Source organism: Abrus precatorius, unplaced genomic scaffold, assembly GCF_003935025.1.
Source record: "Abrus precatorius isolate BTA unplaced genomic scaffold, Abrus_2018 Scaffold7, whole genome shotgun sequence".
Taxonomy (NCBI): Eukaryota; Viridiplantae; Streptophyta; class Magnoliopsida; order Fabales; family Fabaceae; genus Abrus; species Abrus precatorius.
In genome coordinates this window covers 9,908,717-9,980,805 of record NW_020874417.1, presented here as the reverse complement: position 1 = coordinate 9,980,805, position 72,089 = coordinate 9,908,717, and the positions used below count along the sequence as shown (strand labels likewise).

The 72,089-nt window shown below is 31.7% G+C and overlaps 4 protein-coding genes and 1 non-coding gene across 6 annotated transcripts in view; 3 read left to right on the top strand and 2 right to left on the bottom strand.

Moving 5' to 3' along the window:
* LOC113871129 (uricase-2 isozyme 1) overlaps window positions 1-2,916 on the top strand; it is a 5,189-nt gene extending 2,273 nt beyond the window's left edge. Inside the window, exons 4-8 of the mRNA XM_027507935.1 lie at window positions 142-251; window positions 1,282-1,373; window positions 1,517-1,690; window positions 1,802-1,892; window positions 2,550-2,916. Coding sequence (XP_027363736.1) covers window positions 142-251; window positions 1,282-1,373; window positions 1,517-1,690; window positions 1,802-1,892; window positions 2,550-2,633 — 551 coding nt within the window. The 3' untranslated portion in view covers window positions 2,634-2,916. The remainder of the gene's footprint in view (window positions 1-141; window positions 252-1,281; window positions 1,374-1,516; window positions 1,691-1,801; window positions 1,893-2,549) is intronic.
* An 8,910-nt stretch (window positions 2,917-11,826) lies between these two features.
* Window positions 11,827-15,036, top strand: LOC113871450 (probable L-type lectin-domain containing receptor kinase S.5). Its single transcript, XM_027508547.1, has 3 exons — window positions 11,827-12,262; window positions 12,944-13,648; window positions 14,204-15,036. The coding sequence occupies exons 1-3, from the start codon at window positions 11,827-11,829 to the stop codon at window positions 15,034-15,036; spliced, it is 1,974 nt and encodes a 657-aa protein (XP_027364348.1).
* A 2,225-nt stretch (window positions 15,037-17,261) lies between these two features.
* On the top strand, window positions 17,262-30,858 carry LOC113871182 (exocyst complex component EXO70A1-like). 2 transcript variants are annotated; one of them, XM_027508086.1, is made up of 13 exons: window positions 17,262-17,604; window positions 17,797-17,892; window positions 19,084-19,289; window positions 19,954-20,214; window positions 22,689-22,827; window positions 22,908-23,120; window positions 24,023-24,228; window positions 26,231-26,428; window positions 26,535-26,634; window positions 28,121-28,230; window positions 28,315-28,461; window positions 29,232-29,366; window positions 29,473-29,833. In XM_027508086.1, exons 1-12 carry the CDS (start codon window positions 17,440-17,442, stop codon window positions 29,347-29,349), a joined length of 1,959 nt encoding a protein of 652 aa, XP_027363887.1. In that variant the 5' UTR covers window positions 17,262-17,439; the 3' UTR covers window positions 29,350-29,366; window positions 29,473-29,833. The 2 variants fall into 2 exon arrangements, with proteins under 2 accessions (XP_027363887.1, XP_027363888.1); XM_027508087.1 differs by lacking the exon at window positions 29,473-29,833 and adding an exon at window positions 30,594-30,858 and having other exon boundaries at window positions 19,084-20,214.
* Window positions 30,859-36,852: 5,994 nt separating this feature from the next.
* Window positions 36,853-36,959, bottom strand: LOC113873983. The gene has a single exon (XR_003506047.1). It is a non-coding gene; the product is annotated as a small nucleolar RNA R71 (small nucleolar RNA).
* A 13,960-nt stretch (window positions 36,960-50,919) lies between these two features.
* Window positions 50,920-69,156, bottom strand: LOC113871449 (protein SMAX1-LIKE 3-like). The gene is made up of 6 exons (XM_027508546.1): window positions 67,982-69,156; window positions 67,640-67,874; window positions 66,421-67,532; window positions 51,759-51,834; window positions 51,368-51,553; window positions 50,920-50,973 (listed from the first exon to the last, which is right to left on the bottom strand). Exons 1-6 carry the CDS (start codon window positions 69,154-69,156, stop codon window positions 50,920-50,922), a joined length of 2,838 nt encoding a protein of 945 aa, XP_027364347.1.
* Window positions 69,157-72,089: the final 2,933 nt, after the last annotated feature.

The following is a 72,089-nucleotide window of genomic DNA, read 5'->3' as shown; positions in this document are numbered from 1 at the left end:
ACTTCTGTCCTTTTTTCTGCACTAATATTGGATCTAACTTAGGTGTAGGCCAATGAAAGTAGATAGCACTTCAGAGTTTTCAGATAAAAGCTGCAGTTTGTTTCTTTCCTGTCTTAAAGTCCTTGATTTTATTTGTGTAAGGTTTCAAACTTGGATCTGAGAGGCATACCGCAGAGGCAATAGTAGAAAAGTCTGGTGCACTACAATTGACTTCTGGTATTGAAGGATTGTCATTGTTGAAGACAACCAAGGTAACGTTGCTAACCCCCCACCCTAAAAAGAAATTTAACAAAAACCTTCTATAATTTTATTTTCTTTTGGTACAGCAACTTGTGTGATAATTTGCTCAAAAAATTTCTGCAGGCATCATATTATAGTCATACATTACACATAAAACATAAGTTCGTAACGCAGGAGAATGGATTCTAACTCTACTCTAATTTATTCAGAAATACATACAAAAGTAAGACAAATAAGAAGAGTGCTTTTAAAACCACACCTTGTGACTAAATAAACTCTAGTTCAGATTAAACAGTAGGAGTAAGTTGTAAGAATGTCCAATATTATTATCATTGATGTTGTTACATATGACAAAGATGTGACCAGGACATGGATTTCCTAATTTTAAACTAAATTGCAGCTGTATGAAGGCTCAGAAATATTGTGGATTTTAATTAACTCAGTGGTATTGTACCAGAAGTATGATAATAAGTCTACAAAAATTCTCAATTCTTGTTTAGAAGATAGGATACTCAAAGTGACTGTGGTAAAAAAAGCGGAAGATAAAATTATTACTACAGAACAAAAGAGCTAAAGACAAAATGAAACAAATAAAATGGAAATGCATATCAAAACAAGAGGGTCCAGTTCAAAAGCTGCTATGTATACATGCCATGGCATCCCTACATCCTTTTTTTTTTTTTTAATTTTATTTTTCATCTTGAAATACCCTTGGTCCTAAAAGGCTCATGAGGATCATTTTTTTTCCATATTTCTGAAATAGGTTGAAAAAGTAACATATATCATTGTGAATGATACGAACATGTCCAGATGGTAAACAGTAAAAATGTTTGTGCTATGGTACTTGTGCAATTTGCATGTGCATATAGATATGTACATGTCATTTATTAGGTAATTGGTTTGTGGAATGTATTAGATAGAATGGTGTTAGTCTTTGTCACTAGGAAGTATTAAAATTGGTTTGCTGCATACTTAAAATACAAGTTGAAGTATGAGCTTATTTTTGGTGTGTGCATCCACGTGTTTGTGGCTTGTGAGCAGTCTGGTTTTGAGGGTTTCATAAGGGACAAGTACACAGCACTCCCTGAAACACGTGACAGGATGTTGGCAACAGAAGTAACTGCTCTGTGGAGGTAATTTTTGTCCCCGTATGGTTTTTTTTTTTGTCTTGGAAAAATATTTATTGTCATTCATTAATTATAAAATGAAAGAGTTCATAAAGCATTATCAAGTTAAGCCTGAGAAGTTTTCTCATTGATCATTACGCTGGTGTTAGGTATTCATATGAATCGCTATATAGCATTCCTCAGAAGCCACTCTACTTTACCGACAAGTATCTGGAAGTGAAAAAGGTTCTGGCTGACACTTTTTTTGGCCCTCCAAATGTGGGAGTCTATAGCCCATCTGTTCAAAATACTCTCTACCTGATGGCGAAGGCCACATTAAACAGGTTTCTCTATGTCCAACTCTATGTATGCAAAATTTATCCGCCTATTGTCTCTGCATATCATTGCAACTTTTTCTGGTTTTCTAAATGCCACAAACTAATTTTATGCTTCAGGTTTCCTGACATAGCTTCTATCCAACTAAAAATGCCGAATATTCATTTCTTACCAGTCAATCTCTCAAACAAGGATGGTCAAATTGTGAAGGTATTGATTCTTTCCCTGAAGAACTTGTAGTAGAAGTTAGTGGAACTCGTTACAAAGTCTTGATTGATTTTATTACTATTGATATCTTCCTATAAGGAACAAAAAAGATTGAGGAACCACAGATAATTTGATTTTTCAATTTAGTCGTGGACTCATGGGTCTAATTGCAGCTACAGATTATTGCCATCACAGATAATTTGACAGCTGACTTGTGATGACATAGAAAGACCAACATCAACATTTCCTGTATTTACTGTCCATTATTTTAAATACTTGAGATCCGGTCCTCCCTTGGGATGGGGGTATTTTAGGTAAAGAAAATGTTAAGTGATGCTGCTCGTAGGCCAAGTAGACCAAGAAAAGTATGAAAGATAAGAGACAAAATCAAGAAAACGTGAATGAAAGAGGATTATTATTTTGTCAGACGATAACCCTAATTGAACCAATTTTCTACTTGTTTTCCTTTCCCGCTCAAATATGTATACTAGCTTCAACTTCCAACTTATCTTTATATCAGTCACCATTTAGCTGTCATTATTGTGAAAGTATAGGTTATTTATACCACCATTACATCAATCACCTGATGTGTTCTAAAGTTTAGAATTTACCTTGTCTTAAATATCTTAAAGTTGTTGAACGATAAAGATGCTTATGCAGTTTGAGGATGATGTTTATTTACCAACCGACGAGCCTCATGGATCAATTCAAGCTAGTTTAAGCCGTCTTTGGTCAAAGATGTAACCACTGAAACTATGGTGCTCATCCCTTCTGGTGAATTGCCATTACAGCATGAACTGTGGTGCTTATTACGGTTTAAAATCACGTGCGAAGCAAACCTGGCCTGAAAGATACTGCTTTTCCATTAACGTGTCATGTAATTCTGGTTTTTGTTTTATTTACATTTTGTTTCATGGAGAACTAATATGCATGAATAACTTCCAGGAGGGATATTCTGCAGGTTGCACCAATATATAATTTTGGTTATCTAAAATTCCAATAAATTCCTAATGTCCTTATGGAGATTGAAATAAGTTATGACGTTTAGGTAATGCTTTTATTCTGGTCATGTAAAGATGATCATGCGTTTATAGACTTGGTTAATATTTTTTAACCGAGTTGCATTGAATTGGTAAGGACATGGTTTATGGTTTAATAGTGCGCCGTAGTTTAACTCATAATAATTAGATGTACCTTTTTAATATTATATAATATATTAAGTAATAAATTAAACTATATCGCATGTCCTATAAGATAAAAGAAATACTGATAATAAAAGGTCAAATAATGGCATCCAATAAATTTCACATTGAGGAAACGAAGGAGGAATAAAGAACATTGGATTGCTTAGTTCTTCAACTTTTAGGTTGAATAATGTATAAAATATCTAGTAAGATACAGAAAAAGTGAAAGGGTGAATGCCATCTTTTTTCTTGCTTATGGGTAAAATGTATGTGTTTTATAACTTCATATTAGACCTTGATTTGGCTGAAAGATGCTTTTGGTTGAAATAAATATTTTTATAAACTTTGATTCAAACATGTTTATTGGTTTAATTGGTTCTCCACTTTCTACTCACATATACCTCCACACTTATCGAGCTCATATCTGAATATGACAAAACAAAATGTGAATCTGATCATTCCTTGAAGGAGTAGATGGATTTTACCTTATAGACATTATACAGACTCGTAACATAATCTGATATCTCTAAAAGTTCTCAATCAAAGAATTTAAAATAAGCTTCATGATGAAATAAAATATTGATAATCAACGTACGTGTATGAATATGATTTGCTTAATTTAAGACTATAGCAGACGAAAATGCCAAATTTGAAACAAATGCACACATTTATTATTAAGAGAAATAAAATGCTAAAACATTGTTGGCATGAACAGAATCAGTGGTAAAACTTAAAAGAGTTGACTGAAGTCTTAAAAAAGGTCAATCAGCTATTTTAGCGTAAGAGTTTTAATTTGCATTTGTTTAAAAATAATGTGTTGCTAGCATTTTTCAAAACAATTGTAAATATTATTCTTTTTAATTAAAGTTAGAGTTTTATATCAATAATATGCATAATAAAAATTTGCATTAACGGTTCACACATTAGCATTAAGGCTGATACATATTATTAAAATAAAATTTTATTTTTAATTAAAAATAATATCAACAATATAATACTACACCTAAATTTTGTCTTTATTTAAACTTTATTTAAGTTATCAATCAAGTTTCTTGAATATGTGGCCCTATGTCTATTAATTAAATAAAAATAACTAAGATAGATTTCAACAACACTTTCTAATACTTTAAGTAACTTCATATACATTTTTCTTATACTTGTACTTCTCATTCTATCTTAATTATATAGTAAAAAAGACCGTAGCAACAAGATCTTTCACTTAGAAATTTTCTGATGCACAAGATCCGTTTAAGATGGCTAGTGCAGAGCATACTTCTTTCTAATGAGGGACTAGAGGATAGTAATTATAAACAAAACTTTTAGAGAGAAAAACTTATAATAAACTCATGATATATAAAACACACAAGTTTTATTTCATTCAACTCTTACATTCAACTAACAAGAGCTCTCCCTTATATAGAGAGGTTGAGTACAACAAGACAAACATTCGGATAAGATTCTGACATAATAAAGCTACTTTAACAAAGCTATAACAAAGCCAAACTACTTTAAGTATATGATCACACTTAAAGCTACTTTATAATACATAAAGATGCTTTTACAAAAGTTGACAACCATAAAGTGACTCTTTATTTATCTTTCAATCCTTGAAGATAGGCTCATGACTCAGAGAGAGGTTAGAGTCATCTTCACTAATCCATTCAGCTTCTTCCAAGATAGATTCATCAGGATCTTAGGAATCTATAATCATATCAGCTTAGGATGACTCAGCTTCTTTACTTATAATTATTTGGCCCTCTCTTTCCCAATTGTCAATATGGCAGTCAGAAGAGACAATAGATGGAGTGACTTGTTGGATTCTATCCCATATGCCTGGATCATCAGGGTCAAGTGGACAAATGATATCCATCGATTTTATATTGGAAGAGGTGGAATTCACCTTCATCATTTGATCACGGACTCCATCAGTGACATGTAGATGAATTATCAAATCAGCTTGCTCAAAAGGTGGTTTGTTAGGATCAGAGATATCCTGTAATTTTTTGTAGGTATTCCAAAATCTGACCTAATTTTGAGTGTATAACAGTTTGGTTGTTGGATGTTGAAAATAAGGCCTGTGGATTATTACAACAGTCATATGTTATGGGAAATGATCAGGAGGAATTGGATCTTCTTTCCATATGCAAAGTCTCTCCATTTCTTTTTGGATATCTTTTTTCCAGTTAGGAATATGTTGATACCATGTGAGGAATTTCCATAACAAGGATGAGTTATTTTGACCATTATCAAGAAATTCAAACATCCTAAAGGTAGGAAATATTATGGGATAATGGAACAAAAGAGAGACACACCATAAGTACCATAAGTCTTCTTCAATCATGGGATAATCCATTAATAAAGCAAAGATATTCAGATAAGGAGCATTTGGATGAAACCAAGAAGGTTTAGGTTTAATTCCATGATTATGTAAAGAAAGAGCTAGGTAATGGAACATATGGTGTGGGTTACTAGAGCAGGCTTCAACAATGTTGAGAGGAAAAATTAATGGATAAGTTTGAGTGGAGGTAACAAGGGAAATTGAGTTTTTTGGACGAGAAAACAGATCAGAGACAATATTTTTTTCTCCCTTTATGTGCTTAACAATAAAATCATACCTGGAGAACCAAATTTTCAATCTGAGAACCTGAGGATCAGGTGAAATCTTATTTTTGAACTCAAGAAGAGTGGAAAATGAAGAATTATCGATCTGAACTTCAAAATTATGATTTCTCAAGTAGAAATCAAAATTTTGAATACCATTTTTGACTGGAAAAGCTTCTTTGTAGGTGGTATGATAATGCTTTTCAGATTCTTTGAATTGTCCACTAGCATGTCTACAATAGGCTTTCTTTCCATTAATTTCCTCAAGTACGATAACTCCCCAATAATGATTACTGACATCTGTCTGTGAAATCCTTTTGCCATCTCTAGGAATCTTCAATGGTGGATGATTTTGAGCTATCTTTTTCAGATGACGAACAGTTTCAGTCTGTTTAGCACTCCATGGTGGAGGACTTTTTCTTAGAAGTTTTGAACAAAGGACTTGTGTATTTGGCTACATTAGGAATAAAATCCCTAATATAATTCAAAACTCCAAGAAATTGTTGAATTTGTTTTATGGTGAAATTTTTGTTAGGAAAAGTTAAGAGTTCTTGTGCAATATGAGGTTGAGGTTGATAATTTTCTTGAGAAAAATGCATTCCCAGAAAATCTATGAGAGTTTGTGCCAATTGAATTTTCTTTTCTGACAACATAATCCCATAAGTATTTGCAAGATCAAAGAACTTGTTGAGAAGGTCTTTATGAGATTCTGTGTCTTTTAAGAATAGCAATACATCATCTATGTAGATGAGTATACTATCAAGGATAGGCTCAAAGATTCTGGTCATAACTTTCTAGAACAAAGAAGGTGTAACCTTAAGACTAAATGGAAGAACTTTCCATTGATACTGAGCATTAGGTATGCAGAAAGCAGTTTTGTATCTATCAGCGGGATCAACACTAAGTTGCCAAAATCCAGATTTTAAATCGAACTTAGAAAAGATTATGGCATCCTTGATAAGAGTGTGAAGAGAAGCAGTTTTTAGGATAGTGAATTTATCATCTTTGAGAAAATGATTTAGAGGTTTATAATCAATCACTAACCTCTTTTTTTCCCCTAAGTTTTTCAGATCTCTTCTCAACATAGAATGTCTGGTATGCCCATTCTGATTTTGTTGGTTCTATCAATCCTTGATGTAGAAGTTCATTGCATTCTTGTCTAGCCATCTGAAGATCACTGAAACTCATTCCAGGATAAGTGACTTTAGTAGGATTGATATCTTCATTGACTTTGAAAAGAAGTTTTATAAAAAACTATGGATTATTCTAGATTGGATTGGGATGAGAGAAATTCTCATGACCATCTGCACATAATCGTTTTATCTTTTCCTTGATCTCAGAGTATTCTTTTGAATTTTCTTCAAGAGAATAAAGTTTCAGAATATCAGTGTGTGGCTTGAAACTTCTTTTGAACTTGATTCCCTTGGGAAGAATTTGAAGCTTTTTAGCTAAACAATATGCATCAATTCCGAGAAGAATATCTTTATTAGGAAGATAACTTCCTATGACTTTCGTCTAGACTATACAATCTGGAAAAAAACTTAATTCTAATAGGCATTTTAGAAATTAAGTCTGTTCTGAAGAGCTTTCCATCTGCTGCTACAAAGAAAGTTGGATGTTTGGTCCAACAATCTTTTGGGAGGATATCTGTATTCATCATTGTTCTTTGTGCTCCAGTATCCATATAAGCTATGACTTTAATAGGAGTAGCATATTTGTTGGAAAAGACTTGTACTTCAACAAGAGGTTGAGCTGGAGTTTGAGATATGCTTTGTATCTCCTGAGTGAAATAGAGAGGTATATATTCTTCCTCTTTACTAAAGGTTTGTGAGGAATAATCAGAGGATTCTTGTATAGCAAAAATTGTGTCTTGGTCTGCTTCTTCCTGCTCTGAGTATTCTGATTCCATATCTCCTTCAACAGGATCTAATGAATTCACCAAATTTTGGGCTTTAAGGTCTTTATTGGGACATTCTTTTGCAAAGTGACCTTTTTTCCAATAGATGAAGCATCTCGTGCATTTATTTTTTCCTTTCTTGTTCTTCTTCTTCTTCTTTTTTGAGAATTTTTTTATGTTCCCCTTTTTCTTAGATGAATAGACACATTTTTTTATCTTTGCATCTAATTTCAAGATATTTCTTTTTGCAGGCTTTTGTAAACTTTGACCTTTCATTCATGACATCTAAGATGAATAGGTGTGTCCTGCAAAGTTTATCAAGAGATTCCAATGTCTTCTAATGAATTTGTCCAAGACTTAAACTAGTCAACTCTTGTCCTTGAGCAGCAATCAGTTTTTGGATCTTTGGTTGTAATTCTTGAGGAAGAAAGGCAACATAAGTGTTCTTTAGACTAACATCATTTAGCCATTGAGAAGATACAAATTTTCTACCATTCGTCTATGATGTCTTTCTGAATCACTCTTCTTTAAAGAACAACACCACATTTCAAAATAATCCTGCCTGATTTTTTTATCATAAAGATTCATGTCACCCACAAATTCTTGATGTATAGCTCCAAGAAGTTGGTGAGTATTTCCCAGTTGATGAAACTGGTCCTGCTTTACACCCCCAAGATTATGATACCATTCTTTGAGGGTGCCAGTCATTCTGCAACAAAATTCTTCAATGACTTTATATGGATCTGCATCTATCTTCATAAATTGAGTATCCAACCATGCCCCAAAATCGAGTAATCTTTTTCTCCAATGTTGTGGAGAAACGTCATCAAGAGTGAAATAAGGACCTCCATTAAGGTTGGATCCTTTTCTTTCTTTTTTGTTAGTTTCTTCCTCTTCCTTAGGTGAATCATAAAAAGATCCTCTTAAATTACTGAATTCTGCTGTGTTGACCATTAGTATCTCAGTAGTATCAATAAAATTTTTTTTCTGAGAATTTTATTTTTGATACTTCTGATTCACTCTGAAATTCTTCAGTTGTTGAAGATTCATAAGATTCTTCTTCAGTTGTTGAAGATTCATAAGGTGCTACCTCTTCAGATGAACTGGAATATGGTTTGTCATCTTTTTCAACAACTACACCTACAAAAGGTGTTTTTTCTTTACTCCCTTTAGATGATTTCTTTCGAGGAGACTTTTCATCTTCTAAAGAATCTAAATTTTTTGTTTTGTTTGTCTTTAAAGAAGAGATACTCATATTTCCTTTTCCTTTTCAGTCACTTGTAGAGGACTTGGGTTTAGGTCTATATGTAGAGGGTAAGGAATAAGATGGTGCTGTAAAAGTTCATTAATAGAAAGGAGAAAGACTAAAAGGAGAATAATAACTTGATTGTATAAGAGGTGGAACAAAAAAGGAATTTATTTCTGTTTTCCTATTTTGTTGCTTTCCTGCAATAATATCATCCATTTCTTGCAGCTGATTCTTTAATCTCTTGATTTCTCTGTCCTTTTTATGCTATTTGTCTGTAAAGACTGCCTTTTTTGCTGTTAGCTTTGCAATATCTATCTCCAATTTGACTATTTGCTTTTGAGATTCTTTGTAATATTTACGAAGCTTTGCAAACAGATGTTGTAGTCTTTCATCATTTTTTGGATAGATTCAACTATTCTGTCCATCTTCTAATCCATCTTTTTCAAGATTTTATTTTGAACTAAGGAGTTTTCAATTTGCCAATTTAAAACTTCCTCAGCTTGAGACAAAGGTTTCAGACCACCATCAGCCTAAACTTCTGAAGATATCATCAGAGGTCTGGAGTTGACCTTAGTAACTGGATCAATTTTTCTTTCAAGAGAAGGAAAATCTTCTTGAGAAAACATCATACATGGAATGGGTTGAGGTGTTTTTTCTGGAGTAGAGGAAAATGAATTGCAAAGTGATGGAGGAGGAGGTCATGTGATTAAGTCAGGATCATTTGGTGGATCTGACAAAAGACCTTCTTCCCTTAGGATTCTCAATTCTTCTTGATAGATAAAAAGAGGTTCTTTTTTCTGTCTGATACCTACGTAGGGAGAAAATCCTGGGTCTCTCCTTCAAGGTTTAGGAGGAGGTTTTCATGGCTTTTTTTTTTCTATGGTCATCTTCATCATCATCAGAATCTTCCTTTGAGGTGTCTCCAGTATGCATCCAGCAATCACAGTCTGAATCACACATAGAAGGATCGACATCCCACAAGAAATGTCCATCAAATTTGTCTGAATAGATTGGAGTACCATTAGCTCTAAAGCTGTAAATGAGAATTCCATCTTCTACTTCTCCAAGTGTGATCATCATAGATTGGAAACAATTTGATGGTAGATTGCTTTCAACATCAGGTTTTTTGAAAATTGTGGTGACAGAACCATTTACAAATTTTCTGAAGGTAGCTTCAAAAGACTGTATTGATTTTTTATTATGTATGATCTTCTCATAGTTTGTTGTCCATTCTACAGGGATTAGCTTAATCAACTCATCCCTAGAGATTTGTCTTGGAATCTGGACAATGAAAGGGATATCATCTTCATCCCTATTTGCAACTATGAGCATATTATCATGAGTTCCACCTGGAACTGACAAATTATGAGCATGATTTTGTAGTCTGTAAATGATCTGGTGGTAGAGAGTGGCAGAGAGAGCTTCTTCAACTTGTTCAGCTCCAGTCAATTGGTTCTAAACCTTTAGTCTAGTAAGCAGAGTCTTATCTTTCAAAGAAATATTATAATTTGGAAAGATTGTGAGAACAACACTTCTCGCATGCAAGGTGGTCAAGAGAGTAGCAATCACTGCATGTTCATAGCGGATATATAAAGTGTCCAACAAAGCTATCTTAGCAGAGACGGACAGATTTCTCCTACCATGCAATGATAGGATTAGCCTGACAGCTCTGAAGTGAAGGGATGTATATCCCTCTTCTCTCCAGTGGTTGATGAACATTCTGTGAATCTCAAGATTGATATACTGCTCTTGAGTTGTGACACTGATCTCACACTTGTCCATCTTGGATGATTGGATATACTATTTGATGGGTGACTTCTTTATGAGAATAAGCCTATTTACTTTGTTGGCAATAGACTTATGCCTTCTAAAGACATTATAAGGACTCAATAGAGGGACTACTGATTCCTCTATTTTTGCTTCTTCAGGAACATATGCGTATTCGATCATATTATCAATTTTATTGGCTGCTGTACAGATACATTCTTTTGGTAGAGAAAAAGGTGAGTTTAGGTAGATCGGAGAAAGTTCTGAGGTTTGTGTAGTTGTTGTATTCATGAGGTTGTGGTAACTCTTACTCACTTTATTTATAATGATTATCACACTTATCTCCTTCTTCAACAGAGACTTTAGGCTCTGAATAAATACATGTGTTCGTGGCTTTGTTTCAGATAGGGATGACTGTAGATACAGTCTCTCCAGTAGGTGCCTGTCAGTTGTCCAGTCGATAAACCCTGAGGATTATGTTGTTTCTGTTTTATCTTATTTAGGTGATTTAAAAAATTAATGGTCCTTAATAAAAAAATTATTTTAAAATTTTAGACATATTTTAATAAGATATTAATTAAGAAATTTAAAATATTTTTAATATATTTTTAGTATAATTTTTTAATGCATCTGAAAATATGTTTAATAAAAAAAATTATTTATCATTTTTATAATGAGTATCTAGAACATGTCTTTTTTCATAGTTGCCATTCATTTATTTTACCTTTTTATTTAACATAATAGAATTAACATTAAATAAGAATACATTTAAAAATTGTAATTAATATTTTTGAAAATCGGTGCATGATTAATTTTAATATTTAGTAATAAAGAATTTGCTAGAAAGAAAGAGTATGTTGCTACCAATTTTTTTTCCGTACATGCTTTGGAATAGAGCTAATTGGATATCTTGCTTGGGCGTTTTTGGGTTAGAAAACTATTAAGGGAAGGGACAAAATTTGAATAACAAAAAAACAAAACCGGTATAAATTCCTATGCAGCATCTAAAGCTTCTTGTCCCTTCTAAATGTTTGCATTCACTCATTATTGTCTCATGAGACCCTACCAACCAACCCACCAAATAAATCAACAAATCGCATATGTTTGGTTTCTCAAGTCAACCTTAGTCACATAAAATGCAGGATGCTACAAGAACACTATATATATCAACATGCATACCAAAAATAAATATAGGATTAATTAAAACGCTCCCTAAGTTCTAAGTCTTCCACAACAACCATGTCCATGCTTTTGTTGCTCACTTTGCTCCTAATCCAAACTCAAAGTGGTGAAAACACTGTTATTAACCACCCCTTCACTTTCTCCTTTGTTTCTTTTAACCCTGAAAGTTGCACCAATGGTGAATTGCTTTGTATGGGATCAGCCACTGCAGGAAATGGGTATTTAAGTCTCACACCAGATCCACAACAAAGTAGCAATTCAAATTTACCACTATCTTCCACAACCAACAACGTGGGAAGGGTTCTGTACCCTCATCCTGTTCATGTTTGGCCAGCAATTATCTCTACCACCTTCACTATTAGGATAACTCCCTTTTCAAAAAATTCAACTTTCTCTGGTGATGGAATGGCACTAGTGTTTGCACAGGATAATAGGCCCTCACCAAATGCTAGCTATGGCTCATACCTTGGCATGATTGATCGCTCTACACATGGTAAACTGACTATATTATTTATTTGTACAAAATATAACTGTTTCAATGTTCGTTGTTTCAGGTCATATGTCACCCTGGCTATGTTTTGGAAAAGTAAAAAAAGGTTGAAACTACTTTTATTTTTGTATTTGACTCGTAGAAAAACAAGGGATATATTTAAAAGGAAAAAAATGTAGATTTATCTTCTTAGACTTAATTAAAAGAGTTGGGAAAAAAATTAGATCGTATATTTGCATTTATGTTTTCTTTTTTTGTTGTATAAAAAGAAAATGGGATATTTTTATGTAAGTTTTCTCAGTGTGTAAACACTATTTCTGGATTGTGAATTTGTGAGTTGCATAAATGTTGCAAATGCACACATAGGTCCACAAGATCAAGCAAGTGAGAACATTCCAAAAACCAAATACAAGAATGGGATAGGTTTTTTTCTTCTTTTTCCAAATTCAAGATTTCAACCAGAAACCAGCTAGTGAGTACACATGGCCAAAAATAAGAATCTTTTTATATTTTTCGATCATTCCAATGGTTTTCTTTGGTAAAATACATCAACAAGGTGAATGCTATCACTATGATTCTCAGAACCAAACTTGGGTTGTCAGGACCCTGTGACTTTCATTTATTAATGTTAAAGGAAAAAGAACATTTTAGTCTAAAGTCTGAACTCAAAATGATGTTGTGCAGGGGGTGATTTTCGTCAAATAGCTGTGGAGATAGACACTTTCATGAATGAATTTGATCCAGATGAAAATCACATTGGGATAGTCACTACAAGCATCACAAATCCACTAGCATTTGAGAGTCTCAATAGCACTGGCATTGACCTCAGAAGCGGAAGAGACATTGAGGTCAAAATTGACTATGATGGATGGAACAAAATGATTTTTGTCTCTCTGGGATACTCTGAAGGCCAATTAAAGAGTGTCCTTAACCATTCAATTAACCTTCCTGACATAATTCCAAGCTCCATTTATGTAGGTTTCACAGCCTCCACTGGCAACAATTTTCCTGAAAGCCATCAAGTTCTCAATTGGGTGTTCACATCAGTGCCACTGCCTAGTCTTTCAGTTCAGCCAACTAAAATTGGTTCCATCAAGACCATATTGATAATTGTCATGCCAGTTTGTGTGTCGGGGTGCTTATTTCTCTTTATTTGGTTAGTTTGGAAAAGATATGCGAGGGGCAACAAGGAGGATATAGAAAGCTTATCAAGGAAGGCTGCAGATATGCCCAAGATGTTCACTTACAAGCAACTATCAAAGGCCACATGCAACTTCAGCAGAGAAAATTTTTTGGGCAGAGGTGGTTTTGGTAGTGTTTATAAAGGCTTCATATTAGACTCTGGGAAAACTGTAGCAGTAAAGCGGATTTCAGCATCTTCTAAGCAAGGTATGTTTTAGACTTTTGGTAGAAACCATATCACCTACCCTCTTTATATGCCTCATTTCTTTTCCTCCTAATTAACATACCACACCTCAATAAAAGAAAAAATGAAACACAGACAATATTGTAATGTAAAAGAGAGCGATAAACTTTTATTAAGTCATTTTTACATTTGAAGGGACATGAAAATGGAAAGGTAATTTCAATCGGTTTTGAAACTAGTAAAAAACTACATGGAACTTGATTTTCCTTATAACAAGGTCTCAAGTTCAAGACTTGTGAATGGAAACAAAATAAGCTTTAAAAGAGTTTAATTTCCTTAAATGAGTCCTTAACTCAGATTAGTCATGATCCAAAGTAATTTTCAGATACCTGGTGTGTCAAACCGAAAAAGAAAATTATATGGATATCGATTTGGATTCCAATTAACCTACTTAAAGTATATAACCTTATTTTTCATGTCTTCCACGATCTCTATTATTAGACTTCCCCATTGTTTCAGTTTTCTTCTATTATTGACCATTTTGTTTTCCCCTTGTTTCTTTGATATTGTCTACACAGGTGAAAGAGAGTTCTTAGCAGAAATATGCACCATCGGGCGTCTTAGGCACAAAAACATTGTGCAGCTCCAAGGCTGGTGCAATGAAGGCAAAAGACTTCTATTGGTTTATGATTACATGCAAAATGGAAGCCTTGACTGCTTCATAGGAAAGGACACTCTAAACTGGCATGCAAGGCACAAGATATTGACAGGATTGGCATCATCATTACTTTACCTTCATGAAGAGTGTGGAAACCCTGTTGTTCACAGAGATGTTAAGCCCAACAATGTCATGTTGGACACTGATTATAATGCTCATTTAGGAGATTTTGGGCTAGCAAGGCTACTCAAAAATGAAAATTCAGTTACTACAAATCTAGCTGGAACTCCAGGATATTTGGCCCCAGAAGTAAGCTTTACTGGGAAGGCTACACCTGAATCAGATGTGTATAGTTTTGGCATGGTAGTACTTGAAGTCATATGTGGGAAAAGGTCAAAATGGATCAAGGAAGAGAACAGTTTTTTAGACTGTGTGTGGAATTTGCATGCTCAAAATGCATTGCTTGAGTGTGTAGATAAACTACTAGAAAACCAATTTGATGAGGTAGAAGCCAAAAGGGCATTGATGGTTGGGTTGGCTTGTTTGCATCCAGATTCCATGTTCAGGCCAAGGATGAGAAAAGTGGTGAACATTCTTCAAAACCCAAATGAACCTTTAATGGAATTACCAGGAGTGAGACCCACTGGAGTTTATCTATCAGTTTCTTCTTCTACTACTACATCAACATCTGACTTTGGGTCTAGAGGCGATCTACAACTTCAATCATCTACAAAATCATTGAAAGAAATTTAGGTTGATCAGCAGTGACATTATTTGCAACCACATATCAGTTGTATTGTTTATGATTAATTACCAACAAATAGTAAATACAACAATAACCAAGTCTTATTCTACTAGGTAAAGTCAGCTAACTCGAAAGTAGTAAATGCAGGAGATAATCGTCATTTTAATCTCCTAAATTCAATCTGAATACAATATTCTTTTGAAATAGTAATAGATAGGAAAATATTTTCATGGGAACAATTTTGAATTATGTATAATCTGCATCTGCAGTGCCATTGACATTCATGTATACGAGAAGTTTTAAGTTTGTGCAAGTACTTGATGTAAAAAGTTAGATATAGTTTTGACTTAATTACCTGTAGTCCTTCAAGTTTCCCTAAAATCTAGTCTTGTCCCCCCTTCATTCTGATTCAATGTTTTTTTTTTTTACTTTAGAAATTATACCCCCTTTTGTTCTGATTTACTAATTATCAAGTGATTTTAAACTCAAGAGTGGAGTCAATTACATTTGTAAAAGTTTTTTTGCAAACTTTGCAGAACACTTGTTTAGTATTTTTGCTGAATCTATTAATGATTTAACGATAGAATTAAGGATTTCAAGAAAGATTAAATTGAAGAAAATATAAAGAGAAAAATACAATGATTTATATTGCTTCTATGACTCCCTCTAACAAGTTTCAATGAAAAGTACTCGGTACCTTTGCACCATTGGAACACTCACTACACTAGTGAAATACCTTAATTTCAATGTTTGAACTTCTTACATACAAGGGATGTCTTACCCTTAACTTTCTTGAGGAACACCTTATACCTTCTTACAACAATTACAATGTGGAACAAAGATATATATACTCATAAAGTGAATATTACAAATTGAATCAGTAAGAACTCTCGTAGAGAATTTGATTTTTGACTGAGCTTTATGGTTTATGGTGTTGTATGATTCATATAGCTCCGCAATTATATATGAATAAGCAATACTATCATAAGTCATACATTTATAAACGGCTACAGAAACAAAGACGATAGAAGTGGTTGGTGGTGCAGTTAATGCAAAAAAGCCTGGTCGTTATGCTTTTCTAGAGGCTAAATCACCATGAGTTGATGATCGAACATTGCTTTCAAAATATGAATAGGGTACATTGTAAGTAAAAATGTTAGATAAACAATTCATTGTTTTTCTTCAACCATTTAACATATATTACATCATATTTATCTATTTTATGATTATTTTTGAGTATTTTGAAGTGAGAGCTGTTAAAAATGAATAGTAACAAGAACAGTTCATCATGGAAGAACCATTACATTCAAAGCAAGATTCTCTGGTGTATCATAATTCCAGACTCGCTCTCCAAGATTAACACACACAAAGATCTGTGTACACAGGATTATAACGTATTAGAGTATCAGACAAACTTTGCTTAGAACTACAACGTAATAACATTTTTTTTTCTCTTACTTATTCATATTTTATAAGAAATTAATTATTTATAAAATACAATTTTAATAGTTCTTATTAAAAATATTACATGAACATATTCTGAATAAAAAATACCCAGAAAAATATTTTCACGAAAAATAATTTAAAAAAAATATTTTTATGAAACGTAATTTATTAATTTTATAAAATATAATTATTTCTTGTAGATTATTATAAAAAATAAAATTTTTAATTTGAAAAATAATTTAAAAAAATACTTAAATGTTTGGTTTCTATAATCATAGTATAATTCAATTTAATTTTTATTGTTAAAATATACTTCCTACTTTCTCTACTTTACTTTATTTTTAGCCTCCATGTAATTCAATCAAAATCTAACATTTAATAGTATCTTGATAGACCATGTTAGTTATAGAGTCTAAATAAAATATTGAGAAAAAAAATATCATTATAAAAATCAACACTTAATTAAGCTTTTAAGAAATTATTATAATTCAATATTATTTATACACGAAAGTAATTTTTTTTAATATTTTCTATATTTTTTAATATAATATATTTTTCTATTGAAAAGGTAAAATAATTAAAACAAATATTAATTTCAAAAAAATTAATTTTATATTTTTACACAATTTATGACTTATTTAATTACTTTTTATCTCAAATATTAAATAAAATAACATAATATTATCTACTTAGTTATTACATCCAACGTAAAATAAGAAAATATTACAGATCCAATTTGAATGATTACGTATCTTTATCGAAATGTCATTTTTTACCATTACCTATTGTGTTTACCAATCGGCCACCTTGCCAAAAGTCCAAAACAGACAGTGTCTTGGAAACTGGCGACAGTGCGGACATGACTCGTTTGCAGCTGTGTCTTGTGTGAATGTGATTTTGTGATTTGTGTTTTTCATAGCAAAAGCTTTGAAAGAGAGGAAGAAAGAAGAAGAAAACAAATATTAATGGGAATGGGCGTGGCAAGTGGTGATTCGATGCTGAGGGAGAAAGCGTTAGCGATGAGAGAGTCTCTGGAGCGAAGCCAAACCATCACCGACGACGTCGTTTCAATTCTTGGCTCCTTTGACCACCGTCTCTCCGCCCTCGAAACCGCCATGCGTCCTACGCAGGTCGCTCACTCACTTTAGTGTTGATTTGGTTTACAGTTCAAAAATTAATTCAGTGAAAAACACGCACCAATAATATTCTACGATTTTAAATTCATTTTATCGAAGTCAATTTTGCTCAACTTTAGAACAATTTGTTTTGCTCCATTGTTCAACCCATTTGCTGATTGTGTTTATTTGGGATTGGTTTTGCAGATCAGAACGCATTCTATTCGGAAAGCTCATGAGAATATTGATAAGACTTTGAAGGCTGCAGAGGTCATATTGGCTCACTTTGATCAGTACCATCAGGTTCGTTTGTTGTGGTTACCATTGTTTTACTATTGCCAATCTTTCACTCCTTAAGTAGTCACCTCGTTTTCTGCTTCACACTAAATTTGTCTATTTGTTGAATTGAACTGTTTTTTTTTTTTTTTTTTAATTGGGAGTAATATAAATCTTATTCCTTTCTTTGATTCTGGCGTCAGGCTTTATAATTTGCTTTTATGTGCTTATGCTTTGTGATGATCCTCTTCATAATGTCTAATATTTTGTTATGATAAACTGCAAGTGTTTGTTGTTAGATGATATGTTATCTGAGAATGAAGTCTGACACTGACATCTCTATGTGATGGAAGTTTCTGCTTAAATAAATGAAAATTCGTGGAGGAGTTAGATTGAGAAGAAGAATAGAATTGATAGCAAGGGTTGTTGATGGCTTAAATGCAACCCTTCTCTTTCATTTGCATTAGGACTGGCCATGAAAAGACTTGCAGAAAACCATGACATAGGCAAATTCTGTCAATAAAGAATGAATATATTAAACCCAATGATATTATTCTTGATCCTAACATCCTGATTTCTGTAATTAGATGATGCAGTGTACCTAGACACAATTCCAATTGCAGGTTAATACACATTTTCAAAAAGAGTCGAAAGGAAAATTTTCAAACCCAGATTGTGTTTTTTAAGTTCATCTATCTAAGTTTTATAGGGAGATGTCCTGCCCCAGCTAGAGCCTATTTAATGCTTGCTATCTTTAGCTTGGTGGAAAACGTCTCCAAAGAAAACCAACCATACTGATGAGATGTTAAAAAACATTATACTCTTTGTTTTATTAAATTTTTTTAATCATTTTGTGTCTTGCTGATCATAATCTTTTTCACTTCTATATATCATTATTTTATTATTCTTAGTCCAATTTGATGCATTAAAGTACTGCCTTAGCCCTTAGGTACAATGAAATCAATTTTTGCTTCATCTTTCTTCTGCCTTTATTGCATTCATTTGAAGTTATCTGTTTAGCTAAATTTTATGACAATTTGGAAAGAGGGAGGGTGGAAGTATATTCATGCTTAAATATGGTTTGCTGAAAGGAAACTTAAAAAAATATATTTTTGTTATCATATGAGTGGTGTGGACTATCTTAATCTTATGATCTGTTTTCTTTTGTGTGTGTGTGTATTATGGTGTTCAGTGTTCTCATTGTGATCTAATATACAGGCAGAAGCAAAAATAGTTAAAGGACCACATGAAGATGTGAAGAACTATCTTGAAGCAATTGATCAGCTGAGAAGCAACATTAGATTTTTTGGCAGCAAGAAGGGTTTTAAGAGTGACGATGGTATTGTCAGCCGTGCTAGTAATTTGATAACTAAAGCTATTTCTAAGCTAGAAGATGAGTTTAAGCAGCTCTTATCATCTTACAGGTTTGTACTTTGCTTAATGTCATTGATCTTGTGGCATGTTCAACCAAAAGTTCATGTTCTTGCATGAACTTAATTACTATTGATGGTTCCTTGTCTCAGGTAAATGACATTTCATTAGATAAGTCAGTCTTTAATGCAAAAATGAAGCAGCAGCCTGGTAACAGTCAGGTTTTTTAACTTCTTGCTGCTATCATATAAGATTTTTTTCTCAATTTTTTTTTATTATTTATGTATGAATGGGATAGATCTTATGAATAGTGTTTCCTAATGTTTGACATGTAAATATTAAAAGAATTTAGAGGTCAGTTTAATTCATTTTGAAGTTTATGTTGAATTGTTGATACTGCCCTCCTGTACCTTCCATCTGATTCTAATATATACTTAATAGGGTTTGATATTTTTGTTGTAATTGGTCTTATGCTTTATAACTTTCAAAGATTTATTGTTTGTGAATCTAGGATTGATAACAGCTTGATGGTGTCCTTGACTTGATAATATTAATCATAGAAATATCTTCAAATTATGTAGGAAGATGGTTTACCTGATGTAGAAGCATAATGCTATTCTTGATGCTCTGCGTGACAAAATGGTTGTTTAGAGATTTTTTTTTCTTTGTGAAGATTATATTTGTTATTTTGCATCATCTCTTGCTGTGTGATTACAGCAAACCTGTGGAACCTGAGCGCCTCTTTGATTGCCTTCCAAACTCAATGAGACCTTCATCAGCATCACCTGGCCGTGATGGTGATCCTAGTGGCAAGAATCATTCTTCTAATATCCATTCTGAGCCACATAAAAATAATGTTGATGCTGTTGTATACACGCCCCCTGATCTTATGCCACCAAGAATTTTGCCATTGCTCTCTGATTTAACCCAGCAAATGGTTCAAGCTGGTCATCAACAACAGTTGCTCAAAATATACAGGTATAGCTTCTTCTCTTGACTGTTTTATTGTAAAAGGAAATGGAAATTGCCTGCTTTGCTATGGTCCTCCATATTTGTATACTGCAAAAGTATCCTGATAAGAAAAATATTCTTTTTAAAGCTTTTTATCATGTTCAATCCTGTTACAAGTGTAGAAAAAGATTGAGTTTTGTGAATGAAGCTTTGACATTGTGTGATTAATTTGGGATTGACTCTAGGTGATTGATTGACAACTATCCAATTGTATGATGTAGATATTAATATAGCTGTAGGCTAGGGGGAGTATATATTTCAACCAGAATTGTTTTAGGCAATTTATGGTAGGTTTATGTTCCTCTCAAGTATGATTCTGCTCCTTCTTGAGCATTATATCTTTCTCTTGAGGTTACTGTAGTTCTTTTAGTTGATCTATTGCCGGATGGCTTGTGGTATTGTGACATTAACAGAGGAATCTGTAATCTGTTACGGTGCAGCTTAAATAGAGTTCTTGGTGATTCTATTTGGGTGTTGCACCATTGTGCTCAGCTGCAACTTAAAGGAGTGGTGTAGATTTTATCAAATCCAATGTTAGATTTCTGTGTTCTTTGATTGATGGGTTGTGTTACTGTTGTGTGTTTCTTTTTTCCTATTTTGTTTTGGGTTTTTCATGAGTGACAGAAATTTGGAGTTTGTTTGGAGTAAGTTTGTTAGCCCCTGTTAGGATAAGGATAAGAGTTGTTACTTTCCATAATTTCTTAAATAAGAGCTTTGGTGACTTACTAGAGCCATGGTAAAATCAGCCATGTAGAAGCTAATTATGGCTTGGTTTCCTTTGAAGATGCTGTCTGTAGCCAGCATTTACCGTTACTCCAGTACCTGGCATTGATTTCCTATCATCTACAAGATCTAATCCAAGTCAGTTTAGAACTGTGCTCAAACTGTAAAGTTTATAATAGGGTGAAAAAGGAAGCTTGAACTCCTTAATAGGGATGAAAAAAAAGATCCAGAGGAGAACAGTTCCAGCTTGGCAACATGATCTCGAAAATTCCATGGTTTGGTTGGTTAATTCTATGGAACCAGCAATAGGTAAGCCATTCCTATTCTCATCGACAGCCAAGTGTAGGATTGTCAAATATACCTTTTTTGACTTGGAAAAGAATTCATTCAAGATTTGTTGAGTATAAAATAACAATAACAACAGCCAAGCCTTATTTCACTTATTGAGGTCAGTTACATGGATCAGACGACGCTATTGAGTTCAGTTAAAAATCAAATTCTCAGAAATATTATTAATCAATAAATCTCTTTTAATAGCTTCATCTAAGTTTCTTTTAGGTCTCTTTCTACCCCTTTTTACTAGTTAAAAATCAAAGTCATGCCATTCACTCTCCTTACTAGTGTCTCCAATGGTCTTCTCCACATGTGATCAAACTACCTTAACTGTTGTAGTAATCTGTTTCACTATGAGTGCTACTTAAATATTCTCATGGATATGATCATTTCTTATTTTTTTCTTTCTTGTGTGACTATTCATCCATCTTAACATTCATAATTTTGCCACTCTTCACTGTTTTCTTATGTTCTTCCTTTAGGCTATGTTTAAGAGTTGTGTTTAGGAAAAGATGGGTTAACCCTTGTTTGGGAGTTTTTCTAAACCTTCAAAAACCCTCTGAACGTTAGTTCTTTGAATTCCCCATTTCAGGAAGTTTTCTTTCTCTCTCTCTTGTACTCTTTCACAATTAGGGTTCTAATTTTTTTTTAAATGTTAATTTTTCAAATGAGATTTTTTTTTAAAATTTATAAAAAATAAAAATATTAATTTTTAAATTATTAATTTTTAGAGAAAGAAAAATAATTATTTTTTGAAAAAACAAAAAAATGTAAATGAAAAATATAAGTAGACTATCAATTTCCACCATTATTTTGTTAGTATTTGTACTTGTATTTGATTGGCAAGTAAACATATATAATGCTTATACAATAACATACACGGTCCCTTGCTTAATGATAGGTGTGTAATTATTTGTTTACATCCATATGCTAATGCAGACAATTAGAGGATGTTTGGTGTACAAAATCTTTTTTGGTTTCTGGGAATTATTATGTTTCATGGAAAGATAACATAAACTAGGTTTAAATTTGAGAATATTGACAGGTATGATTATATTTTGTTATCATAAAAAACTTTGCATCCTCATGAAAATATTAGATTCCTACCCTTTGCATGAGAATGTTTTCTTAGGAAACTTGATTGAGAAAAGCATTTGTGAGAATGTTAGTATGTTGGGCATATTTTTTTAAATATTCATACTAAAACATGGGAATTTAAAATTTTCAACGTAAGATTCCTGAAAAAATATAAAAGAATCCCTCTACCAAATGCTTCCTTACAGTCATATGTGTCTCCTATCACTGTTTGAAGAATATTAACTGTTATCGTTATGATTATTATTACAATTGGTATAATTATGATTGTCATCATCACTATTGTTTAGAGATACCCGTTCAAATGTATTGGAAGAAAGCCTGCAAAAACTTGGAGTTGAGAAACTTAGCAAAGATGATGTCCAAAAGCTACAATGGGAAGTATTGGAAGCCAAAATTGGAAACTGGATTCATTTCATGCGTATTGCTGTAAGAACCATATATTCAATTTTGTTCAATTTTTTATCTTTATTTAATTTGGGATCAAATATGGAATTATACATGAACAGGTCAAATTGTTGTTTGCTGGTGAACGGAAAGTTTGTGATCAGATATTTGAAGGATTTGATTCACTCAGTGATCAGTGTTTTGCTGAAGTAACTACCAACAGTGTCTCCATGCTACTTAGTTTTGGAGAAGCAATTGCAAAAAGCAAGAGATCACCTGAAAAGTTATTTGTACTTCTGGACATGTATGAAATATTGCAAGAGATCCATTCAGAGGTATGAATTTTAACATCCAAATTCATGAATCTTGCTGATACTTTCAGTCCACGGTTAAGGTTTCATAACTCTAACTGGGTTAGTTATAAAATTTTATTTGACATTCAATGGCCAATTATGATTCTCCGTAATCCTTATTCCATAGCGAGCATGTTTTTATTATAGGAATCATTTCCTAACTACCGTAATTACAAATATACTAATTTCCCTATTTACAACATTGCTATAGTTACATAATTCCAACATTAGTATTGTATATTGGAATAATATGTTTGATGATCTCTTAAAGCTAATTTCATGAATTGTTCCCTTATATAATTAGGATTAGCAATTTACCATTTTGTATTTGTCACATCATTACATTCCTCAAGTCCTTATTGATGTATATTATTTAAAGTCATTATTATCTTCTCTTCCTGTTGCCTATCCAAATTCTATAATTTCAAGTGCATAAAAAAACATATATATGTATACAATTATGGTCTTTATTGTTCATTATCTTGAAATTATATAATTTCCACTTTCTCTATTTTTATTCAAGAAGAAGTTATTTTGAATATTCATATAAATGAATAACAAAACCTATCTCAAGTATACATGAGAAGCCTTTGGCATGTGTTTCGGCAGATGAAAGGTTAGTTTATGATCAATTAGAGCATTATACTCTTCTCGTTAAAGTGGGTCTCTTAGACTCTTAATTGTTTTTATATTCAACCTGTGATAGAATTTTGCATTAGCTATGGCATTAATGATGTCACTAGTCCAAAATGTATGATATATTAGCGGTTCATGGTCATGCAATGTAGGGTTTTGTGGCTGGTTTACATGTGGTTACCATAAGCAAACAGGAGACATTTCAAGGTTGTAACTTATTATCAACTTTTTCTCCTTACAATTTGTAGATTGAAACAATCTTTAAAGGAAAAGCTTGCACCAAAATAAGAGAAGCTGTACTGGGTTTGACAAAACAGCTTGCACAAACAGCCCAGGAGACCTTTGGAGATTTTGAAGAAGCAGTTGAGAAAGATGCTACAAAGACTGCAGTAACCGATGGAACTGTCCATCCTTTGACAAGTTATGTGATTAACTATGTGAAGTTTTTATTTGAGTAAGTTCATCTGTGCTATATTATGCTTCAAATTCTCAAGATGACTAATGAAATTATATCTAGCATTCTATATTGTTTTCACTGGTGCAAAAGCTGCCTCTTTATTCATTTAGGATGTGATTAGTTGCACAGAAAATTTTATTGATTTTCTTTAAATTTCTTTTCATTTGTCCAGCTTTTTTTTTAATTTCTTTTTCCAATTATCTATCCTCACTTGTTTGTATTTATTTGTTTAGTTCTCCCTAGCCTGAACTAGTTAAATTGGTACAGAAATTGCACTAGTGATTGTTACTAAAGACAAACAACTTTGTCAACACAATGGGGATTTTAATCATCCCTATGTGTTTGGGGCACACTGTGCTAGCAGGGAAAAGAAAACAGTAATCCTTATTAGATATTCCTTAAAAGATTCCATGCAATCTTCTTCTCTTGAACTAGCTCTTGGGAGTAAGGCTTGGTCCATTTCTAAGATGCTATCAAAGCCTATTCGATCTTAATATTGGGCTACCTACAAATGTCTAGTTCTACAAACTTTACCTCTCCAAATATCCGTTCTTGGGTGTGAAGGGGTTCGATGTTTCACATTGCATAAGAGAGTAACAAGAATACTCTAAATTATAAGACGTGGTAACCTGCTTTCTTGATTTAGCTTCTGGCAGTTATGTCTAGTCTGTTTCTAATGATATAAAACCATTCATGAGTCATCTTGTCACTTAAGCTTTTGATAGAGTTGGTTTATGACATGCTATTAGAACCTCTGAGTCATGTAGTCTAGAGTTTGATCCTTTTTACCTTCATTATTCTAAATAAATTTTAAATTTAAGCACAAGATAGGATGTTCTTGTGCATTGTCCATGCATCAAACCCAATGGACTCGTGTAATGGTGTGTTAGATATCAAACCATTAATGCATCTTCACCTAACAATTTTGGATCAATGGACTGCAGAAACCAACTAATAATCAGTGTTCTTCCATTCCTCCTTCCTAGTCTAATCAATGTCCTCTACCTTCTTGGTGGAATGCTCTGATAGTTTCTGGCCTAAAAGTCATATAAATCAACAGCAGTATACCAGTCCCAGTTCATGGCAGAGTTTCATGGGCTATAGTGGGAATGCCAGAGAGAGCTCTAAGGACATTTGGGGCTTCAAAGGTGATAAAGGATTAGTCTGTTGTAGAAGCCTTGTAAGTAGTGCTTGAGCTACAGATGCAGGTAGAAAGGATGGGTATTGGGGTGCATGAGGGTCTGTGCTAGGGCCTTCAGCGATGGCACTCAGAGGGACATCTGATCAGAGACCTTGACACAACATACCCTCACCTTGATGGTTGTCTTGAGACCAAGTCTCAAACCTTGACAATGGCAGCCTTACTAAAACAACTAGGGTTTTCAGCCCCATGACAACACAGGAGTTGGTTCATGTGTCCTAAAAACTGTTGCCAGGAAACTAATATTACTTGGCTAGAGCAAAATAGAAATTTGGAAATATGAAAAAGTCATGTGTTTTGGTTTGGGTTTGGAGAAAAATGTAGCTTGCATGTGAAAGAAAGATGGTTTCTAGCTTGTGTATAGTTAATTCATATGCATAATCTCCTATTAAGAATAAGTAGGGAGCTCCAGAATTTTGCATCAGATTTCCCAATGCCTGTAAGATTAATTGTTACTGTAAAGGGTCTGCAGCATGTCTGTAACAAATTTGTTGTCTTCATTAGATCTTTACTGAAACGTCCTGTTGTTTCTATAGAGCTAATTTGAAAATTCCAACTCTTCTAAACTGAGTTGTTCTTTTTTTCACATACTTGTTAATGTTTCAAATCAAGAAATTTGGCAATTCTGTGCATTTATTCTATATTAAGTGAAATTACTTATCATCCATTCAATTTCTCTCCTATATGCAAGGATAATTCTCATGCTTATGTCCTATCTTCTTTGTTTGTGTTTGTAAATTTTGCACTGTCTACAGTTGAGACATGTTTAACTGTACCAGAATTCACTTATATTTGCAGCTATCGTTCTACCTTAACCCAACTTTTCCAAGGTTTTGAAGCTGAAGGCAATTCTTCACAGTTAGCATCTGTAACAATGCAAATATTGCAAGCTCTTCAAACCAATTTAGATGGAAAATCAAAGCAGTATAGGGACCCTGCTTTGACACACCTATTTCTCATGAACAATATTCATTATATTGTCAGATCAGTTCGAAGGTATGTCATCCATATGTCTTGGTTTTAATTTCATCGAATCCTGTGAATTTTGCTGCATCCTCTTCTTGTTTAAAGTTATTATTATCCTAATCCTCTTTTGTTTTAGGTCTGAAGCAAAGGATTTGTTGGGGGATGATTGGATACAACGACATAGGAAGATTGTGCAACAGCATGCCAATCAATACAAAAGAAATGCTTGGGCAAAGGTCGTTTTTCTATTGATTTAGATGACCACTATATGTTTGCAACTTTCTTGGATGTTATGTTTTCTGTTAGATCTGAAGATTATTAATAAAGGCAGATGGTTGTGGTTCTTTTTTGAGTAGATTGAGTTAAAATTGTCATTTGAAGTGGATCTTTCTGAATTTCATTGCATAATTTTATTTAGTTCGATTTAGGAATTCTGTTACTAGCCTTTGAATTATGCTACAAGGGGAGTAAAATAAGTTTGCATCTAGAATTCTGCTAGCATAATCTTTCTCTGTTTAATCATTATATTGTTTGGAATAGAGTAAAGCCCTGAATGGTCCTCAAACATTAGCATGTTACCATATTAATCTTCCAAAGTTTTGAAAGGATTTTGTCACTGAAGTTATCCTTCAAAGATAAAAAGCAATTACTAAATTTTCCTTTGCTGTCACCACTTTTCTCCTTCATAAGAATGAATGTGGTGATATTTTAGACTTTTGAGCGATTAATATGGTGACAAAAATCTTAGATGCTAAAGTCATGACACTGTAATCATTGGACAACCGGTTTAGGAGTTTACTCTTTTGAATATGCTATTTATTGGCTTCACATTTTAGAAAGTGGGGAATTATACGATTAAAGAACTGCTGAATTTTATATTTATGGCTTGGAATCTATAGGTGCCCAACTAATTTAGGCAAGAATAAAGTAAATCACACCTATAGTATCTGGAGGAAAAAAATTGAGAAAGTAAAATACAAAAAATTGTTTTTGTTAAAGGAAGTTGCAGTCTTACATTTGCTTTGTAAAGATGATGCAAGTTTGTTTTCAGAGAACAGAGACGGTTCCATCGATGCTTTATCATTCTATAATTCATTGAGGCTGTGTTCTGGGTTAAATTTTAAAAACAATTTTAGAATGGTGGCTTGACAAGGCTGACTGATGATAATACAGTCTTTCTTCCAGCCTGTATAGATGGTTGTCTTGGCTTACTTTGGTATTACATTCTGAGATCCTGTGATTCTTGAAATTCCTAATTATTTAAATATATTTTGAACGGTGCTTCCTTTTATTCAAGTGGCCAGACCACTCATAAATTTTTTTATTTAGCATCCTACTTCTCTTTGAAAAATTGTATATTTATAATGATTATACAGTCAATGCAATTCTATTTATATTTTCTGTTAGATAACATATTTATTTTGTTAATATTTGTAACAGTTACTGTAATTGGGATATCCATTATAACAATTAGGGGATTTGCTTGATTCTTTTTATGTACTCATATGTGATCGTAAATACACAAGTATATAGCATCTTTGACACACACAACATTCACACACATTTCTCTATATTTTCTATCAATTATTTTGGTGAGAAGTAATTTTTTTCCTTTCGATCTTTTGCATGTGGCTGAAAAAACAAGTTGCTCATTCTCCATTGATTTGCAATTACTTGAGAAGGTACTGTGCCATTTCTGAATTTTGATTCTTTCCATTGCAGATTCTTCAGTCCCTGTCTATTCAGGGCCTCATCTCATCAGGTGGTGGGGGTAGTACTGCAGGCGGTGATGGGGGCAGTAGTGGTGCTTCAAGAGCTATTGTTAAAGAGAGGTAGTTTTTCGGTTGCATATTTATGGACTTCATTTCAAGTAAAGCATTTGTCCTCTTTTCACGTATCAATATGACTGTTCTCAGGTTTAAGACATTCAATACTATGTTTGAGGAACTTCATCAGAAACAAACTCAGTGGACAGTACCTGATGCAGAGTTGCGAGAGTCTCTTATTCTGGCAGTTGCTGAAGTCTTGTTGCCTGCCTACAGATCGTTTGTGAAACGTTTTGGGTGCGAATTCTCATTATAATTAGTTGTTTATATGATTGCACCATTACACAATTGGGCAAATTGCACCTCCCCCCCCCCCCCCTTCCCTTGGGAAATTCTTAAAAATACTTCCCTTCCAGAGAGTGTGTAAAATTACACTTCCATCCCATGAGAAATTAAAGTGCTTTTCTTTAGTCCATTTTAATGCAAATGAGCTTTTTTCTCTCATAATTCTCTGTCATTGATATTAGTTTTGAGCCCGTATTGTTAACTTAGGGGCTTCAGAAGATGAAATGAAGATTTTGGGTGTTGTTCCATGGTCAGACAATTGGATTTTTTTAAATTTTATTTTATTTCCTGGTGTCCTGAATAATAGGATATTCAAAATTAATTACCAATGATATTAAATATTGCAAGGAAGAATGTTCTTGGGAGGCTCACAGTTGTTTGTCTCTAATTAGAGGTTCATTTACATTATAATACATTTCATCTTTAAGTGAAGTGTAATTTTTAAAATTAGAGGGAGGACTGTAATTTAAAGCATCTCTGAGAGTGTGTAATGTAGTATCCTTCTCAGATTATCTTTATTTTATGGGAACAGGTATCGATGGATGTTAAATAATGTCTTTTCCTACCTTGAGACTAAAGTACATAAATTTTCTGACAGTTTTATCTAGCTGCTGATTCACTCCAACAGCTCAAGAATTGATTTGTTTGCATTCAATGCTTTGTGCTTTTGTATGATATATTGTTTAGCTATAAATTATAACTCAGATCCTAATGCATCACAGGCCTCTAGTGGAGAATGTAAAGACTACTCAAAGGTACATCAAATACACTGCAGAAGATCTAGAGCGAATCTTGGGTGAATTTTTTGAAGGAAAAAGCATGAATGATTCCAAGCGGTAATTGAAGCGTAATTAGAGGTAGGCCTGCTTGCTTCTGCCCTTGTGTGCTTCATGGTATTTAGAGGTTAATGCATTTGATGTTGATTGGTTTCATTTCTTAATTGTCATTTCAATGATCGTTCAGGTTGTATCCGGTCCTGAATGCAATTCCTAGTGTTTATATATCTTTGGGCTGTGGCAAGAAAGGTGACATGTATTCGTTTTCATGCGTAAATTTAAAAACCCTTAAGCATATATTAACAGGATCCAGATTTTACATGAGCATTGTTTAAATTTGATACACGATTGATTTTACATATATGGAGTTCTAATGTCTTTTTGTTTATCTCTTTTGAGATGCATATATGTAACAAGAGATTGGCATAGCCTCCCACGTCAAATTTCAAGCGGGAGTTTGCCCCATTCATTAATGTTTTAGATTCTATGGTGCTAAAAAAAAATAAGGAAGTATTTTATGCTTTTATATACGTGAAACAATTATATCCGATGATTTTAGTAATATAGTTAGTAGTGTATCTGTAAAAGATGTAAATATCTTTTAATATTTTAATATAATGTAGAGAGAGTATTTCATATACCATCAAGTTTAAGAGCACTGTAGCAAACACTATTTATAAAAACTAAAATCAGTTTTCAGTTTTACAGGGTATGTTTACTGTTCTTAAAAATAATTGTATGCTTTGAAAATATAAAAACTTGTTTGATAAATGCTTTTATAAAAATTGATTTTTTAATTATACTTTGTACGTATTTTAATATAATTGTAATTTTGGTGTCTTATTTTTAATTGTTCTTATTTGCATTTATTTAGTCTAGTTTTTTAAGTATTTAAATTAAATCATTTAACCTAAAATAAAGATTTTTATTATATTTTATTGTATATTTTTATTTAAATATTTATATATATATATATATTTGATTTTATTTTTAAAAACAGTTTTTAGTTTTCAAAAATAAAATATAGTACAAATTTATATTACATTTTATTTTTAAAAATTAAAAATTATTTTTAAAAATGAAATCAAACATATTCTTAATTTAAGTATTTGAAAAATTACTGGAAACTAAATGAGAGGAATTAAAACTAAGACTAAAATTGTACATAGACGAAAAACAAAAGAGGGATCCTGTTAGGAATGAGATTTTGTTTGATATTTTTATTTCCTTTCAATTAAAATTTGTTGTGCTTTTGTTTTCTGTTCCTGATTTTCTCTTTGAATGTTAAATTCATTCTCTTCTTTTAAGATCAACAAGAGTAAGAGAAATCAGAGCTCCTAACCATTGATGCCGCCTTTCGAAGTCCCAATGCGCCACTGTGCATTGTTGGGGTTGGTAATTCTACGAAGCCATCGATAAAATGTTAGAAGTAAATATCTTTCAATTAAAAATGTTACTTAGTACATACTTATGAAATGTGATCAATAATTAATAAACAGATTTTGTAACGTTTATTCAAAGGCACTTGAACCCCCTAATACATGGATCATCCGGCAAGCGGTTATTTTAATTTAAACTGTAGTTTAAAGTTTGAGTTCTAACTGAATGCAATTATGATAAATACATATTTTGAAAGAGAATGTAGTCTCAAGTTTAAGTCTAATTGGATGCAACTGTGTTAAATACTTGAAGAGAGAATTTTACTAACAGTGTGTGAAAAGTTTCAGAAACCTATGTGTGGGAACCAGAGTGTGAGAAGTTTCAGAAACTCATAGGTGAAACAAAATTTGTTATTATTTAAGTAATTGATCAAAATTTTCTTTTCTATTTTTTAAAAAAGTTTTTAAAAATTATTTTGTAAAATAGCTTTTTAAAACAAAAAAAAAATTCAAATAAGCTAAGTTTTTAGTTTCAAATTTTTGTACATTATAATTTTTAAATATTTATATCAAATCTTAAAATCAAATCATATAAATAACATTTCCTTTGTTACGAGGAGATAGTCGGAGTAACAACGGTAGCAAACATTATGATTGTTAGTAATAATTATATTTATAATAGTGATAATAATGTGAGAATGGTAATAATAATAAAAAAGATAATTGTGATAATAATAATAATAATAATAATAATAATAGCAAGAATTATAACATTAATAATTACTGTAATGGTAATAATTAAGATGAGAGTAATGTTAATTATTAATGGTAAGAATAATTATAATAATAATGAAAATATTGTTGTGATAAAGACATAGGTCGTCACAATAACGATAGTTGTTGTGTACTTTCAATATATGAAGATTGCATGATTTATTTTTACAATTAAAATTAAAGCTTTTGAAAAAAAAACTGAGATGAAATTATTTTAAAATTAAGTTAAAATCAACTTAGCTCTATTTTTACTTAACATGTTTTATTTTAAAAATAAAAAACTCAGCCACTCCCAAAGGTGCTTCAGATTTTAGCATAAAAAACAGTGCAAGTACCCCCTGAATCATAAAACACAGTGAAGTTTATTTCTCTCTTGGTCGTCACTCATGTAAATTAAAATAATTGAAAACTCACAGTTCAAATTCATTTCCAACACAATAAAAACTAATCTACGATAAATTTCATTAAAAAATCATAAAATATTATTGAATTCAATATTTTTATAATATTATATATTATAATCTTCAATACAAAAATATTATTTGTTAATATTTTTATCATATATCTTTACCTACTTTAAAAAATCATTAAAAATAATGCAAAATAAAAAGGACTTTTCTCTCTCCCTGCGTATGCCTCATGGCCACCGCCCTCACCGCCACCATTATTTTTTCACCTTTGCATGCAAATGCATATATGAGATCCTCTCGACTTCTACCACAAAACTCTTTTTCCCTTTCCAAAAAATTCCATCTTCCACCTTCTTCAAAGTCAGAATGGAGGCATTCTTCCACCATAAGCTTCATCTTTTCCCACACGCAAAATTGATTTTGAGCTCACCATCCTCCAAGCACTCTAACGAGCTCAAGGTTGCGTGGAAAAGCCCTCTCCTTGGCTCTTTTGTCTTCTCCACCCTGTGAGTGTCCTTGCCACTCTAGAGCCCTTGCATGTTGTGTTTTATCTCTCTTTCTATTTATCCTAATGTTTTCAAGTGGCTGTGTTTCAAAAAGGTTAAAATTCAAGTCCTTGGAAGACCGAAACTCTTCTTTCGGTTACTAAAGTTTTTAGTGTAAAGAGATGGAAATTTACCAAGTTGTTTTGTGGGAAAAGAGGGTACTTAGGGAAGAGAGGTTTTGCATGTTTTCCTCTTCAACTCCTTTTTATGTTACTTTAGATCAAGATATGCATGATGTTTGATGAAATTTTATGTTTCAAAAATTTTGTTCTGTCCATTAGCTAAAACTGTATGAGAAAATTGTGATGCGTAGGCCTTATATGAGAAAACAATTTGAATTGTGATGCGTAGGCCTTATATGAGAAAATTGGACTGAACCACATTCTAATTTTATTTTTTTTTGTCAGTGGCTCAAATTTCTTGATTTGTAGAATTGTCTACAATTTTATATGAATGTTTATTATGTTGTGCTTAAGATGATTCTTGCTCCGACGACAAGTTAGCAATGATTCTTATTTCGTTATAATTTTTGGTGTGGATGTTTTAGTACGTGTGTGGGGACTATCCAAGAAGTTTTACCATTTTTGAAATTTTCTATGACTTATGGTAGAGTTTTGAATTTTCTTGTTTGATCTCACGAAAAGTTAGTAATATATTTTTCAATATACACTTTTTAATACACTTTTATTTATTGGTTAAAATTTATTGAATATTTTTAAATTACAAAAAAAAAACATTAAATTAGGAGTTAGAAAGAGTGAAATTTGCATTATTTTTATAATTCTCAATAATTTTAACTGATAGTTTGAAGTGTTGAAAAAAAAGTGTTACATGATATGTTATTAACACTTTTTCTTTTCTAATACTGTTTAGAAACCTCCAAAATTGTCACAAAAATTAAGGATTTTTTTATTTTCTAATAATGGTCAGAAAGCTTCAAAATTATCACAAAAATTGAGGACACCTTGAGCAATAAGATAATATGATTGACAAGTTTAAGGTTTTAAAGACTTTGTCCAGTGAAAATAATAATAAAATGATGTGAGCATGAAAAGACATTACTGCTCTTATGATCACATAATAAAAATAATGGTTTAGTAAAGATAAAGTAATTAGTTAAGTTAAATACATAAGTTAGGTAAATTAACCATGAACTTTAGGCTTAGAACTTTAAGGTGGATTAAATAATTGAAGTTGAGCAGACTCACAAATTATCGAAGTCATAACGGTTAAGTGGTTACCATAGACATCAACGAATTACATTAGTTAATTAAATACTAAATAAAATTAGTAATTAAGATAGTTAGTAGGTGTTTATGTTTAATTATTTAGTTAAGCTATTTCCTGTAACCTTTATGAGTTTTAGTTACGATGGATAGTCCAATATTTGTTAAATAAATTTAAATGTTAATTTTAATAGTTTTAATTCAGCAGTTTTTTTTAGAATAAAAGATCAAAAGTCAGTAGTTATTTTGATAAATGGCTATAATGAGTTTTAATTGTAATTTATGGTTATTAATAGAATTTAAGCTTTTCATTTTATAGATAAATCATTGTATTGTTCAACAAAATGCGTGAGATATATAGAAAGAGTTTTTTTTCTCTATCAGTTTTTAATTCTACAATTTGGTATCAAGAGCTTATGGTAAGTGTGACCAATAATGTGCCACTGCCCCGACTAACGAAGGCGAACTACAAGAACTGGAGCATTCAAATGAAAGCTCTTCTTGGGTCTCAAGATGGTTAGGAGGTGGTCTAAGAAAGTTTTGAAGAACCGAAAACTACAATGGAATATTCGGCGACTCAACACAAGGTGTTGAAAGAGAAGCTATCAAAAGATAAGGTGGCTTTGTACATGTTGTTTCGAGTTGTTGACGAGTCGGGCTTTGAGAAGATTGTGAATGCAAAAACTTCAAAGGAAGCATGGAACATTTTGGCGAATGTGTAAAAAGGAGCTAACTGGGTTAAACAAGTCTGCCTTCAAACTCTTCGTGGTGAGTTGGAAAGTATGAAGATGAAGGAGTTGGAAGGGGTCTCCAACTACATCACGCGTGTTCAAACCGTGGTGAATCAACTCAACTGAAACGGAGAAGCTTTAATTGATGCACGAGTTGTGGAGAAGATTTTGAAGTCGTTAACTGACAGTTTTGAGAATGTCATATGTGCTATAGAAGAGTCAAAGGACCTAACAACGCTTACGATTAACGAGCTCGCCAGTTCTCTCGAGGAACACGAACAATGTAAGAAGAAGGCGGAGGAGATACTTGAGGAAGCACTTCAAACCAAGGCGTCAATTAAAGACGAAAAGACACTCTATTCTCAAAACATTCGAGGCAGAGGGCGTGGCCGTGGAAGTTGAGGAAATGGTCGCGGTGGTAGAGATCGTGGTCAAGAAGGGTATTATAAGGAGAAAGAACATTCAAACTAGCAAAATTGGTGTGGAAGAGGACATGGTCGTTCGAGAGTCGGTCGATCAAATTATTCCAACAATGGGTGCTACAAGTGCGGCAAATATGGTCACTATGCGAAGGATTGCAAGTCCAATAAGTGTTACAATTGTGGCAAGGTGAGGCATTGATAAGTCTGTAATTAGGCCTTATTTTACAACCCATATATTCATATTTGACCTTTATTTTATTTGAGTTTTACACTAATTTATATATTAATTGTGTAGTTTGGTATAAAGAGGCCGCAAGTGAATTTTGGGTGCATTTTGGGCCCAAATTGATTAGAAGATTAGAGCTTCGCAGCAGCCAGCACGCCCAGACTCTTCCAACAAGAACAGGGTGCTTTAAGCCCATGCACGGTCGTGCTTAAGGCCTTGCACGGCCGTGCACATCTGCGGGAAGCCCAATTATGAAGAGTTTTTAGGGTTTTCAAATCTTATTAAAAAGAAGACTGGAGCCACCATTAGGAACACGGTTTTGACATCTTGGCTTTGATTTTAGAATACATCTGATCTCGTCTCTCTTGCACGGGATCCTTGGCATATGCTTGGCGAGACTTGGAGCTTCAAGTAATCGTACTTGAAGACCGGGAACACATCTCACACTCTAGTTTGCTATTTCTTTTGATTATGGCTTTGTTTATGATTGTTTTAATTCTTTTCTTTAGCATGAGTAACTAAGTCCACAGCTAGGGCTATGAGAACTATTGTTCATGGATTTATCGAATTTTGATATTTGAATTTAAATTTGATTTACATTTTGTGATTAGATTTTATCCTATTGCGCTTTTTTTTAATCCTAATTAATTATATCGTCAGGCAACCGTACCTCGGTTAATTAATAGATCTATAGGGTAAAACGAGACAAAGGATTAGGTGGACGAAACTAATATTTCTCTTCTAATCGTTATTAAATTAACAAGTTCATAGGTTCCTTAAGCTTTCTTAAATTGATGTCTTGCATGACCATTGGAGATGTTAATTTAGATAAAATAATATTAATATTGCATGACCATGGAGTATTAATAGTATTCGTATGAATGATTGGTAATCACAAGGAAATTGAATTTCGAGTTAAATAGAAAAATAACATAAAGAATTAAATGAGAAAACTCATATGCCCTAGGTTCCTCTCCGATAATTTCAACCAAGACGTGCATTTGTATTCTTTGCTCTTAGTTCTTAGTTTTATAATTGATTTTATAAATTCTTGTTTTTAATTAATCTCATATCTTTGAAGCTTAAACAATTGAATTAGGAAATTCTTAGTAATTGGAAAACAATTCTTATGGGACGATATTTCGGGAACTTAATTTAAGAACCCTTTATTACTTTTCGATGGGTACACTTGCCCTCCGAACAAGTTTTTGGCGCCGTTGCCAATGATTACTTTTTCAATATTAAGAAAATCTCAAATTTAATTGATTTAAGCAATTTGTGTTTTATTTTATTTTGTTTTTTTTATTGTTAATTTTTTTTATAATTTTCGTATTTATTTTATTTTAATTTTTTTATTTCACAATTTCTTTTAATGTATGCTCACTCGTTCTAAGTGTTTTACAGCTTGTTTATTTGATCCGAAAATTGAGAGAACAACACGTAGACAAACAAAAGAAGTGAGAGAACAAATAATGGCAAAGGGAAGGAGATCAATTCAAGATTACATGACACCCACTGCTAGAGGCACCCCTGGAAGCATCGCAACCCCTAATGTGGAGGCAAACAATTTTGAATTGAAACCAGCACTCATAACCATGGTCCAAAACTCTATACAGTTTGGAGGCATGCCTAATGAAGACCCCAATTTACATATGACAAAGTTCCTCCGATTGACAGATACCATAAAATACAATGGAGTCTCCAATGATGCTATTTGACTATGTCTTTTCCCATTCTCGGTATCTAAAAAGGTGAATGCATGGTTTTCCTTCACTCCCAGCCAACTCCATCAGAACTTAGGAGGATCTCACTCAACAATTCTTGAGAAAGTACTTTCCCCCATCAAGGTCCTCTAAGCTTATGACAGAGATATGTTGCTTCCAACAATATGAAACAGAATCCTTATTCGAAGCATGAGAGCGATTTGAAGAGCTTTTGAGGAGATGTCCTCATCATGATTTTTCGACGTGGAAACAGGTACAAATTTTTTACAGTGACCTATCAATCACTACTAGGGCTACAATTGATGCCGCAGCAAGAAGGTCCCTCATAAGAAAAGATCCAGATGATGCATACAAGCTGATAGATGAGATGACATCTTCTAGCTTTGAGTGACACACTGCTGACTCTTATGACATCAAGAGGAAAGAGATTGCTCCAGTTTACCAAGCAGAGAGCAGCAGCCCACTAATGAACCAAATGGTAGCCCTTACAAAGCAACTAAAATCTTTAATGAAGGCTCAAGACCAACCTGTAAGAGCTCTTGCAAGCCCAGAATCTAAGCAAGAGGAGGAAAATTTCATAGGCAATCACAGTTCAGGGTGGAGGAGTAATCCTCCTAACTCTTGGGGGAATGGCTTTGGAAGTCAAAATTCAACTGTTTATCGCCCTCCTCATATGCAAAGTCAGAGAGCAAGACCTGAAGGAAAAGAAGCTCCTAGATCTCAGTCCAACTTTCAAGAACAGATGATGCAATATGTGCATTACTCTGATAAGAGGATGACAGAGTTTGAATCCAAGTTGGACCAACATATTGAGAAAACTGATAAGAGGTTAGCAGAGGTTAAATCTGAAAAACAAGCCAATTCTTCTAAGATGAGTGCACAATTGGAGCAAATTACTAACCTTCTAAGTCAAAGAGTGATTGGAACACTGTCATCTCAGCCTGAGCCTAATCCAAGGGAGCAATGCAATGCCATCACCCTTAGAAGTGAGAAGAAACTACAAGAATCGCAGAATAAAGGCACATGCATGCCCATGCTTATAGAGAAGCACACTCATGTTAATTCTACATGTACGCCCATGCTTACTGATGAGCACGCCCCTGCTGAAACTGAAGCACGACTGTGCTTATACAAGCACGCCCATGACAGTGATTAAAGCACGACCTTGCATTACTATGAGCAAGACCGTCCTTCAAGTGAGGAGCCTGAAAAAGAAAAGAAGGAAGAGTCTCTTGTTCAACCAAGGCCCTATGAGCCTAAGATACCTCTCCCACAGCGGCTGCAAGGTCACCCTCCTTATGATGAAGAGTTCCACAAGTTCTTAGACTTATTGGCCAAAGTTCACATCAATATGCCTTTCATTGATGCTATCTCCAAAATGCCCAAATATGCTAAATTTTTAAAGGAGATTTTGAGCAATAAAAGAAAGCTGAGAGCACATGAAATTGTGAAACTCAGTCAGGAGTGCTCATCTGCGGGAACCCCAATTATGAAGAGTTTTTAGGGTTTTCAAACCCTATTAAAAGGAAGACCGGAGCCACCATTAGAAACATGGTTTTGACATCTTGGCTTTGGTTTTAGAATACATTTGATCTCGTCTCTCTTGTATGGGATCCTTGGCACATGCTTGGCGAGACTTGGAGCTTCAAGCAATCGTACTTGAAGACCGGGAACACATCTCACACTCTAGTTTGCTATTTCTTTTGATTATGACTTTGTTTATGATTGTTTTAGTTCTTTTCTTTAGCATGAGTAATTAAGTCCACAGCTAGGGCTATGAGAACTATTGTTCATGGATTTATCAAATTTTGATATTTGAATTTAAACTTGATTTATGTTTTGTGATTAGATTTTATCCTATTGCGCTTCTTTTTTTTAATCCTAATTAATTATATTGTCAAGCGACCGTACCTCGGTTAATTAATAGATCTATAGGGTAAAACGAGATAAAGGATTAGGTGGACGAAACTAATATTTCTCTTCTAATCGTTATTAAATTAACAAGTTCATAGGTTCCTTAAGCTTTCTTAAATTGATGTCTTGCATACCATTGGGGATGTTAATTTAGATAAAATAATATTAATATTGCATGACCATGGAGTATTAATAGTATTCGTATGAATTATTGGTAATCACAAGGAAATTAAATTTTGAGTTAAATAGAAAAATAACATAAAGGATTGAATGAGAAAACCCATATGCCCTAGGTTCCTCTCCGATAATTTCAACTAAGACGTGCATTTATATTCCTTGCTCTTAGTTCTTAGTTTTATAATTGATTTTATAAATTCTTGTTTTTAATTAAACTCGTATCTTTGAAGTTTAGACAATTGAATTAGGAAATTTTTAATAATTAAAAAATAATCCTTGTGGGACGATATTTTGGGAACTTAATTTAAAAATCCTTTATTACTTCTCGATGGGTACACTTGCCCTCCGAATAGGCATTTTGTGAAAGAATGTCGAGTCGAGAAAAATGTGGAAGAGACAACCAATTCAGTTACAGAAGATAAGGAAGCAAAATAAGTTTTTCTCTTGATGGCACACAACGAAGACAACACCAACAACAACACAGTGTGGTACCTTGACACGGGTGCAAGCAATCATATGTGTGGGCACAAGTACCTTTTCAAAGAGAAGCAAAAGGTTAAAACTGGACATGTGTCGTTTGGAGATGCATTGAAGGTTGAAGTCAAAGGCCAAGGTACAGTTTGTTATTTGCAAAATGATAGCTTAGTTTGGTCAATCCAAGATGTATATTACGTACCAAATCTCAAGAGCCACATTTTGAGTATGGGTTAACTCATGGAGAAAGGTTATTCGGTACTTATGAAAGATTGAGTATTACACTTGAAAGATAAACACGGCCATTTGGTTACTCGAGTTGAAATGGAGAAAAATCACATGTATAAGCTGAATTTGAGAAGCGTTCAAGAAAAATGTTTATGAGTCAACGTAGAAGACAAGGCGTTGCTGTGACATCTCTGTTTTGGTCACTTACATCATGGTGGTCTAAACAAGTTGGCAAAGAAGAACATGGTGCACGGGCTATCGGACATGGACTACGAGAAATTTTTTTGTGAAGAATGTGTGCTCAGCAAGAATGTAAGAACTTCGTTTCAAAAGAAGATAGAATATTGTGCTAAGGAAAATCTTGAATTGATTCATACTGACATATGTGGAGCAATCACCCCTGAATCTTTTAGCTGTAATAGGTATTTTATTCCCTTTATTGATGATTTCTCACGAAAAACTTGAGTTTATTCTCTGAAAGAAAAATCTGAAGCATTCGAGGTGTTCAAAAAGTTCAAAGTAGTGGTGGAAAAGGCAATTGGTAGACACATCAAATCGGTATGATCCAATAGAGGTGGCGAGTATACTTCAATGGCTTTCATGGAGTATTGTAAGGTGCAAGGCATAAGGCAATTTCTAACCGCACTGTACTCTCCCCAACAAAATAGTGTGACTGAGAGGAAGAACCGGACTGTTCTTGATATGGTTCGGTCAATGCTTAAGAGCAAGAAGATGTCGTAGGAATTTTGGACGAAAGTCGTGCAATGCGCTATCTATTTGCAAAATCGGTGTCCACATGCAAAGCTGGATGATCAAACACCACAAGAGTCATGGAGCAGACAAAAACTATCAATTTCTCATCTCAAAGTATTTGGTAGTGTGGCCTATGCACACATGCCAAATCAGTGAAGAATGAAGCTTGATGACAAAAGCAAAAGGTATATTTTTATTGGGTATGACAAGAAAACAAGGAGGTTGTGGTGAGTCGTGATGTACAAGTTAATGAAGCAAGCGAGTGGGATTAGAGTAACTCAATGGAGGTTATCAACGAAGATGGAGAATCATCAACCGCTATACCAACAATCATACCAACAAATCCTGTAACTATCAGTGATAAAGATGAACTGCAAAAATCCAAAATGCGAAGTTTGCAAGATTTATAAGATTCGACAAATGAGGTACACATTGTATGTCTTTTGGTAGATTTCGAGAATATAAGTTTTGAAGAGGCGGTGCGAGACAAGAAGTGGCAAACTGCCATGGACAAGGAGATTAGAGCAATTAACCGCAACAACACATGGGAGTTAGCGAAGTTACCGAAAGGAAGTCAGCCTATTGGTGTGAAGTGGGTGTTCAAGAGAAAGATAAATGCTCAAAGCGAGATAGAATAGTACAAGGTGCGGCTTGTTGCAAAGGGATATAAGCAAAAGGAGGGAATTGACTATGATGAGGTGTTTGCTCCTGTTACAAGGATGGAGACAATCCAATTGCTCATTTCACAAGTGGCTCAATTCAATTGGCTGATATTTCAAATGGATGTCAGGTTATCATTCTTGAATGGAGTGCTTGAAGAAATCTATATTGAACAATCACCCAGGTACATGAAAAGTGGAGAAGAGAAAAATGTGCTGAAATTGAAGAAGACACTTTAAGGGTTGAAGCAAGCACCACAGGCATGGAATTCTCGCATCGATACATACTTCAAGGAGAACGGGTTTGAACAATGTCCTATGAACATGCCCTTTTATGTGAAGAAGAGTGGAGGTAATATGTTATTTGTTGCTCTTTATGTTGATGACCTCATTTTTATGGGGAACAATAGTGAGATGATATAAGAGTTTAAGAGCACAATGACACAGGAATTCGAGATTACAGATTTAAGTTTGATGAAGTTTTTCTTTGGTCTGGAGGTAAGACAAGAAGAGACGGGTATTTTTGTGTCACAGGAGACATATGCAAAGGAGATTTTGAAAAAAATACAAGATGACACGTTGTAATCGTGTATCAACACCGATCGAATTGAGTGCAAAATTTGATGGAGGAGAACGAGTTAATGCAAGCAAATATTAGAGTTTGGTGGGAGGCCTTCATTATCTAACATGCATAAGGCCAGACCTTTCATTAAGTGTTGGCATTGTAAGTCAGTTCATGGAGGAGCCGGTTTATTCACATTGGAAGGCGTTGAAGTGAATTCTACAGTATATCTAAGGAACAGTATCACTCGGGTTATTCTATTTGAAAGCGAAAGATTACAAGTTAATTGGGTACTCCAACAACGACTGGTGCGGAGACTTAGATGATCGGAAAGTACATCAGTTTGAACAATATTTTCAAGTCTACAATATTTAGCAAGAATATAAAAAGCCTAAACAATTGAGTCAAGAAATTTGAACAAGTGACAAGAGACCTCTTTGTCAAGATATGTTGTGCTGGTACTTGACGGATATGGGAAATGAAAAGAATGATTTGATTTATTTGAGGTCACCAAGGAATGCCTATTGTAAGTAAAATATGAGTGATGTTGAGGAAGAATAGTAGCATGCATCATTGTTCGTTGTGCATTGAATTATGTATGGAAATCACACATCTTGAGGCCCATGAGTAAGGGTAAATAGAAATGATAAGAATTAGCTTATACTAACGCAAAAGTGTTTTACACTTCATGTTTAAAAAGCTAAGAGGTAGGGTGCTAAGTTAGAGACCTATGAAGTCCAGCTGCTCCAATTTGGTCGAAATATCAGCGGACAGATATTTGATACTCACACGTGTCAGATACCTTTGGATACGTATCCAAAAGGTATTGGACTTTTTATTTTATTTTGAAAAATAAATTCCTGCCCCAGTATGGCTAGGATATGACTCAATACATTTGAGTATAGCACAACTTTTGGCAAATATATATGATAAGTTTAACTTAGTTACTATTGAAATAATGAGTTTCAATTTCATGATTGTTTGACACTTGAGATAGAGTCTTCGACTAGGATTATTTCTCATCTCCTCTAGCTAAGGCATGTGGAAACATGAGTCCCATCTTATACAAACAGGGGTTGTGATTCTCGTAGGTCTTGTGTGCAACAATGCTCAAAACTTTCATAATCAATATTTTACACAAAATTGAAGACCTCTATTACAGTACTTAAAGCTTTCACACATAGTAGTGGTTTTGAGTCTTGCAAAAGTCACTTGTTACTAGGTCACAAGTTGTGGGTTGGTGATGATAGTTGACAACTCACAACACTCAGTCCTTGTGGGTCTTGTAACATCTTTATTTTTATTCAAAACAATACGAAATAGAATTCAAAATAATATGAAAATTTAGTTAAATTTATTACCGGTTAAGTATATCAAATGAAATTATAACATATCTAATTTATTTTGTTCTAACATATAAGAACTTTGAATGATGAAGCAATAATAGTTAAACAAAATTTTAAGAGGAACTTTAAATGACATGAATATACATTGTGCTCAAAATATACAAAGTATTAACATTTACAAAATATTCATCAAGATACATCAAAATACATTAGAACTAATTTCCAACACTTATAAAATACAGAACATAATAAGTCATAATGAGCAGCCTATCCATCACATGACCAAAGAGACACTAATCATCTCCGTACCATCTCTCTATCATCGCTATATCGTCAAAGTCGAGGTCATCGTCTGATCCGAGATATAGGTCACCAGGGTCTGTAATGACCTAGATACCCGTAATCCGCTTAAACGTCCAATGAGATGGTCTTTCAAGATAATCGTAGTCATGGTACGTGAACAGGTACGTCAATGCTACTTGGGTCCTCACGGTGCCGGGAAATATATAAACAGAGAAAGTATGATGGATTCTACTTATAGGAAAATCAAAATGTATGTTATAAGCTAATTCCATTTCCATTATAATGAGGTCACTAGGTACATCACTTTCATATACAACAATCCTAAAGAAACAAAGTCTTTGGTACTTATTAAATACATAATATAATCTATTAGTTACAAAACTATCTACTAATCTAATCCTCTCTATAGGTGTTGTCATCCTGGTTTCCTAAAATATTTACATAAGGATGAGTCTTTATTTTTATTACTAAGCATACAGTCACGAATAATTCAATGATACAGATAAAGTAATCATACAAGCATCGTATAACAAGATTATTAATCATCTAAGTTATTTAACTTAGGTCCATTACTACTAACATTTTCAGTTCTCACTTTCACTGCCCTTGTGATCCTTTAAGGTCTTCTTTAGCATAGATAGTTGCTGGATAGTCGCAGCTACACGGATATAACATGTGTCGACCCGGCCCTTTTTAGCAAAAGCATGGTCAAAAGTATTAGTAAGGAAACGAGTGTGAGGCCTGTGGTGCTCCTACTCTCATTTGTCTTGCGCAATTCAAGAAAAACATCCACCACCCTCATTTCTCTAATATTTTTCAGTCTTCTCCATCTTCCATACTCCTAGTGTACCTCTGAACTATCTATACTTGTCCTCATCATATTCCTTTCTTGTTCCATATTTCTATCTCATTTCTCTATTATTTTATTCTAACTCATTATTACTTCATACAATAAATTAGTTATTGTCGAGAGTTAGTTCCCTCAGACTCAGTCCACTATGTACATGCATATACTCAAATAAAGATCATACTCATCGTCAATCAGCGCCAAAACATGCTTCACACATAATCAATCATATTCCAAATATATCAAAAACATATTATCATCCATCACATATTCAAATCAAGCACTTTCATACATACAAACACAACATTTCTTAGTAATAAGATAGAGCTCTCCTTACCTTAGAAAACTAGTTTTGGTGTTGAGAAAGTAAGAGAAGGTTGGTCCACGAACCAAGGTAATTCTACACCTTATAGAAAAAAGTATACTTAAAGAAAAGAGAAAATAGAAAAGATAGAAGTGAAAATGAGAGGTTTGAGCTCTAAGATACTCATTGACGATTCTGTAGAGTTAAGGTTTGAGTTCGGATTCGGTGAAGTTTTAGAGTTTCTAAGGCTTATTTGTGATATGGGAAGAGAGAGTTCAGAGAAATGAGAGAGGGACATGAGTTGTAGAAATGAAAATGAATTTTCATGCTAGAAATCTCTTAAATACCCCTCAACTTTGCGCGTTCTCACTTGAGCGACGGATCCCTCGCTTGAGTGAGACATGCAGACAATAGTTTTTTCAACATTTTTCTGATATGCTCGCTTGAGCGAGCTCTATCTCGCTTGAGTGAGAGAGCAATATTTCTCCTGTGAGTCCTCGCCTGAACGACATAGCTCGCCTAAGCGAGATCTTCATCTCGCTTGAGCGAGGTGACAATTGGACAGATTCTATCATATCTTGCTTGAGCGCGAATTATCTTGCTTGAGCGAGATTGCTCTAAAATAAGATATTTCTGTGCACTCAGTCTCGCTTGAGCAAGATTTCTCTCGCTTAGGCGAGATTCCCTACACTAACTTCCTCTAATACTCTTCAAAATACACTCTTATACCTCTTAATGCTATTTAATATCAAACAAAACATAATTTTCTAAATAATAAAAAGAGTATGTTACAAGTCTCATCTTCCATATAGTTCTAATATGCAAATATAATACATTAATATGAATTAGTCGTCAATATTCCTTTACAAATATTTTGTTTTTGTATAAAATATGTTGTTTCTTTGACTTCATACTATGTGTCTAGGCCATATTGTATCTTGAATTTTCAAGAATCTCTTGTGTCTGTGCATTCATATCGTATTGTATCCATGGATACTAAGTATATGAGCTTTATAGTTAGAGACTTTCAATAGGTTGGAGTAGTTCACTTGTAGCTAGGACTTCTTTGGCATACTTAATTGTTCTCAACAAAACCTCGATTAGTATTATGTTGGTTAAGCTTTGATAGAGCTATAAGTACATGAATACTGATAAGTAATATGAAAAATTATGTTTACAAGGATTGTTCTATTAGATATTAATTGCAACTTAACTATCTAAATGTGACTAATTAATAAGATGAGATAAAAAGAAAATAGAAAAAGCTAAAGAATTAAAAGTACAATTTATTCAAAATGAATGAATTTAAATTCTAACAAAGTTTTATGGATTAGTTTCACTATAAATTAAAATTAACAAACTTAACTAAAATTGATTCTAGTTTATTCTTGATTTATCTTGAACACAAATTATCCTTAACTAATTATTGTTATCTTTTAAAATATAATATCAAACTTAATTATTATTTTTGCTAATCAAACTTAATTACTTTAACTCTTACTTTTGAGATAATAATATCTAATTAAACCTATTAAATTCTACGGTGATCTAATAATTCATCAGGAAACATAACCTAGTTTTGTGATCAGCATCTTAGATTCAATTTGGGGTTTCCAATAGTAAGGTTCACTTTTCGATGCCTTTCTTAGCATATAAAATCATGTGAATAAGGAGTTCAACATATTTACAAGCATTAAGAATACCAAGAATTGAATCAACAAATCAAGATTAACAAAATATTATAAAATATTTGTAACATTGTCATCAATCCTAATTTGAGATACTCCTACTTAGTAATAGTTGGATTACAGGCCAAGAAAGGAAAATTAAACATAATGGAATAAACAAGATTAATAGAAGATTAGAGTAGAAAAGAGAGAGAATTCCAATTTCTAGCTTTTAGAGTGTATTGCTCCCGTAAATCGCGTAGAGATCCTTTCGAAATCCTACCCCAAAAAATCTCTACTATTGCTTTGATCTTTTGAAAACTCTATAACCATTCTTCTCTAGCATGTGTGTCTAAGTGTGTTAATTATATGCCATCATGTTTCAATTTATATTGGGTGCATTTAAACCCTTTTTGAACCACTTAAAACAGATAAATAAGTCAACGTCCTAATAGCACAAATCACGTACGACTATGGTTAGTTCCACTAGCTACTTGTGAAACTTTGTTGTGTTGAAAACATGAATTTTGACTCTTGGCATGGCTGGTAGTGAAGCTCTTTGATTTTCAGTAATGATCTCCTCTCTTCATGTGCCCGCTCCGCGGCCACAAATATTACACGAGCACCTAGTGGAGTCTTTTGGGGAAATGGATTTCACCCCTATTGAGCTCTAATTTACTTAGTGGCCTCCCTCGAACTCCTCATCTATTAGTAAAATATAAAGTGTAAATGATATCATAAATAAATAAAGAAAATGTATGCTAAATATAATAAGATGTGTGATTATACAACATTTAAATATTGATTTAGGCTTGAATATTACACTAAATACGCAAACTTCAAGCTTATTTTGATCATTATTCACCACAAGATTTGTTACTAAACTTGATCGGATCTACATGCATTTCATTTTAAAATCATGGATGTGAGGGAAGGGAGATAGATTTGCGCATCATGTATAGCATACATAATATGAATTTGTTATGCATTTTGTGTTGTATTTTTATTTAAATTACATGAATATTTTAACCCCTAATTGCTTTCTCTTCTATAAACATGTCCTTCCTTTTATTGTAAAATTTCATTTGTTTTCTAGTTCAATCGCAAGATGACAACCTCAATGTTGGATGATATAATTGAACTATAACTAAGGATGGATAGTGGACCTATTGTGACATAAGATATGTAGTCATGTATGAAGGACCCTTCTAAGGCACCTAGTGGCTCTCATGTTGTGGAATCTGCTTAAGATCCATGTTGTGTTGTGTTATTTCTGTTGAAGACCAACTTATGTTATGCTTATTTACTCTGCTAAATTGTTTTGTTGTTGTATGCTTGTAATGTTGAGAGACTTGGTCCCCGAATGACTATACCGTGTACTTAGGTCAAATGATTTTAATTATGATTTCATTCAAGAAAAGTTTTTATCATGAGAATTACTAAGTTTTCTAAAAATTACTGTTAAAAGTACATGTTGGGTCAACGAGGATTATGACCTTCCTAACTATAAATTAAATATAAATAAATAAGTAGTTAGTTGGTCTGGAGTTCAAACATATATATTTTTTGTTTGTTTTCATAATATGTTCTCAAAATTAATTTACTAAGTAATTCTTTTTTATTTCGTCATCTATAAAAATATTTTCAAATTAGTATTATCAAACAATTTTTTTTCTTTATTTGAAAAAGAAAATTAAAATGATTTACGACACAGATTTTATAAACGGAAAAACGAGCAAAATCAAGCACACCCTAAATGACTATAATCGAGAAAACAACATGAAAAAGACGAGAAATTATTGTATGATTTGATCAATTAAGGTAAATGACACTTCAAAGTAAATTTTATTTATCTAATTGTTAAATTTAATGTTTTATAAATTTAATCACGTTTTTTAAATTTTGCATAGTTAAAAAATATTTATCACTTTATTTTATTCTAAGAAGCATTTGGTACATAAAGACTCTTTTTAAATTTTCTAGAAATTTTAAGTTGAGAAAGTTAGATACTATGTTTGGTATGAATATTTCAAAAAGTATATATCTAAGGAAGCTAACATTCTCTGAAATAATTTTTAATTAAATTTTCTAACAGAACATTGTTATGGAAGGAGTAAAAGTCTAAGATTACTGCTCAGGTATAAAAGAAAAATATGGTAAAATTATAATTATTCTCAACATTTTTAAATTAAATTAATTTATGTTATTTGCCCATCGTATATCCAAATTGCTATCTTGCAATTGTATATGAAGATTATTTGGACAGTCATGATGATAAAAAAATTTGTAGTCTTTACCGTTCTAGATTATGGTGATCTCGACCAATTAGCATATGACACCTGTCAAAATGATTTGTGTATTGGTTGGGAATATCATGACCCCATACCATACAAAAGTTTCTCTTACGTATGAGTTAACTTGGGTGTAATATCACATTCTACTATTATTGCTTTTAAATTTTTTATATTTTTATAATTGATGAAGTTGATTTTTTAATATAATATAATTTTGTTCTATCACACACAGTCATACATGGATGCACACATTTCACCCATTGTAAATATATTGTATTACTTTATCGTTTTGAAGTTTCATTTGGTTGTCTAAATTTTGTAAATAAATATAAATTTAATTAGTAGTGTAAACCCAAAACAAAGTCTACTAATTATCATAGAGAGTAAATATATATATTAAGAAAAAAAGCGAAATCTTTTAAGAAGAAGGATTAATATTCTTAAGTAGTAATATTTTCATTTTTTCTAAATAATTACAAAGTGCTTGGAGTCGAGGTTTAAATTCAAACAAATGTATATAAAGGTATAGTATGTGAAACATAAGATAATTAATAAGATTTATGGTAATTGAAAACTTTCTTACGATGAGTTTTTAAGATGGTTTCTTAATTAAAGTACAGTCTTATATGTACGGTACACAATTTACAAAACACTAAGCAAACTGAATTAAATTACAAACGCTAAATTAATTGAACATGAGATGACTTTTGTACAATTTATGTTGAGCACAAAACATGCTGGTATTAAACACGACCATGTTTAAGCTTGCACTAACTTAATGCGACATGTGTATAAGATATAAATTGTTTTAACTTAGACTTATGAACTATAAAAAAAACAAACAAAATTTTGAGTTTGTTCACCGAACCAGACGTTTTTCACATTTTGTATTTATAATATTTTATATTTTTAAAAAATCCTCAATTATATGTACTGAGGATTTGCAGAAATAACCTATATCAACAACCTAGATCTATTTCCAAACCTAAACTTTCAGGATTTGACAATTTAAAACAAAGCATATCATGAGACATGATCAGTGCTACGTAGATAAAGTATTCTTGGAAGTTTATTCGGTTTATTTAACATAGGCTCATGTTGTACGGTTTACAGTCATTGATAGACTCAGATCTTATGCGATGCAGTGCACAAGTGTTTTGCCAAATATCCAATCATCACCATCGTCCTTTTCCACATATATTCTTGTTAAATACATGAAAAATCCTCTTTTTGATTTAGTCATGTTCATTGTCATTCCTTTTTTTGTTGGCCATTACTGCACAAACTAGAATACACCCTTCAATGCAACTAATAATTTTAAGATAAATTATATTCACATTCTTTAGTTTATAGGTAATGTTTTACGTGATAAATACTTGTACAGTTAAATAATGATGAACAGTTAAAAAGACATGTAAGATGATGTAACAAAATTTTATTCTAAAAATATGCTATGGCTATTTCAGATAGAGATGCCACAATTACATGCTGATTATTGGAAGCTAGCGATCCGAGAAATTCCTTACTTCCATGCACAAAATTCTTGTAATCGAAAGAAGAAAAAGAAGGTGGGGACCTTTTATGTATAAAACAACCGTTTTGGCTTCTTTTATTTTATTTTATTTTTCTCTTTTCCTTAAAGACAGCAAAGGCTGTAGCTGTGGAAACTTTGTCTCCATGCCAAATACTTATTTGCCACTATCTCCTCCCCCTCAAAAGTTAGGGTGTTATGGGTTATCTCTCGCTCAACACATAGCTGCAATATGTTCAAAGAAAAGAAGAAAAGTTGCATTGCCTTTTGAAGAGTGTGAACATTTTGAATGTTTATTAGTGCTCTTTTAATTTTGAATGTTTATAAGGGCTTTAATGACCACTAATTGGTGGGGTCACATGCTTTTTCAAATTCTCTTTTTCTTTAACTTTCTGAGTCTGTAATGATTTTTAGATCGAGTTCTTTGAATATCTTTATGTTTTAGAGAACCTTTTGGTCATCGGGATGACAGCTTCAATGATAAGTTGCATATTGATGATCACATAATAAACACGAAGATAAGCAAAATGATCAGCTTAATTTGTTTGGATATTGTGTTGGAATGGTCAAGAATAAAAAATCATATATATATATATAATTTAGTGATATCGTGTGAAATTTAATAAAAAATATTATATAAAGTTAGAAATTTTAAATATTTTTTAAACAAGAATAAATTTTATTCATTTAACTATTAAATTTTTTTTTATTTAATAAACGGGACCTAAAAACACAAAAACAACACAACTAAAAAATAGATCTAGGGACTCAAGTCTCCAAATAATCCAAATTTAAAAAAGGAATTAAAGATAGAGGAGCCTCGTCAAAGCTAAAAGAAAAAACTTACAATCAAAATCCAACTTAACTAACTAATCAGCACTTTGATTAACTTCTCCCAACACATGACTAAATCTAATAAACTTAAAATATAGTAATAAACTTCTAATCTCACTAATAAGAGGGAAACAAGGATGATTACAGTTCTAAAAGTTAACTATTAAGGATATAGGTTCTTTTGAATCACATTCTATTCAAATAAATTAGATTTCTTTATAAATGACAAGATGAAGGCCCCAATATACCGCTCATAACTCTATAGTCAGAAGGAAACACAGATCCAAGGATTTGTAGAAACCTGCTACCAGTCTACCATGGTTGTCTCTAATAAGTCATCCACAACTAGCTGCTCTAACTGCAAGAGAAACAACTTCATCCATATTTAATTTTAGCTATTGGCTCAGAGGGGGATGCTATTTGGTAAGGCACTCAGTACCCTGCCAAATAGATCCAAAATTATGGTTCACCCTGCCATAAAAGAGAAGATAACTAAAATCGGCTTTAATTTTAAACAACAAAGACTCATTACTAAGGGGAGAGTTCTGAAAAATGTCCTTATTTTTATTATTCCATAGGTTCCATACAACAAAACCAAAAAGTAATTGCCAGTAAGAATGAATGGAAAGACTGACTTTAGACAAATTAAATTTTAGCCAGCTAGGTAACCCTGTGCTAAAAAACAAAACATAGTTGTCATGAGGGATCAGCTGGATCCAAATCTGGCTAGTAAACCAGCAGTCCCTTAAGACATGAGTTATAGTTTCATCAGCATCCTTCCACCTAGAACAAGAAGGAGAGTTAGTCATTCCACGATTATATCCTTCAGCATTAGGAAGAAGCTTTCCATGAGAAATTTTCCATAAGAAAAAAATTATTTTGGGAGGGTCCTCCCATCTCCAAACCAAGTTAAAAAGGTTGCAAGGCAGAGCTTGATCCTGATCAGAACAGGAGATGAGGTTAAAAGCTAATTTAACAGAGAAAATACCATTTCTAGTGAGTCTCCAAATTGATCATTCCCCCTGCAAGGGACGGGGGATTAATTTTACTGATTAAATCACAAATATAGGTAGGGACAAGGGTCTTAATTCTAGACCAGTTCCATTGATTATTCTAAGAAAACATGGTCATCGGTTCACTAACCTTGGTATCAAGAACAGGCTGGAGTGCTAATTGAGAAAGATTATGTTGGGGAAGAAGCCAGCTATCCTCCCAAAATCTAATAGTTATACCATCACCCAAAATTCAGGCAAGTCCATTATAAAAATTCTTGCACACCAAGATAATGCTTCTCCAAAGATGGGAACAGTTCTAGTATGACACAGAACTAGGATTCTTACCAAGAGAGAAATTATACTTGTTGTAAATGACCTAGGCCCACAGATCATTTGGAGATGTTAAAAGCCTCCAGCAAAGTTTCATAATATATAAGACTTGTTCACTAGAGAGGACTCCATAAAGCCTAGACCTCCATATTTTTTAGCTCAACCTATTAAATGTCATTTTCTGCCACCTAAGGAACTACAAATGAACCTCATACATATAGTATCTATGTCCTTACAAACTGACAAGGGGAGTAGCATAGACTACATAAAATAGGTTAGAATGCTCATGATGGGAGATTGAGCAAGAGTGACCTATCAACTATAGATAAGGAATTCATTTTTCAGAGGGAGAGTTTCTTGCTAATTTTCTCAACTAGAAAAGCAAAATCTTGTTTACTAGGGTAATAAAGGTGACTAATAGAAATACCTAAGTCTTTACCAACTTTGGGAGAAAGGCTAATCTCTAACCTACTACTGATGTCTCGAGATAAGACTGGATCACAATTTTTACAGAAAATGACAAAAGATTTCTCCTTATTGATAGACAGGCCAAAGGCAGAACAAAATTCACTAAGGACAAAATTAACCACTTTAGTATTATATACATCAGCTTCAGCAATTAAGACAAGGTCATCAGTAAAACATAAATGAGATTCTAGGCCCTTTATGAGCAAAAGAGAAAGGAGTCCAGTCCCTATTATTCATTTTGTCTTGAATAAAGTAGGCTAATCTTTATATGCAAAGAACAAAAATATAGGGGAAAATGGGATCCCCCTGTTTAATTTCCCTATAAGGTTTAAAATTTTCATTTTTACTATTATTTCAAAGGATGGACATGGAGGGAGAGGAAATATAGTGATAAATGAGATCATTTAAGGCAGGGGAGAACTCAATATTTTGAATGGTGTCTTTGATAAAACTCCATCTGAGCCTGTCATAGGTCTTCTCTAAATCTAACTTAATAATCATATAGCCATTTTTATTCTTTAGTTTATTGAAAGAATGAACTAGCTTCTGAAGGATTAAGGTGTTATCTATGCCCTGTCTTTCAGGAATGAAGCTGGATTGGTTGGCAGAAATTAAGTGGTGTAGAGATCCCTTGACTCTGTTAGCTAATATCTTTGTAATAATTTTATAACTAACATTGCATAATGAAATAGGCCAAAAATTTTTAAGATGATCAAGATTATCAATTTTAGGAATAAAGGCTATAACAGTATCATTTACCTCAACAATCCTAGAAGGGTTATTAAAGATATTTGTCACAAACTCAAAAATAAAAGGGGCTGAAAACTCCCATTAACTTTTATAAAACAAAGCATGAATATGCCATCGGGACCAGGGAATTTAAAGTTTCCTATGTTGAATAAAGAGAATTTTATTTCTTCCATTGACAGATGACCATTTAGGACAGCCAACTCAAAGTCCTTAAGAGGAGGGAAAGAAGAAATAGTAATTAGAGGAGGACTATTAGGGTATGGGTCAGAATAAATGTTTTTAAAATAATTAACAGCAAGAGTTTGCAAATTCAGGAGGTCAAATTCCCAGTTGTTAGAATTATCTCTAAGGGCTTCAATAACATTTCTTTATCTGCGAATTAAAATTGCCTTATGGTAGAAACTATTGTTTCTATCTTCCAGCCTAAGCCAATTTGATTTGTAATGGTGGAGCCAAAATAGTACTTAGGAAGGGGTTATCCTTCAAGGCCAGCTTATTTGAAATTCCCCTAATAAAATTTAGAAGTCACTTCTACCTATTAAAAATATTAGCAATAGTATTCAAGTTCCATTTAGATAAGTTTTTCTGGAAACTAGTAATGTTTTCAAACCAAGGTCTAGAAGGAATTTAGGAGTTTTTAACTTGATTAGAGAAATATTTATGAGAAATCCAGGGAGTCAAAAACTTAAAAGGTTTATTATGAGGCACAAAATCATTATTATCTCTAACTTTGATTTAAAGCCCATCATTGTCATATTTTAGGAGAAGGAGATGTATAACAGAACTGTTAGGGAACAACATTCTTCAAGAGTCATTAACCACAACTCTATCAATTCTTTCCCTAATATTACCTTTATGCCAAGTAAAGAGGTTTCCTTTGAAACCAAGATCATGTAACCCAAAAACATTTAGATAATCAGCAAATTGTTGAATGAGGCTTAAACTAGCAGGTCTGCCCCCAAATTTTTCATGTTGATAGAAGATAGAATTGAATTCCTTAACTAAGCACCAAGGCTTATTTACATTAGAGCTGAAATCTGACAACAATTGTCAACACTTAGCTCTTTTACCCTTTTGGAGACTAGCATAAATGGAGGATAAGATCCAGTCCCATGGACCATTACTAATATTAAGGTGGATGGTATAACTATTTTTAGCTATGGTGTTGACTTTAACTTTTTTTGTGTTCCAACAACACCAAATTCCCCCAGCAAAACCCCTAACATCAATTTTCACTATCCCATCAAAATTTATTTTTTGAATAACCTCATCAGCCTTATTAGAGCTAATTTTAGGTTTAAATAAAGCAATAAAATTAAGATTATGTATTCTAATCAAGTCATTTATTAATCTATGAAAGGTCTTATTTCTTGCCTCCTTACAATTTCAAAAAAAGCAGTTTATAATCCTACTAGTTAATATTTGTGTCTACTCATAATTAACCCATCTTTTATTCTAATAGACTCTAATTTTTTTATTGATTCATGAGCTATTAATATTGGATCATCAGGGAGTCTATCAGTGGGAACTTGTTTCTGGAAATCATGATTCTTCCACAAAAGATCAAAATTCTAGCCTATGAGGTCTTGTATAGAGTTTCCTAATTTTGAATTCTTCTGAATAATATTTTCAAATTTATAAGGAGAAAAGTATCTCTGCTCTCTTGATCTTCAGTAGTTTCATTATATTCCATCATATCACATGGGGGCTCAATTCTCTCTAAGATTAACACATCATTTTTTTCCTTGCCTAATTTCCTAGGTTTAGAAGAAGGTCTATCCTTTTTAAAGGATCCATTTAATTTGGATCCACTTGGAGGATTATGACTCATTTTATTGCTAGTCTGGTCTCTAGTTAGTGACTTGTGATTAACTATAGAATCCTTATTACTTAAGTTATCTGAGTCTCTTATCTGGTTTTGAATCTGGTCAAAGGTCCCAAGGATATCAAATCTAGATCCTAACTGAGGTTCTTTTTTCCTACCAAGGTGCCCAGGAGTACTTGTTGTGTGAGGGGAATTGATTCTCTTCCTGAAGGGTTTTTTTACTAGAATCCATGGACCAAATTGATCCTTTTTTAAAAAGAGGTGTGCTCTTGATTAGTCATTAACATATCCTTAACTACCTCAGGGTTAGTCACTTCCTTTTCATCCTTAGTAGATTTATCACTTTTATTTACATTATGCTCTATCACATTGATCTTGCCTATGCCCATATTTCCCACACCTGAAGCATATAAGATGTAGACCTTTATATTTCACTCTAAATTCATGGTCTAGGACTTTAAAGGCTGGCACAAGCTTCCTCCTTAGGCCTATTTCTATACAGATCCTAGCAAATTTTCTTCTGGATACTAGGAAAGTGTGGGAGTTAACTTTTAGTATAGAACCTAGACAATTTCCTACTTGCCATAAAAACTTATTATTATAGAGTTCCAAAGGTAGGTCAGGTATACCCACCCAAACTACAATCTTTTGCAGGTTTTAGTCTTTAAAAGGTAGTGATCCAGGATTAGCTAGGATCCTTTGAACATAGCATGCTTATAGTCTTTTAGGCTTTCAAACTTGACTAGAAAAAAGTCGTTATTGAGGTTAAGAATTTTTAAGACTTCCTCCTTCCCCCAAATATTACCTAGTTTCTGATTTAGATAACTAAAGCTAGCTGTTTTACCTAAAAAGCTTCACAATTAGAGTTAGCTTCCAGGGAGAACACCAGTTTTCATAATCATCTAGCAGAATTTTAATATTAGGGCATAACTCCCTAGGACTATCAAGAATATCATTCCTTTCATCATATTCAAAAGAGGTATTAAACACATCCAATATAGATTTTAGTATTTTTTTCATTGGTCATAGCTAAATATAGGTCATTTAACATCATCACAGCGTATATCCTTTTGCATGTCCAAGATCACAACCTCAGTTGAGTCCTCTACGCCTCTTTTAATATTTTTCTTACTACAGTCTAATAGATACAACTCTTTTGTAGATTGCTTTTCAGTTTCATGTTGCTCTATTACTTTCGGCCCACTAAAGCAGTGGAAAAAAAGTCACACACCTTTTCTCATAAACGCTTCAAAGAATTGATTCATACATTGAAAACTTCCAATCCCCGCTGGCCGACTAGAGATAGAAGACCCAGCAACACCTTTCTTGCTGTCTTGAAAGGAAAAGAATCTAAGATTCTTGGAGTCTTTAAAAAATCATGTGATCTTTACTTATTTAACTATTAAGTTTTATAAATTCATAATGTATATAAAGTATATTAAAAAAATTATTATTTACTAATATAGTAAAAAATTGTCAAGTGTTAAAGATAATATCTATTAATAAATTCTTTTTAAGATATTTCAATTCGATGATGGATAGTTTATAAAAAATATTAGGATAATCAATTTATATTTTTAACTTATAAGTTCTACAAAAATTGTTATTTAATAATTTTTAATTTTATATAAACTTTAATATAAATATTTATATTTATATTTATAAAAATATTTTATTACTGTTTATAAAATTTTAAATTCTTTGTAAATACTTATGTTTATATTTATAAAAAAAATTCATTATTTTGTATAAATTTTAAATTTTTTTATAAATATTTGTGTATATTTCTAAAAGATATGAGTTGAGTGTACTCCAAATAAAAGAAAGTTTATCCTCTCTAAAGGAAGTTACATATAATGGGTAGCCCTATACTCTTCAAGATTATGTCATATCTTTTCAAGGTAAGGGAAACTATATTTAGTTGGTAGCTTTCTTTGTTTATAAGGTTTTAATTTTTAAGTTTAAACAAAGGCCTTCGTCTCTAAACTAAAACATAATGATGAAGAATCAGTCAAAAGCTCAAAAAAGTCATGTTTATAATTTTTTATATTTTTATTTAAAAATTATATATAAAAATTAATAAAAAAATAATTTTGAAGTGTATTTTTATTTAAAAATCCTTAAAAATTTTCTTATTTAAAACCAATATGTTGTTGGAATTTTTTTAAATGAAATCAAATAAATACAAAATTTAAAAAATTCCTTGTTTTGTAAAAAACTTAAAATATGTCATTTTCTTTTACCTTACATAAGTCACTCATACTTAAGCATATGTCATCTTTTTTATAGTACGTAAGTCGCAAATGCAAAAGTCATTTCAATTTGGTGCAACTTATGCTTGAGTACGACTATATTGGTTATGAGTACACCTCATCCTCAACCTAAATTGTACAAAAGTTGCCTTGTGTTTGCGCAACTTAGTTGAGGACACTCAATGTAACATAAAACCTTCAAAATAATTGTAATATTGGAAGAAATATGGCTAAAAGTTATTATACATAAGTTATATTGTAGTAGTTATGACATGAGAATAATAGGCATATAATGGAGATGTTATATAGGTTACCCATAACGATTTGACAAAGTGTGATCAAGTACATAAGTTATCTAATTTACATTGATAATAATGTGAGTATAATGTTTCATTTTTAAGTCTGATTTCTAGATATTGACATAATGGAAATATTTTTAAGTCTACAAGAATCTCAATTCAGCTTTGGAGGTTCTAATCCTAAGGATTTAGTTGTTAGGGTGTCATTTGCCTCAATTTAGGGCTTTAGATAAACATCAATGTCAAATCTTGGTTGTATTAGGCCAGAATCATTAGTAACAACACAATGTATTTGTGTTTCATCCACAATCAATGAGACAAATTATAAATTACAAAGAAAATAGATAATAAACAATGTTTATTACTTAAGTTACCATAAGGATTCATTTCATTTGTAACAAGTTCAAGCTTAAGGTTTCTTAACTCATTGTCAAACTCTGGAAACCACTGATAGATTTAATTCTTAGAGAGAATTAGTTGGATAGAGAAATTTTTTATCATTGCCTTTCATATACATGTCATCTAATGTCCTTTGCTTCATTTACACTAACAAGTAATCATGTGAACGAATTAATGGAAGGTAACATAAGACTTTGGCGGTGGTCCTTTTATACTCGCATTATAACTAGAATCACCATAATTTATTTTGTAATGTAAAACTCCACAAATAGGGCACTTATGCAACCATTAATAATTTTCTATACAAAATATAATTATTAAGACAGACATGTATCTTTTTATACTCCATATTTATTGGACATGATATCTTCTTTACTTCATAGTTATAATATAGAAATGTATTATCTTCTAGAAGCTCATCTTTCAACAACTGAACAATTCAGTATAACTTTTATCACTTCATCTATTTTTTACTTTCAAGTTAACTAGTTTTCACATTGCTGAAAACTGCACGACATTATTACACCTTGGATATAAAGACTAGTTCACAACTCTACACAAATTATCTAAAACATGTGCTCTCTCAAAAGACTATTGTCTAATGCCACATATCAAATCTTCAAGTTCATTGATAATCTCTATATCAACCTTAGTTATTTGGGAAACGTTGGACATCTTTGTATCATATCCATCTCATATAAATGTTACAAAATTAATCACAAAACATATGTTCTTTATTTTCTTAACATTCACCTCTCTTAAATTCAAACAGTTTATACAAGGATAACAAAAATATCATTTATTATTAAGTACATTTCTGTTAGCAAATTTCAAAAACTCTTCCAACTCATTCTTATAATCTTCATATGTGTGTCTAATATTTATCCAACTATGATTCATAGCTACATAAATAGGAGAATTGAACAATTGTCTCCCAACTATGATTTGTAACTTTTGATCTTCCTTTCATTGGGTATGAACTTATTTCACCCATGAAAGTTTTTCCATCTAGCAATTATCAAAATTTTTTTGAATCTCATATATTACACTTGATAAAGTTTTGGCAACATTTTATATTACTCTTCAAATACACAACTTAAAAGTGGTATATGTACTACAAGTAAGCATGCACCCAGAGAAAATACAAAGTTTAGAGAACTAAAATTTTATTAAGTATATTATACAAGAATCATAAAACGATTAATATTTATTTGATGAAAAAGTTTGTTTCCAAATTGTCTAACTTGAATAATTCAATATTCAATACATTAAAGGAGGAGTATTGTATTAAATCTCAAATAGGAAACTAAGTTTTCACTTAAAAACAAAAAACAATAAAAAAATTCTTAACATAATCTAAACATATCATCTTATTTCATAGGAATAATATTAAAAGGAAACAACATAGTTCAATCAATGATATCATCATCATAGCTTATTCAAGATTATGATTTTGCATAAAAGATATGCAATGTCATATCTTCACCAATTCTACATGCACAGAGTAAAATACTCAGCAAAATTTTCATGAAAAGTTGTCTACTATTATTGATGAATTTTCTTGACTTGAATTTATTAGTTATAACTCATTAGTAATTTTAATTAAGAAGTAAAAATAGAACACCTAATGACTAAATCGAATTGGGAAAAGTCTAGGCCACAAGGGAATATGGGTGATGTGTCACGATTTTTCGTACTAACTTGGAAAGGAAGCTAACTACTCGACCACAGATCACATCCAAAAATTTTGCAACATTTAGAGGCTATTACCCAAAATACAAGCCCTTTATGGGAGAATAAAATTTTAAACATAGGAATCAATAAAAACAAAAGGCTTCAAGGATACAAAAATAAGGAATCTTGACTAAGTCAAGTTATCTACACTTTAATATAGCTAGAAAATAAGACACATAAGATAACCAAAATCAACCTAATTAGATAGCAATTTTGTCTAAATTAGTGTAACACAAACTCGCTAATTAGAATCCAACTAGGAAGTAACCTAAGTCAATTACACGTTCAAACTAAATCTTTCAAGGGAATCGTACATTTTGCAAACTAAGATAAAGGTTAAGGATTGATAATATGCTAGCATATGTGTTTAAAAATATCATAGTTCACACCTCTAAAACTGTATCGCAACAAACCAACAATCCAAGAAATTTAATATCTTTTTTCTCTTGCAATTATCAACTAAAACAGCTAAAAGAAGGTACTTAACCCTTTCCTTTTTAACTTTTAATACATTTTAACCACAAAAGTCACCAAAACATTCCTATCCCACCTAGATTTTCACACCAAACACAAACAATTTCCAAACCATTACTTATGTAAGCAATTTCATAAACAAAAAGGAATTTTTACTAAAAGCTAGCTTACTTTTCACCCTAATATATACTATCACCATCAACTCGATCTTTATAGGTCATTCAATCTTTTTATTAAATATAACATATGCAATGTTAGAATTACCAAATAATATGTCATATAAATGTTCACAATTCAAAAAATAATAATAACAAAAAAATAATATAAATAATAAGATATTCACAGTTCAAATACAACATGCTATACATATAAATGTCTCTACAAATTTTAAAAATGGAAAATATCATACTAACTTGAAATGTCAACTAGTTCCTTCCTAGCAGCAATATTTTGTTCCAAAAATTAAAAATGATGTCAAGATTCTCATTAACAAACCACATATCAAATCAAAAGTAATAACAAAATACAGTAAAAATATAACGAGAGCAATTTACATATTAATGATGAGATTTAAACCAAAAATAATGTTTATATGAATTGTTGCATGAGAAAGGTGACATTGTGTTCATAAAACTAATACTGATAATCAATTTTCTACACAGGCCCGGTTTTGAGGGTAGTTTAGAGGTGCGATCGCCTAGGGCCCAAGCTTAAAAGAGGCCCAAAGTAAAAATCGTGTCCTACTTTTACTTAAAAAAATTTCAGCTATTACAGTTTGTAGTTGAAAAAAATAGAAAAAAAAATTAATTTCTCGCACCTCACTTGCTATAAATGTAGTCGACTCATTGATCTCTATAGACTTAAAACTTCATTTAATTCTAAAATTTTACTATTCTTAACATTAAATCTCATAGAGAATTTTAGTTTTTTTTCCAAAAAATTATATAGTTATTGAGTTTGTCCAATTTGCAGATTGTTATTTAAATGTTTTAATCAATTATAGAATTTTTTTACAGTCCCAATGACTATATGATCAACTGAAAGAAGTTTTTTAAAGTTAAAGTTAATCAAAACCTACCTAAGGTCATCAATGTTACAAGAACCATTGAATGGTCTCACAATTTTATCAATCGATAAAGAATTTTTAAAAAATATTAATGTTAATGCTATCATTGATAATTTTGCATCTCAGAATGCTCGTAGAACTCATTTTTTATGATCTTATGTGTTTTTGTAGTTAATTATAGCATAAGAGTTGCTTGAATGAAAGAATATTTTTTTTTTATAATTTTATTAGAAAAAATTAAAGTTACTTAAGAAAAAGTATTATTTTAATAAAATTATTAATATATAATTTTATTTTGTTTATTACATTTTATAATTTTTTTAAAGGGCCCTAATTTTTTATTTTGCCTAGGGTCTCAAAAAGGTAAAAAACGACCCTATTTCTACATTGTTTATCAATAAAATCAATGTCAAAAAAACTTTTCACATTAATTATATAACACATTTGTAACTATATCAATTTCAAAAATATCATAATCTCATTTTTTACATCAATTACTTCTAAAATCCTTGTAAAAAAGTTCTTGTAAATTACTAAAATGTTACCATACTTTTTTTAGTTTACTTTTTTTATAATTGATTAAAATATATTATAAAATGTTTATTTTTCATTAGTGAGTATTAAGATTTTAAAATTAAAAATTACATAAATTGAAAACATAAAATAATATAATTTGTTTAAAATATCATAATATTTGTAAAATAATTGACATATTATTTTATTATAATACCATATTTATAAGTTTCATTATCTTCAATCTTATTTTTGTGAATTTTAAAATATTTAATTAAATTTTAATTATTTTACTGGATGAAAGATATTTTAAAAATATTAATTTAATTACTTTAATTTATTTAAACTATATATTCATAATTATTTTAGATTTACTTAACTGTCAATATTTATAAATAATTATTCACAACATAATACTTTGAAGAATAACTAAGTTAAATAGGTTGGGAAATAAAATCATACTTATACCTACATAAATTAAAATTTAAGTTTGAGTATTACATTATAAAAATTAATCAAGAGAAATCGTAAGAAAAAATAATTGACTACACAAATTAAAATCATACTTATACCTATATAAAAATATTTAGTTGATTGACAGTTGAAAGTTAATGAACCAACAAATTAAAATTAAGAAGTTAAAAATTTAAATCAAAATAAAAATAAATTAAAATTAAAGACTAAAATGAAACTAAAAAATAATAAAAGAACCAAACTTCAAGAAAAATATTAGAATAATAAAATATTAATTTTATCAATTAAAATAGAAAATAAAAGTAAAATTGTATATTGCCAAACATTCATCTTTTACATTTATATTCTTTTTTCTTTTCTTTCGTCATTCTTCTACTTATTTACATTTCAAATATACTGTATTCTATCTTACTAGAATACACTTGGAGAAAATGATTTTATTAACAATTCACCATCGAAAGATATAACTTGGATATTTTACTACGGAATTTACCAAAAACATTACTATAATCATTCTATTAATCCATTCTCATTATTGAAGACAATATATCGATAGTGTCCATAAAATGGGAGGACAAATTTCATCAAAGTTTATTCAATAAAATTATATATAAACTATCCTTAAAAAATCTTTTACATTGTCTGCGAAAATTTGAAACCTTCGTGAAACTTGAAGTTCCACAATCAAGGAAAGGAAGGCCTGGTTTCTTGTAAGGTGAGGAAGGAACAAACCTTTGGATCAACTTAGTAAAAAATTTAAAGCTTAAAGATCTTTGTTTTTTTTTTTTTTTTTTGGCTCCTTTTTTTGTCTCTCAAACTTGAAGGATAAATTTGTCTTCGTCATAGCTTTTATTTTTTCGACTCCCTTTTTAGGAAAAAGAGGAAAGAATCATATTTCTTTTTCTTTTCTAAGGGTTGTAATTACATTAAAGGATGAGTTAGTAATGTTTAGAAAAGCTAAAAGAGAAAAGGCATGTTATATTTTGTGTCTGGTATAGCACCATTACAGGCAAAAGGGCGTCAATATTTTTCTCCCAATAAAAATGAAGGCAAAGGTTAAAAATACTGATTTAGAAATTAAAAATATTTTTTAATTTAATATAAAAAACAATACACTCTTATAAGTTTTAATAAACTTTTAATGCAATTTTTAATAAAAACTAATATTTATTATTTTTTAATTAATGTTCCGAAACTATGATTAATAGAACCCTAAAAGAATAAATTCCTGTGCTGAAATAGGGTTTCTGTGAGTTAGTAGTACATTTGTTATTAATTGATATATTTGTTATTAATTAATTTTTTAAACATTATAAATTTTTCACATACTTGGATGTGGTGGATGAGTTTATTATTAAAAAAAATTTTATACATAATAATTTGAACTTGAGACTTTACTTAAGCAACATCAAGTTGTTTGTCACTTAAATCAATTTTCATTAGTTATTTGGAGTTTATTTGATCAAACACTTTCTCTGCTGTAAATCTCCCATTGGCTCAGAAGATGTTAGTATAAGGCTAAATTAATTAATCAAACATGTATTTAAAACATTCAAAGGATCACCGCATGTTCTTCGGGGTTGGAAGTATTGAGTTGCAATCGAATATAGTTAATTATTGTTTGGACGTATATTTTAGTACTTTCTAATAGTATTTTAGCTTAAATAGGTTTCCAATTCTAATAAAATGCCCTGTAGTATTAACTAGAAGAAAATTATTTAATTGAAATTCGCACACATAATATCTGTCCTATCTACAACAAGTTAAAAAAAAAGATATATATTTGTCCTTGACCGGTTTGATCAACATTTCGATTCATCCAACCCATAATAATTTTTTAACGAGTTATATTTTTTAAATATTTTTATACTTTATTTTTTATATCTCTTTTTTCCCTAAAAATTTCGTAATTTTTTTTATCATTTTTTCCTCATTTTTAATTTTTTTCCCAAAGAAGTCACTCAAAATTTTATTTTTCATATAAATCCCTCTTTTAATAATTTGTTACTTTTTCTCTGTTATATATTTATATAACATTTAACTTGATTTATAAAATTTGACAGAGTTGATATAAATGATGTTAAATTTACATTTTCATCTCCTTCATATTTTTAAACCTCAATTTTAAAAATCATAATTTTATAAACTAAATTTTTATTCAAAAATTAAAAAAATACTAGAAGTATCAGAAAGAACTGAATAATAATTTGTGAAAAACTAAATAAAAAAATTAAGAAAGAGAGACCAAATAAAAAAAAATTATAAAGTTTTGGAGGACTAAAACTTTATTTAAGCCTTTTTTTCATTTAATTTTACATTATATCTGTTATCTTCGTATTTTTCTCTTATAAAAAGAATTGTACATAAACACTGCAAATATAATCATGCGTAGCGTAATTTTGGTTTTATGGTTGGTATTCAACAAATAAAATGTTTTATTTTTGAAATTAGCAAGAGATCAAATGAATCAACGAACATTTGCATGAAAAATATATTTAAAGTACAATACATACATATCATTTTTTATTTTAAATCAGAATATATATATATATATATATGTATATTATGATTTTTCTTACACTAGTATAAGTCTAAAAATTCTCACACTTAATTTAAATATTTTATATAATAATTAGTGAAGTACTAAATTATAATATGTTACACGTAAATTAAATGAAAGAATTAGATTAAATTTAATAATTTTTAGACTTACACTAGTGTGAGAAGATCTTATCCTATTCCTATATATCCTTATTATTAATTTAGCAAACCGAAAGTGCTCATCCAAACTAGCGCGATAAACTTCTTAATGATGCATATACTTAATCCTGCAATTCGCTTCATATTTGAAGTTTTAGATCCTCATGCATGATCTTAAAACGGTTTTAAAATGAACAGCTTTTGACTTAGATTTATGAAAAGTGCTTTTTATATGTACTTTGAGATGTTAATAACCCTTTTTCTTTGCTGAATGCTTACGCTATGAATCATTCCTTTATATACCCTTCGAAGACCTTTAACCTTTTGACAAGTCTTATTTTCCTTAAAAGACTTGTTTGAACTGTCCATGACATTTATTGTTTTTGTTCAACAAACTGTCCACGAGATAAAGTTACTAGAATGAACAAGGTGCAACAAAGCTCACATGCTGCCACTTACGTCCAGTAAAACCCTAGCTTACTAACACACACTAGGAAGAAACAGATCAGTTAATTTTTTCTCATTTATTAAAATTACCTTTATGTACTTCATCATTTTAAAAAAAATTTATGTAACTTATCTAAAAATTAAGGTATATAATTTAGTTTTCACTTTTAAAAAATTTGAATTTTTTTCATTTACTAAAATTAACTTATGTACTTCGTTACCTTAAAAATTTTCTTATTTAACTCATCTGAAAATTAAGGTATATAAATCAATTTTAACTTTTAAAAAATTTGAATCTATTTTATTTTATATTTTTCTCCTATAAATATTTATTGATAGTTTATATCCAAATTACATCATAATGATTCGTATGAGAATGTAAAAAATAAAAGAAGTTAATTTTAATTATACAATAATGCATAATTTTTTTATTTATTTATAAATTTATATCTAAATTACACAATAATATATTATATAAAAATGTAAAACGTTAAAAAGTTAATTTTAATGATAGAAGTATGCATAAATAGTTACATACACTTTGTTTTAGTGGAAACTAACGTTAACCATCTTTATAATATTAAATAGTTAAGAATTGATCTTAGATGATATCCCGACACCGCTGAATATCCAGAAAGAGAAAATAATTTTAATGCAAAATTGTTGAACTTTCTGTTCCATGCTTAAACATCAATACATAGTTAAGTAACAATATAAGCAAAAAAATGAAGTTTAATTATGTGGTTACTTAACTATATAAGTCATTAACAGATACCTATAAGCAAACTATATCATGAAAAAAAGAAGAGTAGATTACTTAACATAACATATACACAGATGCTTCATAAGTTTACCGTCGCCAGCCAAGCTTTAAAATTGAACATAAAGCTGTACCTCGATAACAATATCGATTTCATTCTTTCTTTCCCCCAAACATGTATCTAACTAATTAAGCAACAATAATAACTAGAAAATATACATATAACAAAAAGTTATCATCCAAACTAAACAAAGAAAATTACATCTCCTTCTAATATCACAGTTCTAGTATTTTAAAATTAATTTTCTTATCTACTAACTCTAGGATCCCAGCAGTGTCTCCACCTAAAGGCACATTTTGCGCTTCAACTTCAATAGCTATGTTGAGATCCAAAGAGAGGCATGGAGTTTTCTCCTCCAAGTTATCAATATTCCCTTTCCCTATGATTCCATTAGTTAGAGAAGTTCTAGCAGGAGAAGAGTCTCTTGACACTGAACTAAACCTTTCACAACTGAAAATGACAATAGCATCTTTGAGAGGTACAAATTCACCACCAGGAATTGTTATACTTCCACTTTCAATTGCTTGCTTAACACCCTTTTGGGAAAAGTGATCAACTTGCTCCAAATCTTCCATGAAGAACACCCTATGAGGATTCTCATTCACCGCTTCCCCAAATCTCTGAAGATAACTGCTACCAAACTCATCTCTTGGTCTTTTATTTTTGGACTCCTCATGAGTGGAATTACTATAACCTCTTGTACTAGAGAAACTGCTTATACCAATGACAACAAAGTTACCATAAGAGCCAAAAACAGCTTTTGCCAACTCTTTTGAGACCACTTCTTTTGCATGAGAATCCACACCTAGAAAGAGCATCCAAGTTTCTTGTCTATCATCTCGCTTCACCAAGTGATTCCCTCCTTTTCTCATTCCTGACCTGCAAAGAAGGACAGTGCTTGAGATCTCCTTAATTATTTCTTTCTGTTGCGGAACCTTTTTCTCCAATGCATCACAGAGAATCTTCAGATTCTCATCATTATGTTCATTGACCATTTGAGTGCTATCCAAACCTTCCACTGCCTCACTTGAAGAAGCAGAGTTGGGGCTAGAGTTAGGATTTGACAGAAGATCTTGCTTAGGGACATTGCTCTCTGGCATGAACATTATTAAGTTTCCTTCATCGCAATCATCTCTAACAGTAGTCTCAGTGTGTAAGTCACATTCTTTAGGTACTTCGTTTGCTTCAGAAATGACTGGCCAAATTATGGGACCCAGATTCAAGCTACACTTTCTCTCATGTGAAGAGACTGAAGTATTAGGGGATGAGGGAGATGACGAATCAAACAAAAATTGTTTCTCAAGCGCTCCATGTACTGAATTGCAGAACGAGTTCCATTTTTTACAGATATCTCTAAGCTTATGGTTTTCCTGGTTCAAAACAAAAATACAAAAACGCGTTAGTTTCAGGACTTTCAATTTGTTCATTAATACCTTATTATTATTTTGAATTAAGAATGGTTAATTATGATACCAACCTGATCGTTCATTATGTGATGACTTCTCTCTTCCTTGCAATTTTTGAGCCATGTTGGCAAGCTAGTAGTGCAATCTTTCTTGCTCATAGTAATCATATTAGTGATTCTTTTAGCTTCTTTTTCAAAATTCAATGAACAATCTCCACAGCAAGTTAGATGCTTGCGCACTTTGGCTCTATCAACAAAAGATTCGTCCTTGAATATTACCTTGCTTCTCTCCTGAACTTGAAAATCACTGAATAGAATGAAAACAAAAACAACACTTCAATATGCATTAAATAATAATAATAAAATCATTCTAAACAGAAAGTAGAGAAATATAGAAGAATAAACTAATATTACCTATCAAAATTTAAACCAAGGCTCAGGCTACCAACTGGAACTGTAAAGGGATGAAGCTCCCAAATAGTTTCAAGGGAGGGATGACATGCTTTACACTTTATGTATGTTCTAAAAGTTGCAACCCCCATAAGCCACAGTCTACCATTCTCCCGATTTCCACTGATCAATTTTTTAAGCTCCATCACCATATGCTCCACAGAACAGTAGTAGTTTGTTCTTTGCTCACAATAATTAGACCAAAACTCAAACAACCATTTCAGATCACCCAAGTAAAGAATAAACCCTCTTCCCACATAGCTTTTCACTAGGCCTCTAAGCTCCACAACCTTCCTTTCAACTTCCTCCTTGCTAATATTCCTGAAGGAGACTAGAGGAACACTTACAAATTGCACATACCTTAACTCTCCTTCAACTTTGCCTCTCTCTAACCTTTCCATCACTCCCCTAGCTACACCCTCAGCACAAGCAAGACTCTCCCCAACAATAACAGTGTTTCTTCTCTTGCTCACAAGTTCACTCAAAGCACTAGTTACATCATCTACATCACTATAAACATGGTCTATAGACTTGATGAATGAGCCCCCAAATTGACCAAAAGATATAGATGGGGACACTTGAAGCTTATTATTGTTTTCCTTGGAGGGTTGTTGTGAACAAGCTTCCATTGAAACAGCTGTCTCAACCTTGCTTTTAACAAGGGTGCTAGAGAAACCAGCTTCTCTCATGACCCTGCTAATACTAGGGTCATCAAGGATAGATATTATGAGCTGTTCCACCTCAATCTTCAAGGCCAAAATGGGTTGCTGCTGATTCTCAATGGATCCACGGCGTTGGTGAGCTTGAGCACGTTTGAAGGCTGCAACCAAGGCATTGGAAAGTGAGGGAGTGGTTGAATACTGAGGACCCAAAATAGTGCTTGGTGTGGATGCTGGCAAACGGTTGAGGGAAACATTGAAGCATAGTTCTAGTGCCTTGTATTGGAGAGGATGAGAGTGGCATTGAAGGCAAGCTTTTCGGAGAAGGCCTGTGGAAGTTGAAAGCATGACAGTGGCAACATGGAGAGGGGTAACTTGAGCATGACCCCTTCTTGTGGCAAGATTAACAGCTTGCTTAACAAGGGTTACAGCCTCTGGTGTCAAAGCTTGTAGCTGTATGCTGCAAATTCCTGCTCTCATCTTTCCAAGTTGTTGTGCCTCCACCACAACACAATAATAATACCTCACAAGAAAATTTGCAGCTTTGGTTAGACCAAACTTAGTGGAGTTTTTTTTATTCGAAGAGGTTCATTAATATGGATAAAAAGCAACAACAAAATCTCATTGCTAGTATGAGGAAGATGCAGAAATATTTATATATAAGTCCTAGTTTAAACTAGTTCGTTTGAGGACACTAAAATATGATGAGGGTTTTGTGCCTTTCTTGTGAGTGAGGGAAATTTTGGCTTTGCATGTGAAAGTGGGTTGCATGTGATGTAGCTCTCTCTCTCTCTCTCTCTCTATGGTATGTATGTAAAGTTATGTGGATTATCAAAAGCTGCTTCTCTTCGATCTTGTGGTACTATAAAATATGTTGCAAAGCAACAAGCTTTAAACACAGTGAATGGAATAATTGCTTTTGTCATGAATAAGCTCAGAGCTTGACGATGGAAAGACAGAGAAAAAAGAGATTGAAAAACAAAAAAGAAAAGAAAAGAGGAGTGTATATAAAAGGACTGTGTTCTGCCAATAACGAGGTAGTGAGGAAAGAGGAGAGGACGTTCTGTCTGTTTGAATGGACAGTGAACAGTGGTTGTTGGCTTTTCTTTTGTCCAATCTCGAGGAGAAGAGGAATAATAATCCTTGAATGATTGATGGAATAATGGTTTATTAAATCAAATAAACAAACATGTTTATATCGAAACCATGTTCTTCAAATGTGTCTCTTGTGTATCTCTTCTAATTCATTCCAAAAGTTGGCTTTCTTGAACATTTTAATGTCTAAATCATGGATTTTTGTTGCTTGGTGTATGTGTTATATATTTCTAGTTTTATAATAAGATGATAAAATAGAAAAGTGATGTATATAGGACATGGAACTTGGTTGAACGTGTTTACTTGTTCCAAATAATGGTTTTCTGTTGGCTGATACTTGCGAGAAATAAGATGACAAAATAGAAGAATGATAGTACATGGAATTTGTTGGAGTTCGGAAATACTACTGAAGTTGGCAACAAAATGACGTGGCATTTTATTGATTTTTGAACATGCTAAGTATACCAAAGCTAAAGATAAGAATGTAAGATGCATCTATCATTCTAGGCATGTTTGAAAAAAAAAAAGTTCTACTTACCTCAATATTCTAATGAAATATAGAGTTGAATAATTTATATAATAATTTTTTATAACATCAATTTTTTTTTAAATTAATCTGAAAATACTTTAAATTATTTTTTAAAAAAATAATATTTAATTTTTATATTTTGAGAGTATTGAATTTTTAAATAGAATATATATTTTTTAAATTCTATTCAGTACATGGACCTATTTGAAAAATTTTAAATAATTTAAAAATCAGGTTATTCGTTAAATTATTCATTAACACTGAATTATTTGAAAATTTTCAATTGAACTTATATAATAAATAATATTTAACTTTTATATTTTGAGAGTTTGTGATTAAGTTCTTAAATTTTTTAATAGATTTTTTTTTTAAATTCTATTCAGTACATGGACCTATTTGAAAAAAATTTAAATAATTCAAAAATTAGGTTGTTCGTTAAATTATTCATTAACATTGAATTATTTGAAATTTTTCAATTGAACTTATATATTTAACAAAATCCTACCAAAAATGTGACGATAGCTCAATTAAAAAATTTAGAGACATACTTGCAGACTTTTAAATGCAGAGGAACTTATTTAAAAATACTCAAATTATTCAAGGACTTTCAAATTAATTTAATTTTTATTTTACTTTTTTATTATATCAATTATCTCACTCCATATGCCACTTTTTTTTCTTATATTTCTTTATTATGCAAAAAGTTGTACAACCACAAAATTATATAAGTAGTAAAGGCTTTAAATTAATTTGTAACAAGTCATTTGTCATTGTTTTATTGAAATATAAATAAAAAATTGAAATATAAAACATAATAAGCATAGATATCACTAATTTATTATTGTTATTATTATTCTTACGCAAAACAATATGATACTTTTAATAAATAAAGAGTTTCACGATTTTCTTATAACATTCATTATTATCTTATCCTTGAGTATTTATCACCTTATTAAACATATATAGAAAAAACAATTTTAAAAATGTTGAATTTAGAAAATAGACGTAGTAATTATTATAAATTTATTTTACAAAACAATAAATTTTTTAATCAAATTTCATAGAGAAAAATAAAAAAAAGAAACTAGTTATTAATATTCTTGTTAACTTATATCACAATTATTAGGTTAAGTAAAAATAACATATATAACTATTATACATTAAAATTCATTGACCCGTTATTATTGAAATATTGAACAACTCAAAATTCTTAAATTATTAGTTTATTGTGACTAAAACTCAAAATTATTGAATTACTCAACCTGACAGAGTCAAGTATTCGACATTTGCAACGTTCTATTCGTAAAAACGTTATTATTTCTTCAACCTCTGTCGAACAAACAAAATAATAAAATTATATGAATTATGAAAAAAGTTAGAAAATATATGATTATTATAAAAAGTAAAAATAAAATTTATTAGTGCCTTCTATTTATGCAGAGTTATCTCATGCACAAATTTACTCAACAAATAACTTAACATTAAGAAAAATGAAGAACGGAGGAGAAAAGCCGACTTGGATGAGTATAGTTTTTTTCTTCCTGAATTATGTAAGTATAGTTGAATGACATCTTGTATCAAAGTAAAATTTATTAGTGGCTTTTGTTCATGCAGAATTACTTATGCTCACAAATTCACTAAGCAAATAACTAACATTAAGAAAACTGAAGGATGAAGAAAAGCCTAATAACTAACATCATAAAAAATATTTTTTTTAAAAATATACTTTTCTTATAATATTTTTTATTAAAAATTATATAATATTTTACATAAAAGTATTTAGATTATA

Coding starts and splice junctions, on each gene's coding strand:
- LOC113871450 (XM_027508547.1), top strand. CDS start 11,827: ATGTCCATGCTTTTGTTGCTCACTTTGCTCCTAATCCAAACTCAAAGT. Junction 12,263..12,943: donor GATTGATCGCTCTACACATG/GTAAACTGACTA, acceptor GATGTTGTGCAG/GGGGTGATTTTCGTCAAATA. Junction 13,649..14,203: donor TTCAGCATCTTCTAAGCAAG/GTATGTTTTAGA, acceptor TTGTCTACACAG/GTGAAAGAGAGTTCTTAGCA.
- LOC113871182 (XM_027508086.1), top strand. CDS start 17,440: ATGGGAATGGGCGTGGCAAGTGGTGATTCGATGCTGAGGGAGAAAGCG. Junction 24,229..26,230: donor TATGTGAAGTTTTTATTTGA/GTAAGTTCATCT, acceptor TTATATTTGCAG/CTATCGTTCTACCTTAACCC. Junction 26,429..26,534: donor ATTGTCAGATCAGTTCGAAG/GTATGTCATCCA, acceptor CTTTTGTTTTAG/GTCTGAAGCAAAGGATTTGT.
- LOC113871449 (XM_027508546.1), bottom strand. CDS start 69,156: ATGAGAGCAGGAATTTGCAGCATACAGCTACAAGCTTTGACACCAGAG. Junction 67,533..67,639: donor ATCACATAATGAACGATCAG/GTTGGTATCATA, acceptor GTTTTGAACCAG/GAAAACCATAAGCTTAGAGA. Junction 51,835..66,420: donor GACACTGCTGGGATCCTAGA/GTTAGTAGATAA, acceptor TATAACTATTAG/ATTTTGGGAGGATAGCTGGC.